The sequence below is a fragment of the Coregonus lavaretus genome (genome assembly GCF_964263955.1).
Source record: "Coregonus lavaretus genome assembly, chromosome: 22".
NCBI lineage: Eukaryota > Metazoa > Chordata > Actinopteri > Salmoniformes > Salmonidae > Coregonus > Coregonus lavaretus.
The window spans coordinates 33702608-33774696 of record NC_140009.1 but is presented as its reverse complement, the minus strand read 5'-3'; the positions used below and the strand labels follow the sequence as shown (position 1 = coordinate 33774696).

Here is a 72089-nt window from a genome sequence, read left to right as displayed (position 1 = left end):
TGAAGATTAACTGTATCTATAACACCACATGTTTTCTATACGTTTTTTTCAACCAAATTCTAATGGAAACGTCTGCATGAAATGTATGCTTCTGGAAGTCTGCATGGGGATATCCCGAGGGCGTTATAGTGTCGTCACAGTGTCGTTTCTCTAAATTAGGAGTATTGTAGGCCTGCTCATATCTTTGAAAACATAGAGGAATCGAATTAATTTAACCTGAGCATGCACCTTAATTCTAGTAGACGATATATTCTTATTATATTGAAGGTGATGATGATTGAGGGGCAAATGGACTCAAATGATCTCTACTCATCTAATGGGATGTGTGTGTGTGTATGTGTTATTAATTACCAACAGTCATATTGGTGGATCAATTGAGATATTGATAGATAAAGTAACATATTGGGGAATACTGTCATATCATTGCTTTAGTTTTGCGCTTTATAAAACTACAAATATTAAGACAATATTTAGGCCTAGAAAATTGTAGAGGAGAAGGAGAGAGAGACATACTAGGGTGTGCAACACATTCCTAGTTGTTTAGGGGAGAAATTTACAGCTCAGTAATAAAAGTTTACGACTCCATCCATTCTGTGATTGGTTGCAGCGAGCCACGTGGCACACCCGCTCGGTGAACATGAACTTTATGCCTTTGTCTATTCCTCGGACCTCAGGTTATATCAGCAGCTCTCTCAGCATTGGCATAGAAATTATATCGCCAATAGTGTATTTTCCTTCAGTATAGATTATACAATAGTTTATCTTTTTGATATGGAACGCGTTTCGTCTAGGCTACATCCCCTTCCCGATGTGCTCCTGCATGCCTCGCGGTCAGAAATGGCTTCACGACAGTCACCGCTTCTACCAGCCCCTGTCTACAGTATCCCCCAGAGGAAAAATAACCCAACGGTTGCAGAAAGAGAGATAGAGAAAGCAGCGGACAGTAAATGACGCTGTCTTACCAAATTGCTAAATTCCGCTTTTTGCTTTTCCATCCCATTGGCAGATTTGGGGATGTTTGCTACGCCCGGTGTAGCGGTGTAGAGGTCTATTCGTCTGCATCACCCCCTTACCTTTCGGATGGGCCCGCGAGCTTGCGTCACCGTCACTACAGACAACCGGGAGAACACAGACAACCGGGAGAACGCAGACGCGGGTAAGAAAGCCATTCCTTCCGTGATCCTTCCTCAATGGCTTGACTGTTTATGAACTGAACCGTATCTGTGAGAAGTGGGATTTGAGACGTTATGCCATACAGTATATATGGTATCATATATCCTAAGTGAGGACAAAGAAATTGAATATGAACACTATTGATTTTGTATAGTTTGGGTATTCGTGACCTGACCTGTAGGCTACTGTAACCTCCGTGATTTCTATAGGCCTATAGTAGGCTACCTCCAAACTTGAGATTGAATCATAAGTTATTATAGGGTGTGGTTTGTTTATCGAAGGTAGGTTGTCTTTAGTGGCTTAATAGTGTGAGATTATCCACTGGGGGACCGTGTTGGTTTGTGGTAAACACCTTTCATCTTTATTTTCCATTCCTCCATCTTATTTAGAGATTACATTGAACTGTGTTTTTGGCCCTCCCCATTAGTCTAAGTGACCTTTCGTCTATTAACTACTCTAATTGCTGACTGGATATGTAATTAGCTATAGACAACATTGGTTGCAAAGAAAGATGGGTGAGAGTATATGTATTTAAAAATCAATGTTAGATCTTGTAGTATTATACTATGTTACACGCACACACGCGCACGCGCGCACGCGCGCACACAGACACACAAACAAACACACTACCGTTGTTCACTACTACTAACAGTGCCCCCTTGTGCCCACCTCTTCCACGGCGGAGGTGAGAGGTTGTGTGTGGGGAGTGGTGGGGTTGGTAACCGTTGGTCGGTGGTTGGTAGTTATGCAGGCTATATACCACATTAGTGCGGATACAGTTTAATACATAGATGACATATGCGGATAGCAAAATGTCTGAACATGCCGCAGGCACGAAGCTTGGAACATCTTCTGAAATATTTCAACCTTCACGTGGGAACCATTTTGAATTGATATCTGTATTGATGTCTGTATTGTGAGATGACCTAAACCTGTTATTTTCTCATACAATAATGAAAACAGCTGTACACAACAAATATTAAACATTGAATTATTTATTGAAGGAACACCAGCAACAGCAAACATGCTCAAAATCATAATACTAATATAACAACAAATCATAATCCCAATAATCATCATGATCATATTCCACAACAACAATAATTTGCACACATAGGGCAGAATCCTTACTTCAGAAATCCATGCCTAACCAGCCTAGAAATCGTATTGCTAAAGTTTACTCACGAGCTTTGTTACGCTTTATACACGAGCTTTAACGCATGAACATCATCATTATTGGATTCGCCAATAGTGTATACTGTGGTCAATTGGACGTAGGCCTTTTCCTGTGCATATTTTGTTAAATAAGGGAAACACTTGTACATTAATTTGCACAAAATAAACATTGAATACATGTGTAGTGATGGCAAAGCTGTGAAAATGTGTGTGTGTCTGTCTGTAGGGGGGGGGGGGGGGGGGGGGGGGGGGGCTATAGCCTAAAGTAAAAACATTACTGGGCAAAAAGGCATATTAGATTTTTCCAAATCACTTCAGACATTGTATGAGGCTAATTGAAATGGGACAATGTCAATAGGCCTGTCGCAGGTGCGTTTGAGTCGTACTAGCACCTCTATGTGATTTTGCTGCAGGTCATTGTGCGGGAACCTTTTTGCCAATCGTTTCTTTTTGCACTTTGTCGTGTGGGCTACACCTTTTGCAGCTCGTCAGGCTATCCGAGAGAGAGAGAGAGAGAGAGAGAGAGAGAGAGAGAGAGAGAGAGAGAGAAAGAGAGAGAGAGAGAGAGAGAGAGAGAGAGAGAGAGAGGGAGAGGGAGAGGGAGAGAGGATTTACGGTGTGTGTTTTTTTGTCACCTTAAACAGCGTCGTCTCTTTTTAGCGTAGTGTATAACAGGCATGAAGCATAGCACCAAGACCTAATTTGTATAGTGGCCGGAATAGGTGAACGTCATCTTATAAAAATGTGTTCAGAGCCAGCATTGAGTATTAATTCCTCATGGTCAAGTAAGAGAAAGCTGATATGAAAGCATTGCTTCCGACCCACATGATCAACACATGTTCATCTCTGCTTCAAATTGTTAAACGTGGCAAACTGAACACTGTAGGCTAATGTAGCCTAGATTATTATGTGTTAGCCTATGTTGTTACAGCTTCAGATCTAAACAAATGATAATTCAACCCAGTGCAGTGAGAGGTTAGGCTACCATTATTAGGCCTAATTGGATTGCTCTGGAATTGCTACAACTGCTGATAATAATAATAATATATTATTTGGTCAAAAATATTATTATTGTTAGTAGTAGCAGTAGTAGTAGGCCTAGTTGTATTAGTAGTAGTAGTAGTAGTAGTGGTAGTAGTAGTAGTAGTAGTAGTAGTAGTATTCTAGTAAACTACACGCATAGGGGTAGTCATAAAGTGCAACAGTGCAGATGTTCGTCTTCAAAGAAATCAAAGAAATACGGGCTAAAGGGGCTCTTTCCTCTCTGCTTCAAAAGCTGAGATGAGCCACGTAATTTGTCTCGAGGGCTGCCAAAACACTTACGCCTATAGCTCTTTCTCCCGGCTCACATCACTATACCGCATACCAACAGCTCTTGTGAATTATGCAATGGAACTACCACAAACTCCATGATAACAAAAATCATCATAGTGGCTTTATAAACAACCATGACAAGGACGTCGAATAAGGGATAAAACTAAGATCGTGTAGCCTACAGAGGGGTATAAAACGTGAAATACCAAAGAGAGCAGTGCATTGCACAGTCCTATAGTCACTTTGGTTCACTCTCAGTCATCTCATCCGTCACAGTTGACAACACGTTGAAGTACGTGATGGTGATACGTTATGAATATTGCTGATTTCGGAAGCGCGCTCGGCTATATGGTTCTCATCAAGTGCTAGAAACTCAGACTTATTTTGGCTTAGTTGAGTGTCGGATGATAATCGTAATTCTAATTCTATTCGCAGAATAGGGATACAATTTATGTAGGCTAGTGAAATTCAATGTTGTGAGCATAAGGAAAGAAACTTCAATACATAGAACATTTCAAGCGAAGAATATATGCATGGGCCTTTAGACCTAATTTCTGAGAGTTATGTAATAATGTTTACAATTAAGCCTACAGGTTTTTAAGAAATATTCCTTCTTGGTTTTCCTATTTGTGTCATATTTATCAGTCTGCGGATGTCACATATGGACGCTAATCCAGTTGGAAACATTTATTGCACCACAGACTTCCTCGTCGTTCGTTCTTCCGTCCTAGCTTTTATTGCCTGTTTAGGAACCAAAACAGAAGCCCAGCAAAATATACTTTTTATGTGCAAGTTAAAGATTCGTTTTGTTGTAGTCTGTATAGGCCTATGCGTAGATATCCCCTTGTCAAATACATTTGTATAGCCTACATTTGTGGTTTCAATATGTTGAATTATAGAATTTTTTTCAATGCTATACGTTATTACTATAGATTATTGAGAGAAAAATTAAGATGTATCGGCAATCTTTTGCTAATATCGTTCTCTAAACTACGTGTTTTTATCGAATAGCTTGAAGGTTGTTTGAACAATCAAATTAATCAATCTGAATTGATTACATGCAGGTGTGTGCTGAAGCTGAAGATGGTGGAAAAAGGTTTGCAGTAGGCTATTGTTGACTGAGTTTTGCCACACATGGAGAACAAAAAGATTCAATGTGGAATATTCCTTTTTGCAATAACAGTTTTGTCGAGTTTGTACCTCATATCGAGTAGCCTACCTTATAGAAAGACCCATTTTTTCCAGGTTGCCATTCAATGATAAATGACTCTTGTCAATATTTTAGACAATTGGATATCTACCATTTCCAAAGCGGCCTCACGCACGAGCCCATGTCATAGGCCTACATACAACACAATTAGAGGTCTATAGCTAAAGCACTAGGCTATTTCAAAATATCCACCTCTATGTATGATGTACATCATGCCGTCGATACTAAAATCCCATAATTACCGTTCATCGATGTAATAATTTTGTGAAGCCAACGCACATAACTGATATATTACACAATTTGGCACTGATATTGAAGTATTAGGTGAGAGAGTATTGTGGTTAGGTAAATAAATACCTAACTCTACATTTCTAAGATGTGATTGTATCTCCTTACATCTCCATAATAGTACTTTGTGGATACATATCCTCTGACGTAGCCGGATCAATGCTCTACTCACGGTTGATTGCTGGCTTTTCAGGAAAAGTGTTGGAAACCGTTAACACTTAGGCTAGTAACTTCAAATACAATTAAACACTATTATCTTATTTTTACTCCTTGCGTTTATAATCCAATGCATTCGTTTCAGAGGCTCGAGATGTGTCGTTATGTAGGCTATACGTAGAGTTATTTGTTGGTGAGCTGAGAAACTTCACTTGGTTTTATTGCCCTTCACAGAAGAGACCCTAAACGCATTCTTATCACCCCCACCCTTCCCCCTAACAATCTGAATTACCCGTTAAGAGCCGAGGCACGATAATGACCTACAAGTCATGTAATGCTATTTCATACACGATGTAAAACATAGAAAGAATGTGAAAAATTCTTGCCCATGCAAAAACACAAGAACCAACAGAGCACGCGAGTTTTATGAGCGTGCTGCCAATACATAAACATCTGATTTGAATACAACCCACACTGAATATGTACATAGCGTTGACGACAAACAATACATTATCTTACATATTACATTGTACTTTTTAGTGGCATTCCCAATATGCAAATATGTGCGTGCGAACTACATCGTCCTTATGTGTAAATGTGTTATATATTTACACACACACGCACACACACAGACAGACAGACAGACATACACACACCTCACACACAACACACACCACACACACAAACACAGACAGACACACCATGCTACATAAGCAGGTAAAACAGATGTAGAGATATCAATTTACTTATCCCATTTATAAACTTACATAAAAACTCAAATGTCAATTCAGTTACACGATTATTCTGGTTCTGGACAGCAGTTTGATATTGCCGACATATACACGTCACTTATATATTTATATTGTCTTGTTTTCTTGCTCAGTAGGCTATGTCCCACTAACTTAATGCATGCATGCGTTTTCTGGATGCATTTTTAGAGCTATAGCTGGTTAGCTAAAAGCTACAGTTTCCTTGCTCTCAATTGGTGGAGAATGGTCAGCTGACATTGTCATATTGTCCCTCTCTAGAGCTAAGCGATCAGCTATAACACTCCGGTTTGTGCGTCTTACCGGAGATTGGAAATTAATAATATTGAAACCACAAGGACCCGTCTATTTATAGAAGCAGCGAAAGGGTAAAAGAAAGGTTTTGCAAAGGCGTGTGAGCAGCCAGCAACATATACATAATAAGAGAGAGGGAAAGGGGGAGCTACTGAGAGGGGAAAGTGGAGAAGAAAAGACTGATAAAGAAGTGCGGAGAGTTGAAGAAGAAGGGTTACATGCAAGGTATGAATTCGTATTTCGCAAACCCGTCGCTCTCCTGCCATTTATCCGGTGGTCAAGATGTTTTGCCAAGCGTGCCACTAAATTCCACCACTTATGACACAGTGAGACATTTTTCGTCGTATGGGGCTGCTGTGACCCAGAATCGGATATACGCAAATCCTTTCTATTCTCCCCAAGACAATGTTGTTTTTGGGCCGAGCCGGGCATCCTATGAGTATGGATCTAATGTGTTTCTTCAAGACAAGGATGGGGGTCTTGCCAGTTGCAGACAAACAACAAGCATGGGACTGAATGCACAAAACCACATTACTCAGGAGTACAGTTTGGATCAAGCCAGAGGTGGATCGCAGGAGCAGAAAGCTAACGTCCAGATATACCCGTGGATGCAGCGAATGAACTCTCACAGCGGTGAGTTTAACTACAACAAATAAATTAAGTTAATGAGCCAGTTTTACGATATGTCTTAGCAACAGAGCAACCTAGTTTTTATGGCCCCATAAAACATCATTGTATCGTCTCGCCCTGGAGAAAGGCCTATTTTCTGAGTGTGCATAACTATTCCAACAGTTTCCCCAAATAAATATTTTCAACGTTTACCCCAAATGTTTCGTTTAACCTGAATATTATATATTTAATTGAAACAATTTGCATAGGCTATGTATATTTTACAAACAGACATTGGACATGCAGATAGTTTGGAGAAGTTGTTTATTGTGCGTTTCTATCCTGAGCCGAGATAGGCTATATTGTACATTAATTGCTCCCATCACATTGTCAGTACCTTTGTAATGATGTCTAATCTAGATTATGGTAATGAAATCACCTGATGTCAGAACAATTTACATAATGGCTATATATAGAAATGTAATCCAAGACTGTGTTGTGTTTTTTTTCTCTTCACAGGAGTTGGGTATGGGTCAGACAGACGCAGAGGACGCCAGATATACTCCCGTTACCAAACACTGGAACTGGAGAAGGAATTCCATTTCAACCGCTATCTGACCAGACGTAGACGTATCGAAATAGCAAACGCTCTCTGTTTGACAGAACGTCAGATCAAAATTTGGTTCCAGAACCGTCGTATGAAATGGAAGAAAGAGAGCAATCTAACGTCGACGGTGACGGGAAGTGAATCGACAGGGGCCTCGGTGGAGAAGGAACGAGACGCCATGGAAGAGGAGAAAGATGAGGAAAAGAAAGAGAAAGAATGAAATACATTTCAAACTAAATCATGAAACTCCACTAAACTACCTAGCCATTCAAAGACCACAAACTCCCCTGCATGATATTATTCTGATATTTGTCCCTCTCTCACAAACTCGTAGCCTACGCGCGGGTAAAAACGTGCAATATTCTGCAATTCAGATCATTTTTGCCTGAAAAAGCATATAGTCAACTGATAGCGCTTTATATCTCGTGGCATAATGTCCTTTGTCATAGTCATGCTATTTGTGTTGTGAAATTAATTTATCCCCCAAATTTCCCCATTTTAAAATGTATCGTTTGGATCACTTCAGTGAATTCACATAGGTCAGTGTTGGGCATGGTTTACAAACACAATAGGGCATAAGCATTCCAAATGTGAAGAAAATGCTAAGGCATACTTGTTTCGTTTTTGTTCATGTACTTGAATCTTTACTTTCCCATGAATCCCATCGCAATATGCTTCCTGCAAATATCCTGAAAGCTCTCACGGGGTGAACTACACTACCTAAATTGTAGATATGCCTGTATATATTCTATGTATGCCCATATATACTCTGTGAGGGCTTTATGTGCAGTCTGCTGCTTACCATTGTTTAGCATAATAGCCGTTTATGGTTACCCAAGACTACCTAATAAAACGGGGAAATAATACACGAGAAATCAATCACTTTGTTTAAGGTTGTGAATTTATGTTTTGTCATAGTTGTGTATCATTGAATAAAATGTTTTCAAAACAGTTCCGTCCTTGTGTTATGTAACCTACAATAGGCTAAGTGGACATCTGAGTGACTTTACATCACATCAATATAATCCAGAGAAGACATACGTTTTTTTGCACAATTTGTGTGTTAGGTCTGTAATCTGATAAGGTATTTCATGTATCACATGTAGCCTACAAACCATTTAGTGAATGGCTCTTGCCATGTATGAATAGCCTGTTACTTGATATATTACTGTTTAAGAAAGAATCCGTATTGTTTTTAGTCATGTAGCCTATCCAATTTCCAAATGAAGTTGCAATGGAAACACATTTGGGTTACGAAAATAAACGTAACCATGAGCCAGCAAAATATGATATTGTGCTATAAAGCTGATAGCTAGTCCGACCTTTAGGCTATCGCCTTTGGTGACAGTTTATTCTGCGCAATAAATATTCATATAGGCAATTTGGGTACACGGACCTATATGACTCCCGGGATGACTATACAACCCAATTTAAACCAAATTAAGATAAACCAAAATAAAATAATGGCTCCTTGAATAGCACACAATTGTATTATTATTATTATTATTATTATTATTATTATTATTATTATTACTATTATAGCCTACTATAGAGCATTTGCCGTTTTTTAATGCTTAACAATCACGCTATTGCTCAATCAGTGTTGCTCTTCATAGAGCCTCTATGGGGCACCCCGCACCCACCTCACCAGAGGCTGGTATGCTATGTGATGCAGCAAGGCAAGGGCAGTATGGAGGGGGCATAGATGAGATGACCGCCCTGGCCTGCCCTATACCAGACACCAGATGACGCTCTTGTCTTAGAGTCTCGCCCTTTTCCTCACCAAGACCCCACCAAGGTCCCCAACAGCCCACAGCACAAAGTTTGCCGGACACGTTCCTCCTATTCATCAATATACCCCCGGGGTATCAAGCCAATGTATGACTGGCCAACATCAGCACGTGATCCTATTCAGATGCCCCATATTTGGGCAGTGCGCGTCGAATCAAGAAAAAAATACGATTCCCCCACCTATAAATCGTGCTTATTTTTTTGGGGGAAAGATACCCCTTGAACTTCCAAAGAGCTTCCTAGGAAAAGCAATAACCAATAAAAACAACAATACAAGAGCAAAATATCTAGCCCAGGCTACTCAGATAAAATATTTAGGCTATAGGCTATTGCAATTTTTACTTCATGAATCTCTTCTGCACCGTTTTTGTGTGTTTTGTTTTTCGTATAAGATGAGTTCCTACATAGCAAACTCAATTTTTAAGCAGCCAACGCACGAGGCATCCTCCTATAACGCCATGAATAGTTTAGGCAGTTATGGCTCTCTCTCTGACTTCGGTCAAGCCAATTATGCCTATAACGGAGGTCTTCATGATTTCAACGGAACATTCACCTCCTCTGATGCCACTGTAAACTCTCTAAAACGAGAAGAGATGAACACTAGCCTGCGAGGCAATACGGACACTCAATCTCCACCACTACCACAGTCATGCTCAGCCTTGAGCTCCCGGAACTCCGTGCAGAACTGCCTCAGTGAAGGTATACTGAGCAAAGGGACTGAAAGGCAAATGGAAGTGGTCGAAAACCACAGAACTACGACCGAAGAAAGCGCGATCAAAGTCGAAACTATGCAACCTGTAAAACATCAAAACCATTCGAAGAAGCACCAAGACAGTCAACAGCAACCGCAGATTTTTCCCTGGATGACAAAACTACACATGATCCACGGTAAACTTATTTGTCAAATGTATATAGCCTACTACTTCCCTCACTCACTCTCTCGCCTGCTATACTGCTTTTGTCACAGTTTTTCCTCTTGAGTTTTATAGGCCAAACGCAGGAAATAATAAAACTGGCGGTCATAAATTTTGACAAAGGCATCTATTGCTCGTAAACCTGTTCTGTTACTGTGAAGAGTTGATCTGCGGTTAGATTGATGGCTGCATAATTGGATAAGAGAAACAAAACATGTAAGGAAACCATGAACGAGTATTTTTACATTAATGTATTAGTGTGAGTTCTGTTGGGCTGAAAGTACTTTTCGTTTTCTAACAGGTTATTTTAGTGTAAGATTGGAGTATAGGCTAGGCTAGAAAACCAGTGCCCTGACCTCCGTGTGAACTTTTCACCCTGGAAAGCGCCAGATATAATAGCAGAAAGGCATTCATGTTGCCATGTCCAAAATCAACTAGTTGCCCATTAGGATTTATTGCTGGAATAGCCACTAAATATTAGCACTGCATTTGGTGCTGTGTTAAAGACTTAACTTATAGTTCTGCGAGTGTTCTTGTAACAAAGATCTGGATTTCCCTCACCTAGGGCAACTATTTATTTTGCCAAGAGGTATTTGAAATGAACAAGTGCCAGAATAAAGAAGTTGTTGCTTTCAATGAAAAATAATTAGAAGAAAATTGGTCTTCATCCCAGAGTTTTTATCAGTTGATTTCAATTCCAAATTCATTTAACTTGAATTTAAATCGTTTCACTTGTGGGGGGTTTAGTCACAAGGCCATTTTACCATTTGTTCATTATTTTAATCATTTTACATTCTATAACTCACAGGAGTCTTCATACTCAGGTCATCCAAACCGTTTGACCTCAGGCCATTTTTACGCATACACAATAAGATGTATATAATGTTCGACTGTGGATTTTTTCTTAAAATGTAGGCTAACCCATATTTCTTCTAATGCCACTTCAGAATCATCTGACGGTAAACGCTCTCGAACCAGTTACACCCGCTACCAGACTCTGGAGTTGGAGAAAGAGTTCCATTTCAACCGCTACCTCGCCCGTCGCAGGCGCATTGAGATCGCCAATACCCTCTGTCTGAACGAGAGGCAAATTAAAATTTGGTTCCAGAATCGACGTATGAAGTGGAAGAAGGATTCGAAACTGAAATCAAAGGATTCAATATAAACATGGAGTTGATGATTGATCTGGAGACGAACTGCAAAAAGAAGTTGGGCCTAGGCCTACCCTAAATAGAGAGAGAGAGACCATGATTTGAAACGTGAAGGCCTTGTTCAGAATCAGACCCTATTATGTGTTATGGACTGTTACATTATTTGCATATTCCGTGTTTGGCACATTATATGTGGACTTTTATTCTTTACTTAATGGTTGTACAACGTTTAAGGGGAAAAAAAAGAATAAAAATAAAGTAATGTGTTGTCTTAATGTAAAGATTGTGTAAGGACCTTTGGAAGAATTAGGGAGAGCTGTGGACTACAAGGCCACTCCCTCTTTCATGTTAAATTCATGAGTGGAATACATGCCAAATAAACATTCGATAGCCTATTCCCTTATCATTGAGATAATGATTATGATAATTTAAATGACTGATAGGCCTACTCAGTGGTACCACGATAACGAGGAGACGTTATCACGAAAATATGTTATTTTTCTAAGTTTTAAAAAATTCCTATTTGGGCGGAGTAATATTTATTTCTTTTTTTCGTATTACACATGAAGAGAAGAAAAAAACAGACAATGTAAACAGATAGTTTACTTGTTCAATAGCAATTAACGTGGCTACATGTATAGACCAAGAGGGTCAGGAATCTGAAATGGATTATGTCCAACCAAATATTTAAGAGTTTCGTGATGGTATTGAAGAACCCATACCAATAGGCCTAGGATTTCCATGCCCATACCCTTCAACTGAAGAACCATATATATGCGTTTTGCATTTTCAGATGCTTACTGATTTTGTATCTTATTGTTCACTGTAATGTCCAGAGTTGTCAACAGACATGGAAATGTATTGTACATGTTGTCTATTTATAGTCTGTATGTAATATCAAGACTTTGGATGATTCATATCCACTATACAACTAGAAATATACCCCTAACACTAACATTTTCCAAAACGGAGATATAAACAGTGTATTATGTGCCATACCTTTAGGTGCACAATACCTGTAAGACCTATTGTTAAATGAATTGTTTGTTAAAGCTGGTGATTCAATCAAAACGCTTACATGTGTTGAGAGAACTTTTGAATAAACTTCCCATACCATATACCAGCACAATTGTGTCGCTTTTTTATATCATTACATGTGTAGGCACTTCGTATTAAAAAAAAACAGATTCGAGCCCCCACACCGTCTATTTAAATAATTTACAATATCCCTGTCGGACAAACGCATGCGCATAAAAGTTTAAGGCCCCAATAAAACGTTATTACTATGTTTCCACCTTTCCACCACAGATAGGGAAATGGTTCCTGTTTTAACAGGATATAGTGGGTGGACACTTACATACGTTGATGTTTCCATGGCCTTATGGATCAAATGTAAAAGCTATGGTTATGAAATGTAGGATCTTAATTTGAGCCAGTTTGCTACAGCAGGAAAATAATCCTGCAGCAACAGGAAATGTGAATTATTATGTGGATTATAATTAATGGACATTTTTGTTCAAAGTGAAAAATAAAAAACGGTTGAATTAATGTCCTTATCTCGGGTGCTCTGAGTAGATATTTATTTGATCATGTGGGTCAATATTGTAACCTATATTGTAGTTGCAGGCTGTGTATTTAGACAAAACCATAAATTGAAACACAACTATGCATTGACCTGAATTTGACCCACTGCTGGCCTAGTGACACATAGGCCTATAATTTGAACAATAGCTTAATTAAATGTCTTAACCAAAACAATCAGGTTAACAGGGACAGCAATTGTTCAGATGCCATTTCCTATAGGAAATATCGTCTCATATGAAAAATGTATAATTTTCACTCACCTCGCAGACTGGTAGCCTAGTTTTACTGCTATGTCTATAAATGAAACAGAGCATGGACTGCTTTCTCAATGGCACTGTCGGGCCTAACCGTGCTACGTTGGCCTATGTAGGGCTATCGAATTCCCCTTTATAGTATCTCTTTCTTTTACTACTTTAAAGTTTGGAAGGTTATTTATGCCAATTGCCTCGAGCGGGGCCTGTGAATGGTGCACAGGGAGCACGTGGTGCCATTAAAGTGGGTTTTATGGCCTGGAAGAGCTGACAAACCCTCGATATATACACATCATATATAATCTTAACTGTCCGGAATCGCAGCTGCTGGCTCCTCTTATCCGAGGAAGAAAGGGCTGTGTTGCAGTTAGTGTGGATTACCTTGGCCCGGACTAGTCTCTCTGTAGTGGTGGTGCTGGGCTCTCTCAGTCACAAATTGATCCTTAAATGCTACAGTAAGTTTACAATATTTTTACTTTCCTGCATGTTGCGTCAACCTATAGCGTTTCGTTTGTATTTGGTGCTGTGGTTGGGTTTGCTTGATGTTTTCGATACAACAGGATTTGTTTAAAAATTGTAATTTGTATACCAAATCGTTATGTTATATATTTGACTCTGTTTGCTGTTAGTTGGTCCTTAGAGAGAAATATCTTCCAATAGATTACAAACTTGTGTCATGCATGCATGTTCCCTTTACCACTGGCAAAATGAAGTTATGAGAGTAGAGTTATGAAAGAGAGGTCTGTTCTAGCTTCACTTGAGTGTGTTCTACCCATGCTACTCTTATTCATTAGGTATATGTCTTTATACAGAACAGAGTATATATTTATTTAGATAAAGGCCTACTACACTTTGCTGCACAATGGTCAAATGCTTTATGCTACAATATGTTACATAGTTGTCAGAGACCCAAGAGAGAGACTCTGTAGGTGTGTGTGTGTGTGTGTGTTGATGTCATAGTCCTATACATAGGCTACAGCTGCTATCCAAACCATTGCAGTCAGGTTCCAGAGCTTGGTCATGTGCATAAATAACTAGTTTCTACTTGAATAAATATGACAACCCACCTTGCAAGTTTGGCTTGGTGGGATAGGGAAGGAGATATTGCTGAATCTGTCATACTATATTTAATGACTTTGTAGGGCAGCCCAATTGATACCTGTCATGGTAGAAGTCCATTGGATGAACGTCATCCATCCCTTAATCAATGCATGATTGTGATTTTATATTTGTTTTTATAGTTGAGGAATGGATTATTTTTTATAAGTGGTGGAAACGTTCTGGACGTTTCTGAAGCCAAAACTGGATGTAGCAGAGCAAAAAGTTTAGTCCCATTGTAATATTGTATCTGTCACTATTTACTTGGGAAAGTTGTGTGGTTGATATTGGTAAGATCCTTTGCCAGTCAGATCCTCTGCTGCCTTGAGTTTTCCATGTTCGTGTGACCTGCCAATGAACTCTGGGCCCCATGTTGTAGCTTGTAATTATGGCCCAGAGTTTTTCCTGGTCAGTTCACAGAAGGGTCAAGGAGGAACTCTGAGGCCTGATGATGCAGTGAGTTGATGGGTTCATGTTGAGTAGCAACCCAATACTTCCTGTTAGATGAAGAGAGGGGGAAACAATGATACACAGCCAATAGGGGGTGCTATTTAACATGCTCCACATCCATATAGGGAATAAGGACGTTATACAGGGGATTCACCTGCATTATATACATTGGGATGGAGTTAAGTTCTTCACTGTTATTAAACTCAGTTATTCTTTACTGTTCCGGTTCTGGTTGACTGTATTCCATCTATGGTATCACAATGATTGGCAAATACTCATCCGATAAGAAAACCACTGTCTAGTTTAGATCAGGTAAGAGTTATGAGGCAATTAGAACATTGCGTTATTTTTGTTAGAGGAACCCACCTCCAGAAGCCAACAAATATTTGTAGATTAACAGAAAACTAAATTATGCTTTTGTATTTGTTTGCATGCTTGATTTAATGGTTTGTTATACTGTAATATTTTCAGATTATATTAATCTCACTTTATGAAATTAATTAATTTCATTATGAGATTGAATTAAACACAATTGAACAAGTAGGCCTATGCCATTCATTTGATTTCCCAGTGTCTTAATTTCAGTGCCAAAAACTGCCAATGTAAGAGAGATGCATAACAGAAAAAAAACGGTTATTTTTCAACTAAGAGTGCGAGTTCCAGTTGTAGATATTGCAAGTTTTATGATGTACCATCATATTCGTTTATGCTTCAGGCTTGAATATACCCAATGCGGTGACAAAATCTTCATTTTGACAATTGAACATTATTCAGCTTGGTCTGAATTGAAGTCTAGGGATTTCTATAAATATAACTTTTGCCCAAGGAAATGCCAAATGTATAAATCCAGTTTAACAACCCCAAACCGACCTGTCCTTAATGTCTCTCATCGGCCCCAATTCTAGAAGATCACACACTTGTTATGGCTTTTTCTGGGACACCTCACCTCAATTAGAAATAAACTGGGAGGCGGGGGGATGAGAGAGAAGAAAATGGAAGGATAAAGTGGCAATAAAAAAAAAAAGATACAACAAACAATACATAGTCAAGGACACTAACGTTGTTGCTATTAATGGGGAAAGTTATAGCCTAGGCCTATTAGGCTATTTAAAAAAATATGTATTTGAAATTTCAGGGACATTTCAGAGAGAAGAGAGAATGTCGTTAGAAAAGGGGGATTTGTGTCATATGACGATTGTTTTTCGATGACAAATAGGCAAATATTTTGCCTTTTCAAACCTGCTAATTTATTACATAATTCCCTATTTTTTTATTGCGATAATGATCATTTCCAAACGAAAATGTCCACTGTGTTTTATAGTTATGCAATTTGAAAATACTGCAGGCTATCCTGACCGTCCAATGACATTACCTTCTGTTGTTGTGACGGCATCATAGGCTCCACTCATCATCTTATTTCTTATTGTTATTTTATTTTGCAGACAACGAATCGAGGACAGATACAGAATGAAGGGGAGATGTACAGTGTCAGTAAGTTGTTTATTATTTTTGCACAAACAGTAGGCTACCTGCCCCGTTCGGTCTTTTCCTGCAGAGCCAACAGAGAGGGCAGTGTTCCCTGATAATAGCCAAGCCAGTGAAATGCGAGGTGATATTGGCAACTAGCTATGAGGCTATTTGCTTTCATGCTAAGAAGTTAGTTTTATCTAGGCCTAGGCCTATGTACACAAATTCCATTGTACAACAATTAGTCTTTATTACACTATATAAACATCATAAAGATTATTTCACACATTGTGGCCTCACCACATTGTGGGGTTCTAATTTTCTGAAAGATATCTATTTAAAACAATCATTCAGTGAAAGAACAACGGATCTTATGTTATCCTACCATCAACGTTGTAGCCTACAGATATGTGTTACATGCATATCGTGTGTTACAGATATGCACTGTAAAGGGGTTATTATGAATCTGACAGTAGTTTACAGGCAACTAGGTGGCATGTACAATTCTGTATTTAATATTACAGTACACCTACTGTAATATAAATACAGTATCAAAGCAAGTAATGTGTAATGGCACATTACATTACCGTAAATGTACTGTATTATACTGTAAAAAAGTAAATGCTACCATAATCGAAATGAATGAATGGATGAATGAATGAATGAATGAATTAAATTCATTAAGGGGAGGAGTTTGTATTTCGCAGTATTTTACTGTAATTACCAGGGACCGTTACAAGCAGGTTGGCTGCTAAGTAAAGGGTTTACACATTACAGTATATTAATGAATATTTGGTGTTTTATATCACTTGCACTTCTAGAGGCCTTAAAAGCTTCCAAACTGGCAGTGACTACAGGGCAAAACAGACCAAAAGGACAAGGCAAAATGCTCAACCATTTAAGGTTTAAGACTAGCTGTCTCTCAATCTGTCCCCTATACATTTAGATGATGGGGCACTATAACCACATAGGGGTTAAATTGTTAGTGCTTTCTCGCTCATAGGTGCAACAAATATAGCCTTTTACAAGGCACACCTCAAAATCTGTAAATGAGACAGAAAGTACAATACCATGCACCCACACTAGTGGTCAAAAGGTTTTTAGCGCTCCAAAGATACGGTATGGTATAATGTATTCTGTGGGGTGGAATTACAGTGCCATTCGAAATACAGCAATTCTTTCCCCGCCATCAACATTTACCCACAATGCACCATCATTTACAGTATACTGCAGTAAAACGTTTCAGATTAGATTACTGATGATAATACCCACAATATACAGTACAATTCACCGTTTTCTGTTACAGTGTGCAGCCTATGTTTGTGAAAGAGAACATGCTGCAAGGTGTTCTTGTGAAAGAAAAGGAAAGGTTCACCATTTTTCCCATGAACAAATGAAACATCAAAGTAGTTCGCCTAAGGGCCTAATTTTTCTGTAGTTCTACATTATAACTAGTTATTGAACTAGGTGAGAGATCTGAAATCCATTTGTGGGGAGAAAGAATTCATTGCTTTTTGCCCATCAATAATCCTTGGCAGTGAACTATTGGAAGTCAAACGTGAGGGGTGAAACGCAGGTCAGGCTGTCTAACGAATATTAAAATGCGTCCACAACACTGGAGCTTGGGTGAGAGGGGACCTGGGGACGTGCACGGGGCCTGTGAAGGCGGGGGCGAGTGGGAGGGGGAGTGCAAAAACTCTAATCATATGCCGATTCTATTCCATTCCATTATATTTATGATATTATATTATATATATAACATTATCTTGTTCACAAGTTATCTGAACATGTTCATCTTTTAATTGTGCATTAATAAAAACGTGAATATTCAATTGGAGTTTTCCAGGCTATTCGGTTAAATATACCTATTCACCATCTTAGTAGACTATGTTTGCCCCTTTAGATTCTTGAAACAGGTCACACTCACACCATGCACTATACATTTTTCATCTCCGTCTTCTCATTAACTTCTAGAATGGCAGCCATAGAGGTTACCGAGCGGTCAGTATGGTAATAGCGAGGCAGGCGAGCACAAGAAATCGTTGGAGACAATAGAAACTTATTTTTCATCTGTGCTGTCACTCGGGCGCTTTGTAGGCTACCCACCGTGCACAGTGTTTGTGGCTGAATATTCATAGTTTAGAGAAGCGACTAACCTCAAAGGCAGGGTTTTGATTGAATTTGATGGAGAAAAAAATCTTAGGCAGGCTACTCTTTTCGTGTGTGTGTGACTGTGTGTGTGTGTGTGTGAGAGAGAGCGAGAGAGAGAGAGAGAGAGAGAGAGAGAGAGAGAGAGAGAGAGAGAGAGAGAGAGAGAGAGAGAGAGAGAGAGAGAGAGAGTCACTACTGCAGATATTTTACTGACAGATTTTCACCTAACAGAATTATGGCAGTTCGATCTTTTCTTTTCAGGCTACAATGGAAGACACATTAGTTGTCTATATGTACCCTGTAGAACCGAATTTGTGTTAATATATAACAATCGCAAGTACGTCTCTACAGGAATACATGGGCTACTGAAATCCCACGTCTGTCAATATATTCGTCTGCTTCAACTATCGCTTCTATTCAGTAGGATATAGCTGTATTGTATCACGTGTTCGCATAAATAATAGGGCACGAATAGCCATACATGTCAGAAGAAGTCTGTGTGCAAAATATATGTCTAACCTACAAACAATCTAAGATTGTCTAGAAGAAGCCTAGGCCTAGGCATTGTAAGGACGTTCATAGGCATATATTTTGTACAGTAGGTTATCTGGAAGCAAAGGTCTACTACTACTAGTCTGTCTGTACCAGTAAAACATGTAAGCAACCAGTGATCATTTAAAGAGCACTGATTAAGGCCTACTGCGTTCTACAGCCCTATAAAACGCATCAAACATCGCTGCCAAAAGTAATAGAAATGGCGGGCGCGCTCTACACATAAACAAACCATAAACATCTGCCCTGCTATGTCATTTTCACCAGATCATATTGACATATGACTAAAAGAAGACTATTACCTCGAATTTAGACGCTGATTAGCAAGCAGGTGATTGACCTCGTGTTATGATCCTTATGATCTTCTTATAATCCATCCCTGTAGAAGTAGGCTACATTTATCATAGATTTATTTAAAATTATTATTATTATTATTATTATTATTATTATTAGTCTATTAAGCCATAAAGGTCACAGACTGATGATGTGTAGGCCTAATGTCCTGTGATGTGTGGTCTCGTGCATAATTTAAAGGCTGGAATAAAAACCACTAACAAACTTGGCCAACAGTTAATTACAGTATAATTGTGCCTGTAACGCATCTGTGGCAAGTGATACCACTCAAAATTGACAGCTTTATCTGCAATTATTTACTTTTCTGAACACAACAGTGTATGGGGGTTTGTAATGGATGATGTTATTTACTCCGCAAGCTAGGACTGATGTCAAATGAATAACTCATATACGTGCACTTAGACAGCCATTTGAAGATGAAGCCACGATGGACAAAACGTCCCTGAGACTCATTTCAGAGTAACGTAATACTGATTTGATTACTAGTTGGATCACCATTTCATGCTAATGTAGTTTCTTATTCAAATGTATAGACCTATGAATATACACAGAGAGAGAGTGAGAGAGAGAGATAAATATATATTTTCATACTGCAATATTCAACCATAATGTCAGTGATTTACATTAACATCTACATAATACTATTTAAAAGCATTGAAATGTGTTTGACAGTTTTTGAAAGTACTCAAATGCAAAGTATTACATTTTTACTTGTACTTCAGTATACTTCAAGATGTTGTAGTTACCTAAAAAGCTTATGTATACTGGTAAGGTGTACCTCTGGTGTCCTCTGTGTTCTGATATGGGTCCAGTTCTAATTTCAAAAACTCGCGCTTAATTGGAACTGGAACATATGCATAACATTTATGATTTACGCGAACGTTCAAGGACTGTTTGAAGGCAGCATCAGGATATTCTTAGAGAGGGTTACCTTTATTTTCGTGAATAAGGTAATCCTGCCGCTGTTTTACTTGCAGTAGGCTACCCAATTATTATTGAGATCTTGCGTGCGATTATCCATTAATATATCGCATTCTACCTCCATTTCTATCTCTGAATAATAATGATAATGATAATAATAATGATAATAGAACTATAATGATAGCGTACACTTCACATAAGAAGTGTTTGTTTTGATCAATTGCATTGGTGAGAGAGAGAGAGAGAGAGAGAGAGAGAGAGAGAGAGAGAGAGAGAGAGAGAGAGAGAGAGAGAGAGAGAGAGAGAGAAAGAGAGATTATGCCCACAATGGCGACCGAATGTTCGAAAACCTTTGGTTCCTTATCCGGGGACTACCTCTCACTCTGCTATTGGGCCGTGGGGTCACGTGGTAAAAGTAACTTTACAGGGCTGCTCGCAAGTAGGAGGGCTTTATGGAGCAGAAAAACGACAAAGCTAGAAAAATTATTTTCCACTCCAGAAATTAATGATCATGAGCTCGTATTTGATGGACTCTACCTACATTGATCCGAAATTTCCTCCATGCGAGGAATATTCGCAAAACAGCTACATCCCCGAGCACAGCCCCGAATATTACAGCCGCGCAAGGGACCCTGGCTCTGGTTACCAGCATCACCATCAGGAGTTATACCCTCCGCGGGCGAGCTACCAAGAGGGCCAATATAACTGTACAAGCATCCCTGAACCTGACACGCAAAGGGGACATGGACTACCCCATACTGCGCACCTGCTTGCAGGGAAAGGGCAGCCAGCCTCATGTGAGACCCCACAGCTGCCCATGTCCCCCACCACCCCACCGGCTGCATCCTCCGCCTGCAACCAAGCTACACCGGAGCATCCAAACAGCTCAGCCTCCTCCAAGCAGCCCGTGGTATACCCATGGATGAAGAAAATTCACATCAGCACCGGTAGGCAACTTGTCTCTGTGTTGGTCTTTTCTCTCTCTCCACTCTCTACTCCTCTCTCCTCCTTTCCCTCCCTTTATCAGTGTCTCTAACTCCCATCTCCTTCCCAGCCCCTGCTACGATAGGGGAGAAGCTTTTGAAATGGCACAATTGAGGCGGATTTACGACTCAGCGTCGGTAATTACACCCACCATAAATTTTATAGCCGAGGTATACTCTTGGCAGCCGTATCACCATGTGGCTTCTGCTGTTTTGTAGCCTATGTGCGCGATGGAGAGAAGAGGGGGAGAGATTAAACGAAAGAAAAAAGACTGCGCTTTGTAATCTAGCATTAATAATTTAGCGCATACTTGGATGTGTGTCCCCTAATTACAGAGAGATAGACAAGTTCTTAACTTCCCATTTAGATTATTTCTAACACCATAACTACCATATCTAGCCATTCCTTCTGCCTATTCCCATCATATATCTCAGTTGAGGACACTCTTGTTTACACCCTCCTTCCCTGCTTTTCTTTCTTTCTTTCTTTCTTTCTTTCTTTCTTTCTTTCTTTCTTTCTTTCTTTCTTTCTTTCTTTCTTTCTTTCTTTCTTTCTTTCTTTCTTTCTTTCTTTCTTTCTTTCTTTCTTTCTATTTACTTCTCCCCTTTTCCAGCGAACCCGAATTACAATGGAGCTGATTCCAAGCGGTCTAGGACAGCCTACACTCGACAGCAGGTCTTAGAATTGGAGAAGGAATTCCACTATAACCGCTATTTAACTCGGCGGAGGCGCATCGAGATAGCTCATACATTGGTTCTCTCCGAACGACAAATCAAAATTTGGTTTCAGAACCGCAGGATGAAGTGGAAAAAAGACCATAGGCTTCCTAACACCAAAGTGAGATCCTCCACCACGGGCATATCCTCCGGGTCCAACACAACCTCATCAACCGGCGCTGTCGCCACTTCCTCGGCCACTGGTGCGGTTATTCCAAATGAACTTTCCGGAGGAGAGGATGGGGAGGATATTACAACGTTATAAGGCGAACAAAACAAAAAACACTTCAATGGAGATAGAGAAATGACTGATTATTTAATAGAATCGTATATATTTTGTTTTCGTAGGTATTTGTGTGGTTTCATTTAAGTCCAAAGTTATATAAAATGCATGTTATATAGCATGGATTTATGCGAATACCGATGGATTCTTTTTACGCGACACAGGGTTTAAGTTATGTAATGCTGAATCAAGATGATGTTTTTATGAGAAAAATGTTTTGAATTAAGGAAAAAAATGTAGGCCTACATTTTATCTAAATGTTATTGTGGGCCATTCGTTTGCCCTGCTGCCCAAGGTGAAATGCACAATATATTTATTTCAAGCGCAACACTGGAAGAATATCATTATTATCATAGTTATTTTTGGTAAAAATGCTGGACCATACCGATGGGAACATCGATCTTGCAACGTGAATTACCTCGCGTATTTCAAAAACAGGATTTTGAATGACAATTATGTTTGTGGTGTTGACGTTGTGTTTAGCAGGTTATTGTAAAATGCAATAAACAGAGTTTAGTGTATTTGTGATAATCATATTGGTCAATAAAACAGTGAGTGTCTACTAGTTTTATTCACGTCTGTATGGATTTCATTCATGGCCAACCGAGTTCAAGTGTAATTGTTTTTGATAACAGAAGTCCATCCTATGATGAGGTGAACCTTATTTCATAATTATATGAATGTCACAATTTACCAAGTACTGTATTTACTTTATAGTTCAGCCTAACAACGCATTATACATTTGTTTGGCAAAGTTGTCGGTTTGCAATGTTCTCGAGGTAGGCATGTGTATTCAGATTCACCATTCATATTCCCCCTTAATTCCTAACAATCCACAATAGACCTAATCCCTAATCCAATAATAATCCATGATTCTACTCCAAATAAAGGGTTATAGCCTGGCTGCATGCATCCTATCCTACATGCTAGCTCATTAGTCTCAAGGACATTCAATTAACTTGGCAAGCCATTCAACCAGGCCCTCAACCAGACTCCCTCTGTAGAATAGGCTACTGTCTGACTGTCTGGAGCCCTGTTTCCTGCTCATTACTGAACCTATAGCTGCGCATAATTCTGGAAATCAATGTCATATTGCCAAAATATGACCCATAATCAGTTGTGTTGTTAGTATGGGTTCCTGTTAATTCCCCTTTTGCCCCAATTACAGGTTGCTTTAATTTTCTTCTAATAAAGTCAATAATTTGAAGTCAGATTCTGGGACTTTATCGTGGACAATAAGTGATACTATAGCTTACATAATATCGTACTAGGATCAAATCTACGAGCAAGACCTATTGCCTCAGATTTTCCTAGAATATCTTGGAAAAAAACAATAATTTTATATGTTTTTATATGCAAGCACATAGGCCTTCTCAATATGCAATAATTTCTACAGATATAAAATGGAATGTTAGTTGTCTGAGATGTTCACCAAATTGTCATTCTAAAAATAGCCTATGTCTGTTGGGCCCTGAGACCTCCCCGGTCAAAGTGAAGAGTATGCTTTTAAAAAGTGGCGCTCGAGGCAACGTCATCGTCACCTCTGGGCTTGGTAAGTACCCTACACTGCAAAAGCATCCTGGCGGTATTTTCCATAGGCCTATATTGCAGTGTTGTGGACTTCTTGTCACCATGCATCTGTAATAATACATAGGCTACTCATATTGCGCATTTGCTCTCCTGTAACCATGTCTTGCACGATGAAACAGACCATCCAGTCAACAGTTCTCCAAAAATAATTTCATTTGTGGAATAACTTTTTCTTATCCTGCTCAAAATGTGGTGTAAAAACATGCCACGTTTGAAAAGAGTGCAAGAATTTGATAGATTATTAAAATGTGTGACTTGAATAGAAATTATAAAACGGCTTGCTAGTTGGGGGGCAGAAGAGCACAAAGGGAGAGGTAGCCTATTCTGAACCATCAATCTTAGCGACGCAGAGTAAAATGATTTGGGCCTGAATATATTAATTTGGCAACAGCCTCTCTCACAAAGAAATAAACCCAACTCACTAACTAGTAACTTTACGAAATAAAACTATCAGGCCAAAAAATTTAACTTAACACCATGCAGAAATCCAGGAGCCTTTATGTAGCTGCCAGGGCCCGTTTTCCCAAAAGCATCTTAAGGATGATTATGAACTTAGCCATAAGATGCTTTGGGAAACCGGCCTCTTGACAGTTGAGAGAATGTGTAGCTACTCCACAGTCTCAGCATCCCTCCAATCTCTTTCTAAAACCTGTCGCCTCCATGTCGCGAGGCTGAAAAGGTACTTTATTAAAGTTTGGGACGAACCGCGAGAAGGCCGAGTTCAGTCGGAGGGCACATTTTCTGTCCCATTAGGTCCGTTTTAGCCGGGATGACCGACCTTTGCAACCCCTGTGACCTGACTGGCTCTCTATACGTGTACCTTCTGTGTGTGCCCTCGTAGGTCGTTCCCGGTCCTTGCGTGGCCTCGTCAGTGCGTTGGCCTTTGTGGGTTTTTCTGCTCCGGGCCTATTGAGGGGCCGGTGGAAGGGCACCTCTGAATGTGTTGCTCTTTTGTTGCTCTCAGTGGTGACCCGAGAGTGCGGTGAACTGTCGGCCACTTCTCTTCCATTGTGTAGGACCTAGCCCCCTTGGACATCTTACACATTTGAGGGACTTCCAAGTGGTGACTTTGGAGCTTCTGATCCGTATGCATGTGAGTGTTACACCTACTCATGTCGAATGCATTATTACAATTTATAGAATTATACATAGGGGGGAAAAATGTGTGAAATGCATCCATCTTGGTGCATAACAGCTTCAATATCATTACGGGTAAACGTTACTTTTGGAATAAATATTATATTGAAAAATATGTAGGCTACGTTTATGTGGACATTTGCTCCTGCATTATATGCCTACATTAACCATTTAAAATGTGTTTCAATCCAAGGCATGTATTTGATTCATGCTCCCCAAAATAAAAAACGTTCTTAAGTCAGTTAATCACAAAATTAAATCCATATGGTAATAGCGTGAGGCTATGAACAACCATGAACGAAAGCATTGATTTACAAAACTGATTCTGCAAGAGATCGGTCCAGACATCTAGCCTAATTTGAGCCTATACTATTTAGTCTATATTTTAATACCTCCCTTGATAAATCTCAAATAATGACAATATTATACAAAAATTAACGTCTTCAACTTGTGGGCATTCATGGAGACAGTGATAGGATGCTCCACCAGGATAGGACTGTATCCCCCAATATATTCGATGGACGACGTTCTGAGGTGAATGGTCTAGTAGTGCACTGTGCAGGTGTGTGAAGTTACACAGGCATATTGTGTATTTTATTAGAAGGTTTTGTACCTCATGTAGCCTAAACCTCTCTTTACAGTTCACTGATTTACTGCGTACTGGTCTGCTACGATCTGTCGTCGAAGTGGGCCTACGAATACATTGATTAAACCCTCTCACACCTCGACAGCATGCATCACACTCAGTAGAGATGCTTCAACCTGTGCTGGTTAGATGTGATATGTGTGTGTATGTGTTAGGTATAAATGTGTACATATAAACGAGAGTGGTGACTTGTAATTACACCAATGTTTAACAATATTTAGATAATTGAGGTTCAACAGGACCTCTTACAATTATTCGACACTGAAACGGTTTTAAAATGTCTTGTGATCATAACATACAATTAACGATTTTAGATATAGGCCTATGGCTTGATTTGCCCCTAAAATATATATCAAACCCATACAGTTATTGTGGTCCATGGCACAAATATCTTGTAGCAAACAGGAAGCTTACGCACAACCGTTCTGTAAGCGATGAATACCTTTCACGTGCTATAGAATAGTAATTGTACCATTTATCAGCATCTACGTATAGCTACCTCACCTGACCTTAGGTGCCCTGAAGATATTTGAGAATAGGGGTTGCACAGAGGTTATGTGTGACAATACGTTTATTTTCACATTGTCCAATATTATTTGAGTAAACACAATCAGCAAAAAAATTAAACATTATTGTTTTACATCTGGTTGTAATTTCAATTAATTCATTGGACTTTGCCTATAGGGTACTCCAATAGGCCGAGGATGCAAAAAAAATGTACAATACACGGTCATTGAAATAAAATGTTATTGATACAGCACAGAAATTATGGAGGAAATGTACTTTTAAAAGTTTTTTTCTTATGACTTAAACAATAGAAGCTGTCTCATCACAGACCTTAGCTGCAACCTAGTGTATATTCAACTTGATTTGAAAGCTTACTTAAGAGTTATAGCTTTCTATCAAATCTAAATTTTAATGTAATTACAAAGAATGCTAGTTTTAAAGTAGATTATATAGCTAGATACTGGAAATATGAATAATTCTGAAAGCAATTACGCACTAAAATAATTCTGAAAGCAATTACGCACTAGTTCAGATGTAATGTTTTATTTGTAGCTACAGGCTAAGACCAGTCTTTTCAGAATGATTTTGTATTTGTTTAATTGTTTGTAATTTATTTAAATTGGTATGATGAATTCCCAAAAAGTAAATAAAGAATATGTTGCATTTTGTACAAATGGAGCCTATATTTTTGGAGTGTAGGCCTAATGATTTGATAGCATTCCTGCAAAAGATAAGCCATTGTGAATCTTGTCTCTTCAAAGTCTTTAGAGAGTATTGAGAATGTTTCTCTCCGTATGATTCCGGGGAATCCAGGCGAACATTCCACTCTAGAACGTTGATTTATGGCAGGCCTCTGGCAAGGCATCTTTCTCTCTCTCAGTCTCTTGGCGGACAGAACAACGAAAATAAACTTGTTAAAAGAAGTGGAAAGCATGTAACGAAATCATATATCCAAAATAAAAATAAATAAAAAAAACAGTTAAGATGATCATCGGTGCATATTTGTAGATTTATATTAGTAAATGGCTATGGCTACCAAAACATCTCCCCTTTGTTCAAGATGAGTGTCTTCTTCAACCAATTTGGTTTTTAACGAAAGGTCTGACTCCAGAGTATTGTGATGGGGATGGTGTAGTCTGTTTATACGGCAGTCATGGCAGCTGCATAAAGGCTCTGAGTTGAAACAGGGGTCACGTCCCATGTTCCAGTGATAGGGGAAATAGGGCTGCTCGCTCTCACATTGACCAGAGGAAAGGAGGGTGTGTCATACGTCTGTAAATCTAGTGTGTCCGTTCACCTCCAGAAGAGGGGCAGATGCACCATGTCTGGCCTGTGTGCTTATGGGCATCTGTGTGTGTGTGTGTGTGTGTGTGTGTGTGTGCGTGTGTGTGTGTGTGTGTGTGTGTGTGTGTGTGTGTGAATTATTTACAAGTAGAAAAGTTGCCATCCAAGGCTCAATATTATAAAATTATAGGCACTTGAAAGTTGTCAATACAATTAAGGTTATTCCTTTATAAACATCATAACATAGGCTACATTTAACAATTGTAATTAGGCCTACTGCAGTTACTTATAAAGCATTTATAGATATTATTTAACATAAATAGCATTTTACATGGTGGACTCAACCTTCTCACGGTTTTACTCATTTGACTTCAGATTCGTTTCTCCAAACGTCAAATTTAGAAGTTAAAGGTTAATGTTTGAGATAGGGTTAAATAAAAAATACAATAAAATGAGTGTCTACCACTGGGATTGGACACGCAACCTTCTTATCCGAAGTCATTGGATTACGTCCATCCACCACCCCTGTCCACAACACCAGGCCTACTTGATGGTAATAGAACTCCATGTTGCCCCTAGTGGCCGGTTTCGAAGGCATGTATGTACGTCGTCAGGACATGGACAGACGTCCAATTTCGAAGTCAATATTGAACAATCTGCCTGGGTGGACAACAAGGTTGCATTTGCTGAGCGTAGGCTAAAATGGATTTCAGTAGGATCAAAACTATGGCATTATTGCAGAACTCGATGGGTCCAATTGCATTGTAGCAGATACAGGAATCATGAAAATGTTCCATTAAAACTGTAGTATATTGCACCACCTGGAAATGTAGGGAATAATGAGACTGTACTGCTCAGATGGAAAATTGTAACAGTGCACTGCAGTATACTGTGTAGGTATATTGTGTTTTTATCATGTGTTTTGAGAAATGGAATATAACAGTTTTATAAGTTATATAAGCCTACAGTTGAAACGTATTGACAGTGAATCAATCAAAAAATACTACGTAAAATATAACTTCCATCGGTGCTAGAGATTGGAGGTCATTAGGCCATGGCCCATAAAGTGGATGATGTTATTGTAACAATATTTCACTCCCAGAAGCACTCTTCTGAAAGGACTGGATGTTCAGTTTATGGTATAGGCCCTAGAGAGGGAGATACAACTGAAAAGTAACTGAAAAGTAGTGTTTTATGAACCAAAAATGTTAAAGGGAGATTAAAGAACCCTTTACTAAAAAAGGTTCTACAGTGCCTTCAAAAAGTATTCATACCCCTTGACCTATTCTACATTTTGTTGGTATTTGTTATGGGGTACACACAATACCCCATAATGGCAAAGTTAAAACATGTTCAAATTTTTTTTGGGGGGGGAAATTAAATACAGAAATATCTCATTTACATAAGTATTCACACCCCTGAGTCAATAGATATTAGAATCACCTTTGGCAGCAATTACAGCTGTGGGTTTTCTAGGTAAGTCTCTAAGAGCTTTGCACACCTGGATTGTACAATATTTGGGCATTATTATTTTTTATAATTCTTCAAGCTGTCAAGTTGGTTGTTGATTATTGCTAGATTTTCATGCCGATTTAAGTCAAAAGTCTAACTAGGCCACTCAGGAACATTCAAAGTCGTCTTGGTAAACAACTCCAGTGTATATTTGACCTTGTGTTTTATGTTATTGTCCTGCTGAAAGGTGAATTTGTCTCCCAGTGTCTGTTGGAAAGCAGACTGAACCAAGTTTCCTCTAGGATTTTGCCTGTGCTTAGCTCTATTCCATTTATTTTTATCCTAAAAAAACTCCCTAGTCCTTGCTGATGACAAGCATACCCATAACATGATGCAGCCACCACCATGCTGGAAAATATGAAAAGTGGTACTCAGTGATGTGATGTGTTGGATTTGCCCCAAACATTTCTTTGCCACATTTTTTGCAGTTTTACTTTAGTGCCTTATTGCAAACATGATGCATGTTTTGGAATATGTTTAGTTTGTACAGGCTTCCTTCTTTGCACTCTGTCATTTAGGTTAGTATGGTGGAGTAACTGCAATGTTGTTGATCCATCCTCAGTTTTCTCTTATCATAGCCATTAAACTCTGTAACTGTTTTAAAATCAACATTGGCCTCATGGTGAAATCCCTGAGCAGTTAGGAAAGACACCTGTATCTTTGTAGTGACTGGGTGTATTGATACACCATCCAAAGTGTAATTAATAACTTCACCATGCTCAGAAGCTTTTTTTTACTCATCTACCAATCGGTGCCCTTCTTTGCGAGGCATTGGAAAACCTCCCTGGTCTTTGTGGTTGAATCTGTGTTTGAAATTCACTGCTTGACTGAGGGACCTTACAGATAATTTCCATGCAACTTATTATGTGACTTGTTAAGCAAATGTTTACTCCTGAACTTATTTAGGCTTGCCATAACAAAGGAGTTGAATACTTATAGACCCACAACATCATGTGGAAAAAGTCAAGGGGTGAGAATACTTTCTGAATCCACTGGTGAAGGCGAAGAACCTTGAGGGTTCTATCCCTACCCTAGAGTGTAATGGGGATTTTTAGAAATCAACAGCTAACAAAAGCTAATCCAGTCACATCAAACTCTGAAATGACAGCCTACATTCCCTTTTAATTTGTTTTCCATTGACATTTATATCCATATTAATGATGCAGCTGCATGACTTCGCCTGGTCAGAAAAATGGCTAGCTGACGTCTGACACGTTAGCTCTCTATCTACGGCAAGGGGAAGATCATCTAATTCATACTTTGCAACATTTTTGCTGAGGTCTGAGCGGCAAACAGCAAGGTTCATACAGCCCTGTGCTGTTGCAAACTAAATGCTAGCTAGAAGCAAGAGGAAATAATGTGTTTAATAAAAGCATACACATACAAAGTTACAGACGCACAAATATCATAACCTCCCCTGTTATTGTAATGATGAGAAGTTAGCGTGTCTTGGGGGTATGATATTTGTTCATCTGCAACTTTCTCACTCATAATTATTCACAATTAATTCAGGGCTATCCGTAATTATGGTAGCATCCACATTAATGTAGAAGTGTTTAGAAACATATTATATTCTTATTTACAATAAAAGTGACTGCAAAATGACATGTAAGGGGTAATCAACAAGAGCCTATGTGTTCTTTACACAACGGGCGGGTCTAATCCTGAATGCTGATTGGTTAAAACCGCATTCCAGTCAGTGTCTATTCCACAAGTTACCATCGGCAAAATCTATTACTTTAAAATGCCTATTTACTTTGTTCTATCTGACTGCGCAATCCACTGTCTCATCAGCCCAGCAAAGCAATTTATAAACTTGATCTCCACTATAAAAAGCATCTAGACATTATCTCAAATTTTTTTTAGTCTAACATTTAGTTTTCAACAGCGGAGATTTGTATAAACCTTGCTGTCTGTCTCTCAGACATTTGCAACGTTGTTTCAATATCCAAATTCGATCTCCAGCTGTCCCATAGTAATGAAGGTGTCGGGAGTCGGGACAAGACAGACAGGCAGCGATTCTCAGCCAATCGAAATCATGAATCAGCTGGCATCATTTTTATGGATATACACTACCAGTCAAAAGTTTGGACACACCTACTCATTCAAGAGTTTTTCTTTGTTTTTACAATTTTTTACATTGTAGAATAATAGTGAAACTATGAAATAGCACATATGGAATAATATGGTAACCAAAAAAGTGTTAAACAAATAAAAATATATTTTATATTTGAGATTCTTCAAATAGCCACCCTTTGCCTTGATGACAGCTTTGCACACTCTTGGCATTCTTTCAACCCGCTTCATGAGGTAGTCACCTGAAATGCATATCAATTAACAGGTGTGCCTTCTTAAAAATGTATTTCCTTCTTAATGTGTTTGAGCCAATCAGTTGTGTTGTGACAAGGCAGCCCAAATAAATGCTTCACAGAGTTCAAGTCACAGACACATCTCAACATCAACTGTTCAGAGGGAACAGTGTGAATCAGTCCTTCATAGTAGAATTGCTGCAAAGAAACCACTACTAAAGGACACCAATAATAAGAAGAGACCTACTTGGGCCAAGAAACACGAGCAATGGACATTAGACAGGTGGAAATGTGTCCTTTGGTCTGCAGTCCTCTGGAACTGCCGTTCTGCTGCCAACAAGGCAGACTTCATCCCAGCCTATGCTACCCTCCAGTCCCTCGACTTCTTGGCGCTGACGGAAACATGGATTACCACTGAAAACACTGCTACTCCTACTGCTCTCTCCTCGTCTGACCATGTGTTCTCGCATACCCCGAGAGCATCTGGTCAGCGGGGTGGTGGCACAGGAATCCTCATCTCTCCCAAGTGGACATTCTCAATTTTTCCCCTAACCCATCTGTCTATCTCCTCATTTGAATTCCATGCTGTCACAGTCACTAGCCCATTTAAGCTTAATATCCTTGTCATCTATCGCCCTCCAGGTTCCCTTGGAGAGTTCATCAATGAGCTTGACGCCTTGATAAGTTCCTTTCCTGAGGATGGCTCACCCCTCACAGTTCTGGGGGATTTCAACCTCCCTACGTCTACATTTGACTCATTTCTCTCTGCCTCCTTCTTTCCACTCCTCTCCTCTTTTGACCTCACCCTCTCACCGTCCCCCCCCCCCTACTCACAAGGCAGGCAATACGCTTGACCTCATCTTTACTATATGCTGTTCTTCCACTAATCTCACTGCAACTCCCCTCCATGTCTCCGACCACTACTTTGTATCCTTTTCTCTCTCGCTCTCCTCCAACACTACTCACTCTGCCCCTACACAGATGGCAATGCGCCGTCGCAACCTTCGCTCTCTCTCTCCCGCTACTCTCTCCTCTTCCATCCTATCATCTCTTCCCTCTGCTCAATCCTTCTCCCTCCAATTTCCTGATTCTGCCTCCTCAAACCTCCTCTCCTCCCTTTCTGCATCCTTTGACTTTCTATGTCCCCTATCCTCCCGGCCGGCTCGGTCCTCCCCTCCAGCTCCGTGGCTTGATGACTCATTGCGAGCTCACAGAACAGAGCTCCGGGCAGCTGAGCGGAAATGGAAGAAAACTAGACTCCCTGCGGACCTGGCATCTTTTCACTCCCTCCTCTCTACATTTTCTTCATCTGTTTCTGCTGCTAAGGCCACTTTCTACCACGCTAAATTCCAAGCATCTGCCTCTAACCCTAGGAAGCTCTTTGCCACATTCTCCTCCCTGCTGAATCCTCCCCCCCCCCCCCCTCCTCCCTCTCTGTGGATGACTTCGTCAACCACTTTGAAAAGAAGGTTGACGACATCCGATCCTCGTTTGTTAAGTCAAATGACACTGCTGGTCCTGCTCACACTGCCCTACCCTATGCTTTGACTTCTTTCTCCCCTCTCTCTCCAGATAAAATCTTGCGACTTGTGACTGCAGGCCGCCCAACAACCTGCCCGCTTGACCCTATCCCCTCCTCTCTTCTCCAGACCATCTCCGGTGACCTTCTCCCCTACCTCACCTCGCTGATCAACTCATCCTTGACCGCTGGCTATGTCCCTTCCGTCTTCAAGAGAGCGAGAGTTGCACCCCTTCTCAAAAAACCAACACTCGATCCCTCTGATGTCAACAACTACAGACCAGTATCCCTTCTTTCTTTTCTCTCCAAAACTATTGAGCGTGCCGTCTTTAGCCAACTCTCTTGCTATCTCTCTCAGAATGACCTTCTTGATCCAAACCAGTCAGGTTTCAAGACTGGTCATTCAACTGAGACTGCTCTTCTCTGTGTCACGGAGGCTCTCCGCACTGCTAAAGCTAACTCTCTCTCCTCTGCTCTTGTCCTTCTAGACCTGTCTGCTGCCTTTGATACTGTGAACCATCAGATCCTCCTCTCCACCCTCTCCGAGCTGGGCATCTCCGGCGCGGCTCACTCTTGGATTGCGTCCTACCTGACCGGTCGCTCACACCAAGTGGCGTGGCGAGAAGCTGTCTCCGCACCACGTGCTCTCACCACTGGTGTCCCCCAGGGCTCAGTTCTAGGCCCTGGACAACACCCTGTCGTTCTCCGCTAACATCAAGGCGGTGACCCGATCCTGTAGGTTCATGCTCTACAACATTCGGAGAGTACGAACCTGCCTTACACAGGAAGCGGCACAGGTCCTAATCCAGGCACTTGTCATCTCCCGTCTGGATTACTGCAACTCGCTGTTGGCTGGGCTCCCTGCCTGTGCCATTAAACCCCTACAACTCATCCAGAATGCCGCAGCCCGTCTGGTGTTCAACCTTCCCAAGTTCTCACACGTCACCCCCCTCCTCCGCACACTCCACTGGCTTCCAGTTGAAGCTCGCATCTGTTACAAGACCATGGTGCTTGCCTATGGAGCTGTGAGGGGAACGGCACCTCCGTACCTTCAGGCTCTGATCAGTCCCTACACCCAAACGAGGGCATTGCGTTCATCCACCTCTGGCCTGCTGGCTCCCCTTCCTCTGCGGAAGCATAGTTCCCGCTCAGCCCAGTCAAAACTGTTCGCTGCTCTGGCACCCCAATGGTGGAACAAGCTCCCTCACGACGCCAGGACAGCGGAGTCACTCACCGCCTTCCGGAGACATTTGAAACCCCACCTCTTTAAGGAATACCTGGGATAGGATAAAGTAATCCTTCTACCCCTCCCTTACCCCAACCCCCCCCCCCCCCAAAAAAAAAAAAAAATAATAATAATAATAATAATAATAATAATAATAATAATAATAATAATGTAAAGTGGTTATCCCACTGGCTATAAGGTGAATGCACCAATTTGTAAGTCGCTCTGGATAAGAGCGTCTGCTAAATGACGTAAATGTAAATGTAATGTAAGGGCTATTTTACCAAGAAGGAGTGATGGAGTGCTGCATCAGATGACCTGTCCTCCACAATCCCCCGACCTCAACCCAATTGAGATGGTTTGGGATGAGTCGGACAGCAGAGTGAAGGAAAAGCAGCCAACAAGTGCTCAGCATATGTGGGAACTCCTTCAAGACTGTTGGAAAAGCATTCCAGGTGAAGCTGGGTGAGAGAATGCCAAGCCTGTTCAAAGCTGTCATAAAGGCAAACGGTGGCTATTTGAAGAATCTCAAATATAAAATATATTTTGATTTGTTTAAAACTTTTTTGGTTACTACATGATTCCATGTGTGTTATTTCATAGTTTTGATATCTTCACTATTATTCTACAATGTAGAAAACAGTAAAAATAAAGAAAATCCCTTGAATGAGTAGGTGTGTCCAAACTTTTGACTGGTACTGTATATACAAATAAATTTCAATTGAAAAAAGTTAAAACGAAACGAGGTGCAACTAGTTTGCAGTCTTTCCAGCTTCAGTTTGAAGTGATTGTGTTAGCTGTGTTGTTGGCTAGCTCCTCTAAACAACAGTGTCCTGATGAGTGAGCACATTTTCTATGCCAGGCGAAATCGCGCCTCATTAGCTCATTGTTATGGATGTATCCAAATAAATGTAACTAGAAAACAGCTGAAACAAAGCAAATGTGGCTGCTTTTCGTTATTCTGGCTGCCCTTTTTGACGTGACTGTAAGTTAGCCATAGTTGGCTAGCTAGCAAGCAAGGGATAAGAACGTTGCCAGCGAGTATGGCAATGGGACATTTAGAACGAACAACTGGGTCGATAGATACAGAACAAAAAGACTGAACGACTGGGTCGCGTCTCTATCAACCAAACCGATAGAACGAACGACCAGCCGGCTTGGGTAGCAACCCTAGATTTGTGTCGGGACAAGTATGAATAAATTCCTCAAAATAACGTTTTTTATTAAAATATGTCAATCTTTATTTGAATATGTTGGTAACCCGTTGTATAAAAGTGATAATGCCCTTGAAGCCGGTGTTTGGAGGATATATTGGCACCGTCTGCCGGCCCTCGACTTGTCTCGGGCCTAACAACACCCGTGCCAATTTATCCTCCAAACACCGGCTTCTCTGGCTTTATCACTTAAATAATGCATGCTCTAGAATGCCCTTCAAACCATATCAGAAACAAGTGTTCAACCATGCCATGGTATAAGTAAGGGAAATCAATGAGGGGCTATGCATTCTATGGAAAACAATGAACGATGTGAAAAGTGTGTTCCACGACGCGCTGGAGTTGCATTATTTTCCAAAGAACGCATAGAGCCCCGAGTTGATTATCCCTTACTTATTTATCATTAATCTGAAACACAACCAAAACAAACAGCAAATTAATCCAAGTGAGTAAAGTCAAAAGCTTCCTGTAGTCATTGCGTGCTAGGAATACCGGACCAAATATATACATTTTGGCTGCTTTAATACAGAAAGTGCTGTAATTTCGAAACAGTTCACCTGATATGGATGAAAATACCCTCAAATTAAAGCTGACAGTCTGCACTTTAACTTCAGTCATTGTATAATTTAAAATCCAAAGTGCTGGAGTACAGAGCCAAAACAACAACAAAAAATGGCACTGTCCCAATACTTTTGGAGCTCACTGTATATGAAGCCAAAGTCATATGATAAACTATAGTCTAGATAAGTAAAGTTGAAAAGTTATTATAATTTGAGCACGTTTATAAGCTAGCTAGCTAACTAAACAGAAAAAGCTAGGCTACTTTAATTCATCACTTTACAAGCTAGCCAGCTAACTCTTTCAAATGAATTAATTTTTTTATGCCAAATAGAGCAGCCTGACATTAGCAATTAGCTAATTGTTTATTTTATTTCAGTATTTCAGTGTGGGGTCAATTGAGGGGGCTAGCCTGTGTTTCATGAAACCATTAGAAAGAAGACTGTTGCTGACTGAGAGGTGGCATGTATAAATTATTTATAATAAATTATGTATAATAAGTCCTGCTGATGCAATAGCCTAGTTATTCATTACATTACTTTTAACACACTATGTATGTTTTGCTCAGTCTGGCAGTAACCCAGAACTATCAGAGGCAGAGGATCCCTATTTCAGCTGCTGCTTACAACAACTGCATGTAAATTGTCCTTCTACATCATAATAATTATGTCTGCATAGCATTTTGACTTCATTTTGGCAGATTAACTCATGTTTAGTTCTGAAGATTAACTCATGTTTAGTTCTGAAGATTAACTCATGTTTAGTTCTGAAGATTAACTCATGTCTAGTTCTGAAGATTAACTAATGTTTAGTTCTGAAGATTAACTCATGTTTAGTTCTGAAGAATAACTCATGTTTAGTTCTGAAGATTAACTCATGTCTAGTTCTGAAGATTAACTCATGTCTAGTTCTGAAGATTAACTCATGTTTAGTTCTGAAGATTAACCCATGTTTAGTTCTGAAGATTAACTCATGTTTAGTTCTGAAGATTAACTCGTGTTTTAGCACCTGTTTTCTTCTTCTCGGTAAATGAGTCAAGCAGGTAGCCCAGCGACAAAGAGTTGGACCTATGGCAGGAGTTGGTCCTTTGGCTGAAAGGTGGCTGGTTCAAATCCCGGGCTGGGCGCTGATTAAAAACGGGCAGAATTGATCTGACAACTGGAGGGATGCTGGGTTTACATTCTCAAAACAACACGATAACCATCCAGGGGAGCTGCTTGAACCTGTGCTCATCTCAACTGTATGTGAGGTCTGCTGTTTGCGGGGTTGAGAACGGAGCAGAAGACACATTTCGGTTGTTCACTCTAACTAATGGATATTGTATTGTAAAGAAGTCAGCCACAGTTCGTTCAAACAAAAAAGATGCCTGCCTGGCCATCAGTACCTATTTCCAAACTATGTTTGCATATAATGACAATACATTCTAAAAACTATGATGGTATACTTTCGTGCTTTATTTAATTGTTTATTAAATTATATTCTTAGCTCAAAATATTACTATTTAATGGTAGTAGCCATAATTCATAAATGGCACCATGCAGGGTTCTATATGGAACCGTTTTGTTTCAGTGATGAAGAACCTCTAGGGTTCTGATCAAAGAACCCTATAAAATGATCCTACATAGAACTTTTAGGGGTTCCATATATGAACCAAGCGATAGAACCCTTTTTGGTTCTATAAGGAACCGTTTTTTCTAAGTGTATTGCATGGAAATGGCCTATTCATATAGGTCAAGACATTAACACGTGTTTTGGGAAGAAAGGAAATTGACAATGTGTGTCTTACTTTTCCTCATGTATGAAGTGTGCAGTGTGCAGCAAAGTCTCCGGTCGTTTCATTTCACTCTGCATTGTTTACAGCAATACAGGGCACCGAGGCAATAAATCTCCCGGGTGCTCTGCGGAGACAGGTCCATCTGTATGCACCGTTTTAACCGACAACATCCTCTGCCCATTAACGCCCTTCCACGAGCTCTCTGTCTCCTCTTATCTGCCCGAATCGAGCTCTGTCCGCCGAAAATACATTAGCAGTTCCATTTCTTTTACATTTTCAGTCATTCAGCAGACGCTCTTATCCAGAGCGACTTACAGTTTGTTAGTGCATACATTTTTCATACTGGCCCTGCGTGGGAATCGAACACACAATCAAATAATGTATGCACTCACTAACTGTAAGTCGCTCTGGATAAGAGTGTCTGCTAAATGACTAAAATGTAAATGTAAGAGAGTGCAGACCGTGAGGGGGAATTGTAAAAGGGGTTGACACACAGAGGGACTGTTGGGCGCTTTTGTGCAGACAGAGAAAAATGATTTATTGCCACTTGGGCGGTTCAACCAGAGTTCACGGAGAATTGTGGTGTAGGCGCGTGGAGGAGCTAAATTATGTTCTTGCTGAGATAGTATATCACAGATTCTATTATATCTCCAATACAGCCGAGTGAGTGTGTTCAACGGTTTGAAGCAAAGAAAACAAACGGAATTGAATTACTTTACTCTCATTTCTCACCTCCAGCTCAAATTAGTGCCTGATGTTACAGGTATACAATATGATGATGGTAATAATAATAATGTTATCCTCATAATTATCCTAATCCTAATAGTGTACTGAGTATATATGTAGCCTATACATCGAAATTGATCATGGCTGAGGGAAATGAAAAACTGCATTAAATGCATATGAACCTCAAATAGGCCTATTCAGTTCACTTATTAGTATGTGGATACCAGGTTGGAATGAATGTTCTCGCATTCACTGCACACTCCAACCAAGTCATATTTAGTGTAGCCTAAATGGCGCCAATGCCAAACCTGTTATGTGCATACTGAATGCCTCTATCTGACTAGCTCTGTGACAGCAACTCAATGAACTCTAAATAACAAATCGTTCTTAAAACAAGATTGATTTGGGAAGAACAATTGGGAAGGGTAAGGGCACGAGGCGTGTCTTCTGATAAGCTCCCTCTAATAAACGCACTATAACTTGCCTGTTTAATTGTGCATAGTATACTAGGCATACCAGTTCCAAATGTAATGGCCAGGGGTAGCCTATTTTAATGTAGGCCTAATATGGTAAATAAATGCGAATACTTGATGACAGCTTTGCACACTTTGTACACGTCTTATTGTTAACGTTTATGAGATGGCCTTCTTATTAGTCCCAATCTATATGTTTCTGAAAAGGCTATATTCTCTCTCATCACTCTCAGGCTGTGAACATGCCTAGAACACTCGATTTAGCTGAAATTCAAGTGGAGTATTTTGTTTGTCCTGATTATCACATGCATACTCTCCATGAACATTTGATGCTGCCGGAAATCCTATCTCTGCCCCGCATGCTATTCTTGTTGATCTATTTTTCTAAATGATCCCGTCAAATGTCCTTTAATCGTTTCAGCCTACAATATTGAGAACAAGATATGTTCATGTTTATGTTAAAATAACTTATTGGAGTGAGTGTATGAAGTGTGAATGGAGGATATTAATCAGGAAGTGAGGCTGCCCTTGTGGCGGGGCTAGGAAGAGGGTAAACGGAAGAGGGATTAAATCAGAGTGGTGCTGTGGAGATGCTGGGTCGTCCCGGCTAGGTGATCTAGAGTGCACCATCCGTCACTGTGCTGCTGGAAGACATCTATGGAGGATTCTATTCAACAGATTTGTTGTATTATATTACAGAAATACTAGTGAAAATATATTATTGTAGGCTTAGAATCAAATAAACATTTTGAGATAATAACATCCTTAATCCACATACACTTTAAAGTCTACCAGAGCCCTATCTCTACATGGCTCTGCTATAGACCACGCTAATTTGGATGGGGTATTTATAGCTAGCTATATAGTCTATTTTTAATTACAATATTTACATTGGCCTAAATATTATTGCAATATCACACCTCCAAGTTAAATTACTAACAAGTTCCTGAAGTCCAGAGGCTATTGCTTTGGTATTAGCGTTGAGTTCGTATAACGTCCAGTAGCCCAGCCAGTCACTTGTCTCCCTCTTTGTCTGCCCTCCATACACACGGGTTTTAGCAATCGAAAAATACTCTGTAATATGAATGTTGCTTGGCAGAGCAAAACACATCCACGTGGATATTGATTAGTAATAGCAGGTAGCCAGACATTTGAGGTAAAATACTATTCTTTTCTATATTATTTTGTGATATTCTCATTCTCTTTGTGTGGCAATGATTGTCAAAACCCTTTGTTTGACCACTCCCATTGACTCTATTCGAATCTATTCGAAATCCTTTATCTAACTAGATAAATAAGTGCACTTAACTTGGATAGTTTCCTCGCTGAGTGTATTAGTATACGACCACTACAAACGGAATGCATAATCACAAGCAAATATAATAAAATAAATAGACAGAAGTAGAGTTTTAAGCGCAAGCTTTGTATATCCGGAGGAATACCATTCACAATAGTTGGTCATCATTTTTAATATAGTAATAACATTTCAACAAACAGCACACTCATATTACAATAACACATTCACGAAAATTACACATTTAGTCAAACGTGATTTTTTATATCTTGTAATAGCATTGATATTATCCAAGTAGGCTAACACATCACTTATTCAAATAGGCTACTCAATAGTTTCCAACAAGGAGCATTGATATAACCTACCAGGAAAGTTTAAAAAACGAAGCAACATTCATTGCGCTGGATTTCCATTCGAATATCTTCCCACATCTGGTACTCTGTAAATAAAAAAGTAATAGATATTTAGTTCCAAATGATGCGTTCAGTGGGTGGCTCTTCCACCCCCCCCCCCCCCCACCCCCCCCCCCCCTCTCTCTCTCTCTCTCTCTCTCTCTCTCTCTCTCTCTCTCTCTCTCTCTCTCTCTCTCTCTCTCTCTCTCTCTCTCTCTCTCGCTCTCTCCATCTTCCCATCTCTCGCTTTCTAAAACTGCATACATGCACTGCTAGTCCTCTCTTACTTTCATATTCTAATTAGTTGTTTTCATCCATAGGTGAAGAAACGCATGCTTATTGCAATGCTGCCTGAAGAATCGGAACGGGTTCCTCCGGCTCCATTAAGTTCCTTTCCGACTGTTTGCAACTCCAGCGCGCGACTATTGGAGGACGGCCCCACGTGACTTCACGGTTTACCACTCTGGTAATATTATTCAATACAGTCTTAAAGCTTATTCAAAGTCTTCTGCATAAAGCTTTTACATTTACCTTCGTTGTAAAGATATATATTTAACATGCAAAAGTGCATACCTTCCCAACTTTCAGGGCATACCCATAGTTCTATTTATCAGAGTGAATTTGATGAAGTGCACCCTGCTAGGTCTATGGACCAGCACCAGTCCCTTCTCCCATGTCATCTACAGGACAACACTGCAACCGAACCTGCTGGATACGACACCGGACACGTTGAAGGAGGCCACGCGCCACAATTCCGAGAGATTCCACTCTTCCAGCGTTCAGTCACCTCTTCTGCTTGTATCAGCTGTACGCCATACCCGACTGACCCGTTATGGGGCACCCCGGACCCGGTGGATACCCGCCATGCCAAGGGCAAAGCAGTCGCCAGAGGCAAGAGGTGCAGTGCATCCACCTACTTCCTCTCACCAAGGCATCTCTTCCCCTGGATGAGAGAAACTCGGCATGCCCCAAACCAGAGTGCATCTGACTCCAACGAATTAGGTAAATATAATATAATATTTTGTATATAGTACAGTGTCATAATGATGAATGTGCATATGACTGTCCATATTACTGTAGCCTATATTGCATTTACCTAGTCTTCAAACATATTTTATCAGAACATTGCACACCTTATAATTTTGGTGCCAAAAGGGCATTTGTGAGTTATGACTTGCTCACATGTTAACATAGGAATAATAAGTATTAGGCAATAATTACTGCTTGAACCTTTATTTACATAATTTAGTGTTTAGATGTTGCCTATAATTCTATTTTTATTGACCAGAATTATGCTATAGCTACACTCTTTGAAAAAAAGGTGCTATCTAGAACCTAAAAGGGTTCATCGGCTGTCACCACAGAAGAACCCTTTGAAGAACCCTTTTTGGTTCCAGGTAGAACTCTGTTGAGTTCCACGTAGAACTCTTTTTCTCAGAGGGTTCTACATGGAACCCAAAATAGTTCTACCTGTAACCAAAAAGGGTTCTACCTGGAACCAAAAAGGGTTCTCCTACCCTCCTTTTATAAGAGTGTATATACACATACACATGTTTGGTTACATTTGAAGACATTTTAATAATACGTTTGAACAACTCCTTATGTTAGTTATCAATTCTATCACACAAGATCATTTCCTCCTAAGTAGGTCAGATATTAAACCCTGAATACAGTTGCTACTGACAGGACTGTTGTGGCACATCTGACACTCTGAAGGTGGTTGTTTCCAGGTGTGGTCCCAAGGCACTCTTTAAGTGATTGAGTTGACAGGTACGCTACTGCCGTGTGTAGATTTGATTAATGCATATGTCAGATGATTCCCTTAGACCGTGTCTTTAGAAGGTGGGAACTTTCCCAAAACACCATCATCTGACACTAGCTGTAACTGTCCCTTGTTATGTCTCAGACACTTTAGGCCATGCCCTCAGCAAGGTTTAGATGTGTTGCTTTCTTAGGGCTGTTGGTAGTGGGACAGGTCTCTCTTGGGTTAGTCATAAACCCAAAGCAATTGATGCAATTAAGGAGAGAAGAAAGCTTTGAAATAAACACATGTAGCCCTTTCCTGCAGTCAATGACCAAAAGTGCCCTCTTCGTCTTCATGAGTGGAATGTTATTAATATTTTTTATAATTTCATAATTAATAAAGATGATTTCCTCTTTATGACGAAAATCCGGGGTTTCTATGTCAAACAGTTTTGTTATATTTCAGTCTTCTGTGATGTATATAAAGTGTAATATTGGGATGCAAACTCAAATTTGAATACATTTCAACTCTATATCTGACATGGTACAGGTGTCTTCTTTTTTTAAGCCCATAACCATGTGTGTGAGGTGTATACTTTTGTTTCAAAGTAGATTTGTTTAAGACTACCAAGAATCACTCTCTGTGACCCTGATTTAGCCCACTGCAGTAAAAGGTTAATTGACTCCAGAAAAGACACCTTATCCCAGGACACTTTACAAGATGACTATTAGGATTCCTATGTCCCTCAGTTAAGCTTTTTCCCTTTTTATGCAAACTAGGCAGAAGCTCGCCTGGGTGCACGCTCGCTCACTGACTTTTAATTGACTGCTCTTTTACATGTTCCTTTTGTCATTTCCCCAGGTGATTCAGTGTGCAGTCGTAACGAGGCTGGTGGTCTCCCAAGTAAAGGAAGAGATGTAGGGCGAGACGGAGACAGAGATAGAGGTAGAGACAGAGGGAGACGAGAGAGGACGGCATTCACCAGTACTCAGCTAGTGGAGCTAGAAAAGGAATTCCACTTCAGCCCCTACCTATGTCGACCCCGCAGGCTGGAGATGGCTGCAGGCCTGAGGCTCACCGACCGGCAGATCAAGATCTGGTTCCAGAACCGGCGCATGAAATACAAGAAGGATCATAAGGAGGACAGAGGGACAGAGACTGAGACACCATCACCATCCTGCTCTACCAGCCTAAGGTCCTCTGTTGGAGTTGGGTACTCAGGATTCAGAAGTGCTTGTCTGGTGAGAGGGACTAGATCTCCAAACCTTCTCTTCATGAATTATGATCGTACCCCTGCTTTGGGTTCTCACAGCAAGGCCAACACCAGTGAATGTTTATGTGTCACTCCCATGGACCTTCCCCATCTCACCACTGTAACTGCACCTGTCTCTGATAGTCTGCAGTCAGCCCTTACGGTTGTAGACAGCAGTTGTTTGTGCACAGGTCTCTCCAAACTCACCCCAGGGCACCTATCCTCTAATGTTGATAATGACATCAGTGCATATTTCAGATGTAGGGGATGCCTCTTAGACCTAGAACCTCATACACTTACTCACCTGTGAGAGTAGGCTTCTGCCACAAGCCTGAACACCTAGACCTTCAGTAATATGTGTGTGTCTAGGTGGTCAATTCAATCAAACCAGCATTGTGGAGGCTAGCTTTCATTCAACTTTCTGATAGTGGCTCACTGAAGTAGGCAGAATTATTACCCATAGGGTATCCAGTATCCTTACAGGTTTCTAGTCCAAAAGCAACCACTACTGTCCCTTGTGTTGCTAGTACACCTTGTGGCAATATGTTATACACCTTGAGGTTTGATACATTACATAGATTGCATGTGTACAATTTATCTTTTGATATAATTGACATGATTTACATTAGCAATAAAATCATCAAAGACATTCTGCTACTGTTTTGCATGTTGAATGCATGTTTTGAACACATTATCAATCAATTTTGTATTTTCATGTGTCATATAATTGGCTTGTGGTTGTTATCTATGTAAATCAGAGAGAAAATAATTTTACTTTGGCTGTAGGTGTTAGGCCATGTTTTGTGTTCTTATCATTAAATAGTGGTTCGTTTGTGTATGTTGTGTAAGTGTGAAAACACAGAAGCATATGTTCATATTGAATGAAGTTCTATTTTTGTTATGTATGTATTTCTGTCAAGCTAGAATCCTTAATTAAAATGAAAACAAAGTGAAACCCCGCCCCAGTTTTGCGAAAAAGCTAAGGGATGGGGCTGGAGAAATGTAACCACTCTCAAATTCAAAGACAGCACTATGGATGCAAGGACTGACCATCCATGATTTCAAATGTATAGTTTTAACCATGTTTTGAGGCTATACAGTGTTTGTTTACATTTACGTTGTTTCCAAACATTGGAGTAAAACAAGCTTATATTTTGTGTTCTGATGGGGTATGACAGTTGAACTAAGCTCATGAGGCATTTATGAGTTATATTCTTCAAGAATCAATGGGTATATATCATTCATTTATAAGTCCAAAACTGGATGTAGAAACTAAGGATTCTAGCTTTAAAAAAAAGATGTATTTGATACTGTTCTTGATTAATGAGATGTTTAATAAATGCATTTGTGGAAAATCAATCTCTGTGGAATCATTATCTTTATTCATTTCTTATCAGAATGACTTCATTCTCCAACAGCATTTTATTGAGATTAAAGAGCGCATTCTACTTCTGGAAAACAGGTTTTGTAATGAAATTAGCCCATACTGTGGAATAGATTAAATAAAAACTCTGTGATATTATGTTTTCATGTTGCACAATCTCTGGGCACCACTTTCCCTGGCTCCTGCCTCCTATTTACCCTACATTAATCATGGGGACAAGGCAGTTTTTCCAGCCGTCCAACCACAGGCTCTCAACTCAACCCACTGGACATCTTGACAAGAGCTGATGCTGCCTCCCTTTCAGTCTAAACTCTCTCCTTTTCAATTGCCTATTTGAAGCAGTGAAAGCTGGGACTAGCAGGGTTAGAGCCCCTTCATTCTCAGAGGATGTGTTGGTTGCATGGCTCAGCACCCTAGCCTACAGAGTCTAGTAGGACTATAAGCCACGGTTTCTACTTGTTATTACAGACAGAGAGACAGAGAGAGAGAGACAGAGAGACAGAGAGACAGAGAGACAGAGTGTATACAGTAAATGCCAGCAGTGTTATCATCAGATTTTTATGACCTAGTGGCCTATGGCCTCGACAATGCAGTCTGTCTAAGATCAAAGGTACAGTATGATGAAAACGATTGAATCAGGACAAAAAACAGAAGATGCAAACTATTTAATTAAATATTCAATATGTTAAACGGTAATTAGTAAAAGTTGATAAAAACTTCCATGGAGAAAGATACTCTACAAAGACTTGAATGTGTGTGTATGAGAGAGAGAGAGAGAGAGAGAGAGAGAGCGAGAGAGAGAGAGAGAGAGAGAGAGAGAGAGAGAGAGAGAGAGAGAGAGAGAGAGAGAGAGAGAGAGAGAGAGAGAGAGAGAGAGAGAGAGAGAGAGAGGGACAACAGACAGAGAATAGATTAGAGAGGCGAGAGGAGAGAGGAGAGAGGAGAGAGAAACAAACTGGTGAGAGACTGAGTGAGAGAGAGAGCCTAAATTGCAGGCAGCAGTGTTGGATTCTTTGCATTCTTGTGTGTGCTGTGTGAGCAGACGTGATTTATGGTCGTAATAGAGAGCATTAAATGAGGCCTGGCCCGGCATCTGAGGAGCTCTGCTTGTTTTGCTCAGCCCTATCCTAAACAGTCAGCTTTTAGACATTAAAAACCAGACACACCACACTAAACCATGCCACTACAAACACTCTCAGTGTCATTGCAGAATATGAAATAGAATCCAGGGTTGAGAATGCATTGCATTATACATTCCGGAACTTGAGGTCAGATCCCAGCAGACTAGCAATCCAAACCAGATCATAGATTATGTTTTTTTACAATTGGTGGTCACATAAACAAAGACAGACTGCCCATAAAACTTTAATGTGAGATCATTCTTGGTGACCCTTTCTTGTAATTGTGTTGTTATATTTTCATTAGGTTAATTTTAGGCCAACAAGTAGGTATTATAAATGCATTATACTGTATTCCTCCATTGATAAACAAGACACTGAACTTCACAGGTGGCCTTTAGCCAATCAAGTACATTTTACAACCGTTAACCTTACCATCAGCCTTTACACTCTCTCTTTCTCTCTCCCCCTCCCCCTACCATCTCTCCATTCATCCCTCCATCCTCAGCAGTACCTCCCACCATTCATGACTCTTTCCAGCTGCTTTTTAGTTAAGTATCAATTTCCTGTGTCAGCTTTATGGGTTGTATTTATATGTCGTATTTATATGTCCGCTCTGTGGTGTGGAACGGAGCGAGGGAGAGCATCACTCAGGTAGATGGATGATAACTCACCTGCTACTGCTCATCCATCTCAGGAATTTGACTTCCTGGTTAGCTAGACAACTGTTACCGTCATATTAAAGCATGCCATTATAAAGATCAATGACGTTTTAAATGCATCCCAGTTAAGGATGATCAGTGACAATAAAAAGGTAAAACCACTGATAAAAGCGTGGCTGTCGAGGGAAGGACAGAGCAAACTGAGAGAGAGAGAGTCACTTACTGTACTTCTGCTGTGGTCCTGTGTGGCTCAGTTGGCACTACAGCAATGTTGATGTCCTAGAGGAATCACATACTGTAAAAATAGCTTTGGTTAAAAACGTATTCTAACTGCCATTTACAGTATATCTGCCACTAGAGCAAATCTGACCAATAAATTAAAAATTGTAATCACACCAATCATCATGGCAAATGTCAACATGTTGATCGTCATTGATCGTTCAGAAAGGGCAGGAGATACGATGGAAAGACCCAATGGCTTTATTATACAGCTTCAATGCATTATACGGTAAAACCTGAAATTAAACACACAGCCCTTTGTGTCACAAAAATGATTTCCCCTATTCATGCCCACAATAAACGTTTTAAGCTCTGGAAACATAGGATGAGCATATACCTTATGCGCTAAAAACGTCTAAATGCCATGTGTATGTCTTCTCATTCTCCTTCTATTACCCTGCATTCATTGCAGTCTGAGACTGAAGACAGAGGCATATGGCAATGTGCTGCTATGATGAACACACACACACACACGACACACACACACACTTCCTGCTCATATCCGCCAGTAAGAGCTCTGGAAGGAAACAGAGAAGTGTGCACAGCAGCTTGTGAGGAATGGTGATGACGGATGCTTTGTTGTCATGGTGTTTGGAAGACTGCCTGCTGAGTGCCTCTATGGGCTTCTAGGATATGTAAAGCATCATACATACATATTCTTGTGGCGCACAAGTATGTAGACATATTCTTGGGAAGTCTGAGTATGCCAAGCTAGCACTGTAGGCTATGTATCGCTCTATTATCCTCTCTGTGGGAATGTAGTTAAATGCATCTTAGATGAGCCCCTCCCCCCGTCCCCCAATCTCTCCTTCACTATAACATGACACTTTCCCTTGACCTAGAAAAGACCACAACTGAGGTCATGACTGCTGAGTGATCCCCACCGTACAGATTGCTGAGGGCCTCACCACGTATATCGCCTAGCTTGCTTTTACTGCTGTGGACCCCACTGATATCCCCACCACTGTACAGGTCGCCCAGCTTTTACCGCTCAGCCCCACACTGCATTAATGTCCGACTGCGACCTCTCTGGTTGGTGGTGACAGTCATCTGTCATGGCACGGTTAATTCCCAGCGCTCCAAGGGTCGAGAGATGACAAATAATGAGACCATGATGGTGTTCCTGGGTTAGACCAGGGCCTCATCGTGTCAGTACCGTCATCACGCTTCAGCCTGCGGCATCATTACCGACCCCTGTCAGCAAGGTGTGTGTGTGTTTGTGTGTGTGAGACCACTGTTAGTGTGCGTGTGTGTGTGTGTGTGTGTGTGTGTGCGTGTGTGTGCGTGTGCGTGTGCGTGTGCGTGTGTGTGTGTGCGTGTGTGTGTGTGTGTGTGTGTGTGTGTGTGTGTGTGTGTGTGTGTGTGTGTGTGTGTGTGTGTGTGTGTGTGTGTGTGTGTGTGTGTGTGTGTGTGTGTGTGTGTGTGTGTGTGCGTGCATGCGTGTCCGTGCACGTCAGCAGGGTGAGGGGTCCATACAAACCTATAGGAGATAATCCCATTCATCCAGGCATGGCCACCATGATCCCTGGGCCTCTGCAGCTCAGCTCCTCTATTGATGACAGATCAGAGACATCAGAGAATGGAGGTGAAAACAAATGAGTGGCATCAGTCAATCAATATTCCTTCTACCTGTTGTCTGAGATAGACAACCTCACCAATAACTTTGTTTACCTCACCTCCAACGACAACAACAGAGACAATGGGGCCATCAAGAAGAGGATAGGGGTATGTGAAAATGTAATATGCATGTTATAAGGGCACATGGAATGGATTGTACAGGGTACAACAAGGTATTGTAGGTTACCCATCCAGCAGTGTTTGACTTTATCGCCAAATAGCATCTGGGAAGGGTTTTGTTGATGTTCATAATTTTTATGAGGCATGTGACTCAAAGTCCAAATCTGACATTCATGCAGGATGTTAAATAATGCAGTGAGTTGGTTAATTTATTTTGCAGAGGGAGAGGATGTTTAGGATGGTGGCATTGGCTACTGGTTGGTTTAATTCCAGCTGTAAAAAATATATATACAATTTTCTTTCTCCATTCTTAAAATGAGCCCAGATTGTTTACCATCATATTGTCCTGGTAAATGTGTCTGTTTTGGGGATAAAAGCTGTTGAGAGGGAGAGCCAACTCCAGATCCAGAGGACTTGTTTTACTTCCTAAGGTCAGCATGATAATATCACTCCTGTTGCCAGGAGGTCTACAGCCAGGACTGTGTTAAACACACTTATTTAAAATATATGCTAATCAAACATATGCCACTGACTGAATAGAGGCATGGTTTTATATTTTAATTTTTTTCATATTTTGTATTGGTTGGTAACTGGGTTTATTAACTTTTTTTTAATTAAAAAAGTATGTGTATTTCCATAAAGGGAGAATAAAGATTCTCATGACAGTTATTTTTTTGTTTTGTTTTTTTTAATCACCCTGCATACCCCTTTCCTCCCCCTCCCTCCCTCTGCTGAAAGCCATTAGAGAAATACAATTTCTAATACCTCCACACAGGTCTTCGATCGACTGCAAATAAATTTATATTCAGGCGGTAAACAGAACGCTGCAGAGATTTATTTATTGAGTGTAGGGGAGAGAAACAAGCTTACGCGTGAACCCTGGGTAACCTCGCAAGATGACAACAAGATGGATAAGTGTAGCATGCAAATGTACGGAGGGAAGGGATATATCGTACTCACTCATTCAGCACATCGCTGCCTGTAGAATTTCATTAACTCACCCAGCTGCGACCGGGTTTCTGGGCTGTTGCCTATAGAATGTTGTATGCTGTTATAGGCCTAAGTTGTTGATTACATAGCATTGTTTTGTGGAGCTGTGGATAAATATCTTGATCAGGTTAGTGATATGGTCTTTGATAGAAAATAATGTTACGGTGATGATAATAATTGAGACAACAATTCAGATGACAAATAGAGGTTAATCAATAACAATAAAACAACAACAACTACAATAATAATAATAATAATAATAATAATAATAATAATAGCAATAATGATAAGCCTAATAATAATAATAATTCATATAACAATAATAACAATAATAATAATAAATGTATATGTACTAAAAATAATAATTACAATATTTTAAACGGATTACTTTTACGCTTGTGAAACTAAAATATGTTGTGTATTGTAATGTTGGTGTACCTGTATATGTCATATTACACTCTTATAGCAGTCAATACTATCCACAAATGTATTTGAAGAAGAACAAAACCAAAGTTATTTGGCAGCACCACCCACTTGTCTCACCCAACTCAATATCTGGACGCAACACACATGCTACTTAATTAATAACGTTGTAATTTCCTGTATTTCTAAACACTTGTAATTCCTTCAAATAATGGCTAATAAAACTACATAGCCTACCGGTCAATTCTGCATCTTAAAAAAAAAATTAAGAGCTAATACTAAAAAAAAATCTCATGTTATGTTATTTTGTTTCTTTACATGTAGCCTAATCTGAATAGATAAAACTTTAATGTAGGCAATTAAACAGGTTTTGCTCTCCTTACAGTTGAATCAAATTAGGATGAGCGTATAGGCCTATACACGTAACTAGGAATTATACCAGCCGAACAGAATGTAATATAAAGGTTGTTGTTCAATTTGCACTGTCACCATTTCCTATGCCATCTAATGAAAAATGTAAATACAGTTTACTGTCAAGAAAAAGGCCTGCTGTATATATAATGTGCATGAAGATGCAAATATTCATCTGAAATAACAGCGCTGAGCCTGAATTTGCAATATTGACATAGTTTGATAATTTGTAGTTATATTAGTTTAGCTTCCCATTTCATAAAGTTAACTGTAGGGCTATATAATTGTCGATAATTAGGGCCTTAAACCTGAACGTGCATGTCCATCTGTCTCTCAAATGCAAAACTGTTTTGTTTTGTCCTCGGAGCTATTTTCCTAGTTGTTCAGAGACTAATTACAGATATGCTGCCAGTGAACAGCTCAACAGCCACTGTCACGACCTTTGAACCCATTAAGTGTGCCTTTCACATGACCCTTAGCCCTTAGCCCTGCACTGAACACGGCCTATGCTGCTGAAGAAACCATCATCGCAGGATGGTTGTGTAAGAGCCTAATGCTAATGAATAGTCTGCATCCACTTGGGCCTATAGTCTACCTCCATACTAGTTATTTTGAGGCGTTTTAAATTATGTAGGCCTATGCTAATTACGTTTTAGGCCTATATTGGCAAACATTTCAATCCAGGACATGCAAACAAGTGTTGTTATTGTATTGGCTTACACCTTAAAAGCAGTTCTTGAATAACAGCTACAGGCCTAGTCGTTTCTAATTGATAACAACAAATCTGGGATGATGTATAGAGAGTCACAAAGTTGGTAGATCGAGAAGGCCTGCAGCACTGTGTGCGTAAAGAGGAACACACCAATCTGCCGTCATCTTACCTGTGCCTGTTTGAAATACGAACGGTGATACTTTGATGAATGCCAGACTTCTGAAGCGTTGGTCCATCGTCTCAGTGAACTTTACTTACTGTATGCCTACTTGCTCATCCATATTCGAGTCCTCCATATCCCAGTCATAAAGTGCCACTTTATATATCCATCTTACGCGTAAATCCTACTCATTTAAACGGCCCTGTTTGAGAAAAGAAAGTGACCACGAATGATGGTCTACACTGGCATTGTCTGCTGTACTGGAGTCCATTCATTTGGCCACCTCAAATGAATCTACAACTTGCTTGGCTTGGCTAATCAGTGTTGTCCCCGATGGATGACAGAGATGTCCAGCTATTGGCCAAGACCAAGAGGGCACGTCATCTCCATCAATCAGAGATCGAATTTCTCCAGGGCATGCCCATCTGACTGTCCATGCATGGTCGCTATCTTGGTCCATGCATGCATTATTGGGTGTTAGCTATAGCCACTCCATGCTTTCTACAACCGTTTGACCGGTCCAATGATTATGCGCAGGTGAATTCATATCAAGAGTTAGCGTGTAATGGGGAGAGTAGCTCTCTGTTCGCAGGGGCAGCTAGGGCAAAAGTTATCGCTGGCAATTAGGGCAAAACTTTAGCAGAGGTTGGCAGGGAATATTCATTGCAACACTGTTACCCATATTTTTCGGAGCCAGTTCTGCAACAGACTGCACGGTAAGTCAGCTCCGGGTCTACTCAGGCTCGAGCAGCCCTCCCTTAACACAGAGTCAGGGCTTTTCCACCACGCCACCGGCCTGCCTCCACTACTCTCGTCTCCCCTCCTACCTCCGGGCGTACGAGCACGACTTCCCGGACTTGGATACTCCTCTTCCACACACAACACCGCGACTGAGGCGCTGGCAAACTGTGAATTCGGGTCTATAAATGCGCACATTCAAATCTACACTCATGATGGGCCTAAGATTCACTTTGCTGTTGTGGACAGTGGCTCTCACTTGGACCCCAAGTGTAAGGTACCTGAACTAAGTCACAGGAGCAAAACTTTTGAGTGGATGAAGGTAAAGAGAAGTCAACCTCGGACGGGTAAGTTTTGGATATGTAATTCACGTTCCCATTTGGAAAGACAATAACTATCTTATTGACCAAATAATTTGTACAACTTTTTATTTGTTCTTGATACGAAAACCAGTAGCAAGTCTTAAAGGATGTATGAATACTGTATCATTAGTTATCGATTAGTTTATACATCTACATGTAACTTTTGGTGAACTGTTATTGATTACTCATCATATATTGAAAAGTAGTCTGCAACAGATGTGCCATATTCTCAAATCGGCGACTGTATGTAGGACAGTGCTGTGCTGTGAGAAAGTATAGGCTAGGCTACTGTAGGCTACTGTACAACAGACAAAACAAGTTTGACGTGTTTTTGTGCGTAGCTGAAGTTTAGAAACTACATTTAAAAAAAGAAAGACAAGTATTTATTGGCATTCGTTTAGCCTATTGCACCAAATGATGGCTTCAAAAATAAATACATAATTGTGAATTAACTTTTAACAAAAAAAATAGGCTATAAAATATGAATAGTATAATTGAACACTTATAATTCCTGAATCAGTCAACCACAATAACCACACGGTATGTGACAATTTACCTAGCTATGTATTCATCAATTCTACCCAGATTGGAGTAATTGGGATGGACTGGGGAAAAGGCAGGGGATGCTGGGGCAGGTGTAGTGGCTCTATACAGAGTATAGACCTGCCTCTCTGTACCTATTAGGCACAGAAAAGGATGGAGATATTTCCCACACTAGAAAATAATAGAATAGCTTTATTCTATCTAATTCTGCCTTGCTTTAATTTGCATCACTGTGCTCTGGAAAGGCAACATTGCCTGAGTGTGCAGTGTGCACAGCTAAGTTTAGCTAAACTCACTCCCTAAAACGTTAGAGCTCTCTGCTTATTGATTATCTGTCGGTATAGTAATGAGAGCCTTGTGTATTGATCTCAATGCCAAGCACCTTTACATGTGTCCACCTTTTTAACATAGTCATTGTCACATATCATCAGTCAACCAACAACTCATCGGTCTTTACTGTGCATTTAGAATATACCTTCTGATTTCACAGAAATTAGATCAGACTTACTAAAAACTCATGTAGAATACTTGTGGTTTCTTGACTTTGCCCATTAAAAGTAATTTCTCATCCGACCAAGACCTCACACAAGAGCTAAATATGAGTATCCAGAGTTGAAGGGAGAACTGTGAGTCCACAGCCTTGTGTATAATTGCATCTCCAAGTGTATAATTGCATCTCCAACACATCTGAACAAAGAGGTGCTTTATTGGGGTGATACTGTTCACTACACAGTTAAATATTTTTCAAATAGAGACCTCCTTCTGTCTGGTGCTATCATGATGGGCAATCTGGGCCTGTATTCACGAAGCATCTCAGAATAGGAGTCAGTTTTGCCTTTTAGATCACTTGAGTAAGATTATATGGACAGGGAGAACCTGATCCTAGATCAGCGCCTCTACTCTGAGACACTTAATGAACACAGGCCCTGGAGTGTGGCCCTTTCCTGCGGTCAATGACCAAAAGCGCCCTCTTTGGCCTCATCAGTGGAATGTTATTAATATATATGTTTTACTTTTTTTAAACAATGATCCGGTGATTTCTGTGTCAAACAGTTTTGTTATATTTCAGTCATCTGTGATATATATAAAGTGTAATTGGGATGCAAACTCCAAATTAAATACATTTCAACTCTATATCTGACATGGTACAGGTGTCTTCTTTTTTTAAGCCCATAACCACTGTGTGAGGTGTGTACTTTTGTTTCAAAGTAGATTTGTTTAAGACTACCAAGAATCACTCTGTGTGACCCTAATTTAGCCCACTGCAGTAAAAGGTTAATTAAAGATGCCATACCTTCTTTGTTGTCTGTCTCAGAGACATCAGTAAGCCTACAATACAACAATTTGTCATCTAATATGTTTTGATTTATATTGATTGTTTTTGTTGCTTGCCAGGACTAGTATCCATGTCCTCTAGCCAGCGTTTGTATATGACTGTCTGATGGCTTTAACCTATCAGACAAACAGCTGGGTAGATATAGTATAGACATAGTATCATAAGAATGATTTCCAGGGTTGGAGTATATCTCATTAGTGCTACATTGTTACCAGTAGTATGATTAGTGAAAGCAGCAGCAACATTTTTTCTAGAGGGTATATTGGTCTTGGCATGAAACAAAGCATCCCTATAATCTCTCATGCATAAAGGCCTCCACACAACCCCTCTGTAACTTGATCTGCTGGTACAGTGTATATACTCCCAGTGCGTCATTCTTCAATTATGCTCTGACAGCACCTGAATTACTGTGGGCAGGATGCCCAGATGGCTGAAGCAATGTATATTGATCCTTTCTCTCTCTCTCTCTCTCTCTCTCTCTCTCTCTCTCTCTCTCTCTCTCTCTCTCTCTCTCTCTCTCTCTCTCTCTCTCTCTCTCTCTCTCTCTCTCTCTCTCTCTCTCTCTCTCTCTCTCTCTCTCTCTCTCTCTCTCTCTCTCTCTCTCTCTCTCTCTCTCTCTCTCTCTCTCTCTCTCTCTCTCTCTCTCTCTCTCTCTCTCTCTCTCTCTCTCTCTCTCTCTCTCTCTCTCTGTCTCTGTCTCTGTCTCAGTCTCTCCTTGGCTTGCCCTGGCTTTGCTGGCTGGCTATTTCTAAAGCGTGCAAGTCATTCCTCAAATATTTTCAGTTTGATTATTTTATTCCTTCTGGCCAGCCTCAATTCTATTATCTTAGAAGTCATTAATCAGAATGTACATGTGATGTTCTATTCCTGAGATCCCAAGTGCCTAATTACTTCCTGTATTGTTTTGTCTGTGTTGGCTTCTTCATAGTCACCATAGGCTATTGCTCTGTTATTTCAGGTTATAGGTTAGGTAAACCTGTCCTTGACATTCTCCTTTGTCTAAAACATGGATTTCAAGACTTATCCTATGAGCTGACCTTTCTATGGCTCTGACAGAGGCCCCTGTAAGAGAGCCTATACCTTTACTATGAATTGTGATATAAGTTATTACATCCAATACCTGGACTTATTGAGTCCATGGTACAGTACAGAAACAGTACCAGTCAATTGACTCAGTCATAAAGCAATACAGACAGCCACCTACAATCAGCATAGACAGATACCACGATGGGGTTGGTATCTCCATCACTGATGGACAACAATGTGTTATAGTGTTAAATTATTTCGGAGGAATTGTAGACGTACATTTTTTTTCTAATAATCAAACACCTATAATCAGTGTTTCCTAATACTGGTCCTAGAGACCCAAAGCGGGGCACATTTTTGTTTTTATCCTAGCTGATTAATATGATCAACTCATCATCAATATTTTATGATTTGAATCAGGTGTGTAGTGCTAAGGCAAAAACTAAAATGTGCACTGCTTTGGGTCTCCAGGACCAGGATAAAGAAACACGTATGAAGTAGTCATGCCAATTTCATCACACCTACTCTAGTCCCGAGGATTTAGTGGGTCAGCTGTTTAAGTCTGGTTTTAGTCGAGTGTTCAGTGTGTGATTAGAGCAAAAGCTATGAGGCTTACTTATCCATGTCTCTGAACCATAGCTGAATCTTGGGCACTGCAAAAAAAAATAGAACTGCATGTGGCTATTTAGTGCCAAGTTTTGTATTCCTCATTGCCATCCAGTGTATTGATCTCAATACAGATACGCATAACCAATTCACTTGATGAACATATTGAATATATGTTTTACCTGGGGCGGCAGATAGTGGGTAAGAGCGTTGTGCCAGTAACCTGAAAGGTTGCTGGTTCTAATCCCAAGCCGACTAGGTGAAAAATCTGTAAGCAAGGCACTTAACCCTAATTGCTCCTGTAAGTCGCTCTGGATAAGAGCGTCTGCTAAATGTTAAAATTGTGTAATTACTTTAATCCCCCTGAAACCTTCATTAGATATGATTACTTTATGTTGCAGCCAGTGTGGTCTCCATGGTCAGTTTCAGAAATACTTTTATGCTCCTTGTCTTCAAACAATCCATAGCCATACATTTTGTGCTATATATATTTTATGGATGGTTACTTCATTGAATTCAGACGATATAATTATGCTATACTTGTGTTTTAACTGTCTTTTCAGCCAAGATGCACATGGCCTGTGGTTTGAGTATAGTTGCACCGGGGGTCAGTATGGACAGAGGAGGTGAAGGTAAACACAGCATCCCCACCGATGGGCACCATCGTACTGCTAACCGGGTACCAAGGACCAACTTCACCACAAAACAGCTCACGGAGCTCGAGAAGGATTTCCACTTCAACAAGTACTTGACGCGGCCAGACGACTGGCGATCTCGAACGCCCTGCAGCTGAGCGAGACACAGGTGAAGATTTGGTTCCAGAACCGGCGCATGAAACAGAAGAAATTAATGCGCGAGGGCCTTCTTCTCCCCGTGGCCCCTCTGGCGTCCTCGAGATGCTCAGAAAGCTCACGCTCCAACAGCTTGGACACCTGCCCCTCTGCTGGACCACCTGAACCGACCTCGTGCTCTCCCAAACATCAACTAGCAGAGGACCTGTCTCATGCGTTACAAAACAAGGTGTGCAGGCCTAAAAATAGTGACAGTGTCACCAACCTGCAGCTGGTTTGATTCTCCGTTTGGATGAATTTTAGTTAGCCTAATTGGTTAATCAGGATCATGTTGTTTTACACGAAAACCACGAAAACAGGGTAAGTTTTGTGAACTCAAGAATGAGTAATTGTAAATGTTTGACTCAGTGATTCCTAATTTTAGAGGCGCGCGCATATAAGCCTACCTGAGACTTTTAATTGGAGTAGACTATTCAAGAATACATTTGAATTGTTCTCCGGTGTCAGCTGAAGTAATATAATGATTAAGGCACTTTATGAGTTCACTTTATGAGTTCATACCAAATAACATAACTTTAATCAGACAACCACTATTATTATTATTATTATTATATGTATTATATGTATTTCTTTATTTATTGAGTTGTTATTTATTATCTATTAGCCTACATGTCATTAAAGCAGCGTTACAATAATTTTGTGGCCAGCTCTTTCTTCGGAACAGCCTACATGAAATGTCCTTGACTAAAAAGTATTTACATTTCTGTCAGGGTTTTCTCTTGTTTTAAAAGGGGAAAGAACATCTCATTCATAAAAAAAAGCACCATGGCTGAAAACTATTTATAAAATAATTTCCAATATAGGTCATTGTACACGTCTGATAGATTTTTGTCAATAGCCTATCTACAGTAATATATCTTGTTGATACAAATTTGGAATAAATGAAAAGTTATTTGAATTATATTTATTATTTTGTTTAGATTTTTCATGTTCTTGAATAAGAATAATTATTGCTTTTCTTTTTCCACCTCTATTCAACATTGTTGTGCTCTTCTCTTAATCTTTCTATCTCTCTTGTTTTACTCTTTCTGTTTCTATTCTTTAATGGTGTTAATTATCCCGCGAGCGCAGAAGGATTAATTTGGTAATTGACTAATAGTTTTATTGACTGGCAGGTTTAGTGTATTGATCAACGTTAATCCGACCATTTGAATCAAATATTTGAACGCATTTCAACAAAACTGTAACTGCAAACTAATTTAGAATCCTCTTTCCTAAACGAGTAGGCTAATAGCCTAGTCATAAACATACATCAGAAAATAAAATCCACTTCTGAACCCTTCAGTTTCAGCACTCATGTGTTCAACAATAAAACGCTATCTAAACTGTCGTGTTCCCCTGTAAATAAACCAATACATTGACTGGGCACGAGGCCACTATGCCTCTGAAATGCATTCGTTAAATGTTCGTTCACATGCCTCATAAAAACGTTATTGACGGAGTAACAGGTTATCCGTGGTGTTAATATAGGGCCTATAGTTTGTCACCTTTAAAATTAAAACCATGCAAGGGAATAAACCCATATTCTTTTCAGAAATATCGAATAGCCCACCTAATTCAGTTTAGTTGATTAGCTTTTTGCATGCGTGAGTTAGGCCTATTTATCACCAATACATATGTTGCAGGGCTGAAAATTACAAAACATTTGGAAGCACGGAATTATTTCAATTACTTATGCACAGAATTACTTCAATTACATATTGTAAATGATTGGCCTACTTGCCGATACCTTCCTTAAAATCAATTACAAGTGTAGAACATTTTACTTATATTTTGGGATTTTCAATGCATAGTTTTATATGAATGAATATGCCACTATTTTATAGGGTTATGGAAACATGCACTTAAGCTTGTGCAAGTCTTGCTAATGTATGCAGTTACTCCAGAGTTCAACCCTGACCCCGTGACCTTTGTCTTGCCTCCTGACGACGTGACCGGTCAGTTAGTCAAGGAGAGAAAGAGGATCCTTCATCTGGGTGACCTTAGACTCACAAGGGCTCTTTGGATTTTTCAAGCAACTCCGTAACACTTTTGTTCAAAACAATTTCATCCAGCATTGAAACGGACCGAGAAGAACAGTATTCTATAGCCTGATTGAATAGGCTTACTAATAATTGTACTATTATTATTGATCTGTTAACAATGCTTATTATAAAATAAAATTTTGTAGGCCTGTATTGCATTTAATTTGTTATTAAATTGTTATGGACCAATTTCACATGGAAATTATATCTTTATTCAATCTGCTCTTCCATTGCATGTCAACAGTTAATCGACAAAATCTTATTGCCTCTGTCTAAAAAATTTGCCAAAAGTGCTCCCTACAGCCATATATTTTTAGTTCATTAGTTCATTAGTTTTCACAGGAACTTAAATAAACTATAAAATGCATACAGACTTAATTCATAAATATTAAGTCCAATGCCCTTCATGGCTTATGGCCTGAAAAAGATGAGCTTGATTGAATCAAAGGGAGGATAATTGTAAAAGGCAGTGCACTGTGCCCAATGTATTTTTATATTTTGCGCAGTAATTTAAAGTAATTTAAATACACACCATTAGTTCTGCTTCCTGCAATAAAACATGATGACCATATTAGGAATGCTTGACAACATCTATAAGTGATTTGGTTTTCAGAAAACAATATAACAGGATGTACCCAATACAGTGTGATGATGATGATGCTTCTGATGTACATGATAATGATTATGATTATGATTGTGATGGACTGATACTTGACTTAATTAGCAGAGTTTAATCTTGTTAAATATGCACCATTATCTCGTGGACACAGAGGCTCAGCTAGCCGTATCTGGTTTTAAGCACCTGTCCAAATATCCTTTCTAGTTGTTCTCTGACAGGTTCAGTAACGGGCTGCCTGCCTGTTTACATGTCTGTCTACACTGACATTTACATAGTTTGAAACCTTTCTTGTCTGATGGATCTGTACTCCCCTTTCCCTCTTTCCCAAAGATGCTCAGCTCCCTCATCACAGTGACAGCTCTGTCATGCACTGACACTAGTATTAATACGGGTTCAAAACTATTCTAAACTTGCATTCATAAGGTTGAACCCAGTCAATACTTTCATATTGCATAGTGAGTTCAAAACTTTTCACATTGCAGGCACTCAGACACAGCCTAAAGTTATACTGTAGAGCCTTGAGTTTTTCTGGGAACACAAGGCTTTAACAAGAGCCTAGAGTTTATTCTGGTTATAACCATGTGTACAGATATGATTGTGCTTATGCGCCTTATAGCATAAGATGATTGATTGATTCAGATAATGTTGCATTACTTTTGCATTTACATGTGTAAGTGAGATTTTACTGGATTTATTGTAATTCATTCTAAGTCAACCTAGTATTAACGTAATGCATAACGTACATGATCAACTTAAACATGTCAGAACTACTAATGAATTTAAATAAATATGGTGTTTTCCGGGGTTACACTCTCATCTGCCTTCTTCCTCTGTCTCACCTGTGCACTTACATTTTAGTCATTTAGCAGACTCTCTTATCCAGAGCGACTTACAGTTAGTGAGTGCATACATTTTTCACACTGGCCCCCCGTGGGAATCGAACTCACAACCCTGGCGTTGCAAGTGCCATGCTCTACCAACTGAGCTACAGGAGGCTACACTTCCTCGCATACCCTCTCTCTCTCTCCCACACACACAGGTTTGGCTACCTTGTTTGACAATTAATTACTCAAGGATCAGTGATAAACAATAAAGGTACAACACGCATAATAGTATGCCCCCCCCCTCATACACACACACCTCACAGTCCTTGCTTCTCCTCTCCTCCAGGGACCAGATGCTTGGGGACAGCTTACAGCCCCAGCGCATTTCAGTGTACAAAGCAAACAGCAGCACTCAGCACTTCTGGCTGCAGGAACAGAGAAGTTTGCTCTTGGACGGGGGGAGGGGAGCTCTGCGATCGAGTCAACACAAGGTAAAGGGAGAGCGACGGAGCGAGAGAGTGAGGGAGAGAGAGAGAGGTAGAGAGAGAGAAAGAGAGAGAGAGGGAGCGAGCGAGCGAGAGAAGGGGTGAAACTGTGTCAAGGTTGCATGTTTATTAATTTCCCCATACGGATATTGAATAAAGACAGGTTTGTGTGTCTCTGAGCCTTAGACTAAGCAGCATGCTGCAGATTCAGAAAGTATTTCTCCTCTCCTCTGCAGGAACACATACATCATCAGTAAAATGAATGCAGGTGGACGCCATGGCAGATTGTGTGTGTGGAGCTACTGACCTCTATCCTACAGCTCTGTTTACATTAGCGCTTTGCATTGCCCTTTCAAAAGTTGCAGATGAGCATAAAGTGAGGGGGGGCGGGGGGGAGACACAAAGCAAAACAATAGGCCTCTATAGGGGTTGCTGATGCTGCATTCAAGATATCAGCCATACTTGAGTCTGGCTATTGCAAAGAAGGAGCCCTAGTTATTTTTCAGAATGAATTTGAATAGAAGATTGGAGTTTTGAATTGATAGTTATGTAGGTTATAAAAATATTTCATACAAAATAATCAATATTTGATAAAGATTTTTTTTCACTTCAATTGAGGCAATGACATGTATTACCGGTACCAGTATTTAGTGTACAGACACAACACTGATAGACACACACACATTTTGATCTCTCATCTCTGTGTTTTCATTTAAAAAAAATCATAAATGAGACCTGCAACGCTTATTTGTCTGAAATAAAGTCGACAACCCCCCTTCTGCTGCGCTGGGTGAGGTTGCCATGACAACAGGTTCTTAGACATATGGAGAGAAGAGAGGGGAGCACAGGGGAGCAGGGAGGTGGGGTGGGGCGGAGGAGAGATGAGGGGAGGAGCGGGGGAGTCAGGAGGAGATGAGAAGAGAAGGGGCGGTTCGAGGGTGCTGTCTGTCTTTCAGATATGTCTTTGTGCCTCATCCGTCAATCATCCGTGCGTGTTGAATAGGAGCCCAGTTCATGAACCTTTCTCAATCAGGTTTGTGCCAGCCGGCAGCCGCCATCTTAGTTCATTTTTGGCGAAGAAAAAACAAACGGATAACAGTTTCCCTGAACCTACGTTTTCCTGAGGAGGCATACAAAAATAGAATTATTTGGACAAAATGTTTAAACATGGAAGTTTTTTATTAAATTATTCTTGATCATTTTTTGGTAGATTTTGTGTCTAACATGTCTAATATGATTAGATATTTTTGTTATATATTCTAGGATAAGGATAACATCCACACAGGTTAGGCAGATAACTGGCACAGAGGTGTGAGACAGACTGCAGGACTGGCCTGGATGCTATAAAAACACACATTGAACAGTCCCTTTATCCAAAGGGGGAACCCCAGGTGATTTTTCATCTTTACCCCTCCCTTTCCTTATTTACCCATCCCTCTCTCGGTGCCTCCCCACTCCCCACTCCTCTCACGCCATTCTCTTATTCTCTGCCATTCATCTTCCCTCTCTCTCTCTCTCTTTCTCTCTGTTCTCCTCCAGATATGAGTGACTGACCCTCAGGCCTTGGCAGGTCAAGTGATACAAGGTCATTGGCAGGTCATCTCCTCTGATTGGCTGACCTCTAAAAGGACTTCTGGCAGCAGCCAATCACGTCCATCTCACTCTCACTCCCCTTGCACACACACACACTCCCAGAAACACAAACACACACACACACATGCACATACCCCCACACTTCCTATGCCCCCCCCACCATCCCCGCCATCACGTGGTCCTCTGTAGCTCAATTGGTAGAGCATGGCGCTTGTAACGCCAGGGTAGTGGGTTCGATCCCGGGGACCACCCATACGTAAAAATGTATGCACGAATGACTGTAAGTCGCTTTGGATAAAAGCGTCTGCTAAATGGCATATTATCACAGTTCCACAGCTCCACACTCCACTCGTGTCACGTGACGAGGGTGAGGCAGGCATCAGTGAGTGTGAGGATGATGGATGATGCTTTTAGTACCTGTTTAGAATGAAGCTGTCCACACAGCACTGTAATTACCCACTACCAGGCGGCAGCTGCCCAACATAATTGCTTTTTGTTTGTTGACCTGGTTTAGTGCAGAGAAAGATGGCTTCCTTGGGGTAGTGGGTGAAGAATACAGTGGTGTGTGTACAGTTACAGTGGGTAAAGTCAGTTTGTGTATGTGTTGTGGATTTTGGTGAAGATGTGTCTTGTGGATTTTGGTGAAGGTGTGTGTGTGTGCAGTTACAGTATGTGTGGGTGAGAATGGGTGTGTGTACAGTATGAAGATGTGTTTATGTTGTGAATTTGGTTGAAGGTGTGTGTGTACTGTGTAGGGGGTGTATATGTATGTCTGTGTACAGTACAGGTGTATGGGGGGATCAGATTTATCACAGATTAATTCATGTTTTTCCTTTAGATTACACAAGGAAATATTACCAGTCCATAGGATTGCTGTTTCACAGTAGCCACAGCTTTTTTAAGTCTGGCCGAGGGAATAGCTGTGGACAGCGGCGATATTCAATCAAATCATTGAGAAATACTGTATATTTTTCCATGCATTATGTATATCAGCATGTTGTATTTTAAACACTCGTTCTCTGAGCTGCCCTCAGTACCATTTTACACTAAGGTCAAGAGGTCAATAGAATTCAGTAAGTACAGTATAGATTTGCCTCCTCTTACGCAGATAGGAAACGCAGATAAACAGCCACTCGTTTGACCGATGGAAGGAGCATAAATGTTCCATCCATAAATCCTCCATGCAGTAGTATTTCAGCTCGGTTTGGCCTGGCTCTCCCAGCCTAGCCCCAGCCTGGGCTGACGTGCCTCTCTCTCTACCCAGACACGGAATGCCAAGCGGCGGGTATCAGCGGTTTGTATGAGCACCTTTCATCCAGAGCCTGGTTCTCACATAACTCAGTCTCCAAGCCTTTATCACCGCCTCATAAATAACCAGGCTATCGGCTGATAATGTCCACTTAATGCTTAGTCAATAAACCCCACAGTAAGAGGAGGGCTTTTCTCTCCCCGCTCTATCCTCTGTACTTAAATATAAACAGTGCTGCCGTTAGATTGATGTGATGGGAAGGCCTTGGCTCCGTCAGGACAAAGAGTGGCAGTGTATGGGCCCATGTGATACTACTGTGTGTGTGTGAATGCATGCGTACATGCGCTCGTGCGTGTGTGTGTTTGTGGGCAGCTACTGTATAGTACTACTACTGATGGCTGTGCTGCAGGTGTTTAGGGGAGATAGCAGGGGAAGGTAATGAAGGGATGAGGGGAGTAAGGAGGGGGGATGACTGGATGGCCTTGACTGATCGCCTGAGAGAGACATGCATCACACACTAATGTTATAATTAGTTAACCTTGGTGCCACACTGCCAGGGCCACCTCCCATCTCTCCTGTCCCGCATGCATGGTCCGCCCCCTCTCTCCCATTTGACCCATTTAGAAAGCCGATAGAGCGTGATGAAAATGTAGGGGCCTTTCAAATAGACTTGTTCTTATATTTCATCAGCATCTACTCAATCAATGGACAGATTTGTCAGACACTTTACCATATATTGGTGAAAATCAAAGAGTTAGTGGATACTATCTCATACAGCTCCCAAGTGTAACATTATGGTATGTGAACTATGTTACAATGTGACAGAGTAAACAAAGACAGAAGTTCTCTCAAAGGTCATTGGTCCACTCTCAAGCCCATGGAAGCTGTTGTCATGGAGAGGCTGGGATCATTGGGATGGTATCATCCTCAACCCTGGAGAGGCAGACAGACAGGCCAGATTAAAAGACAGGGATGGTGCTTGACTGAATGAGGGGATTTATTGTGATCCATGAGACGTCAATCTGGGTGCAGCTGCGCTTGCAGCTGGGGGTGCAGTGGGGAGACAGGGTAGGAGTGTGTGTGTGCATGCGTGTGTGTGTGTGTGGGGGGGGGGGGGGGGGGGGGGGGGTGTCATTCTGTCTGCCAGGTAAGGGAGGGTGTTGTGGAACGATGAGGCACAAGGGGTCAATTTAATATAATTAAGATATTGAGACTACTGAATGGGATTCTTGTCTCTCTATCAGATAGCCATTTCATTGCCTGTCAATGTACAAAATATAACTGGTCAGAAATACTTTTTTAAGGTGTACAATTGGAGTACAATGCCAAAGTACAAAGTGTCAATGCTGCTGTTTGAACAAGGATGTCCCTATAGGTGAAAGATAGACAGAGGTAGAGGTGGAGGGAAGGGGCAAAAAGAGGTGGGCCGTTTTGGGAGGAGGAGGGTATAAGCTGGTAGGCGTTTGTTGACTCGCTCCAAACTCAGACACACACACACCCACACTCTGACACACACATGCACACACACACACAGACACACGCACGCACACAATCCCTCCCACACACACACAATCCCTCCCACACACACTGCGGCAAATGAATCTCCCTGGGTAATGGAGACAGAAGCATTCTGAAATTATGAGAGACATTAACTGGGGTATCAATAAATAAACCACTAATTAGGAAAAAAGAACCAGCGCTGGAACAGGAGGAGAAGACAGGGAGAGAATATCAATGGCAGGCCCGTTCAGTCACATCTGCATTCAGCCAGCGATTCAGAGGCTACGTTCCAAATGGCACCATATCCCCTATATAGTGCAGTACTTTTGACCCGGGCCTATAAGGCTCTGGTCAAAGGTAGTACACTTTATAGGGAATAGGGTGCCATTTGTGACGCTGTCAGAGCTCTGCTGGCGAGGGGCTGGTCCTCATGGGGGCTTCACCAATCATGTTGGCTCGTTGGTTCCCTCCATCCCAGCCTCTCCGCCCACATCGACCCCAGGAGGGAGTGTGCCCACTATTTGACTGTGCAGTGAACCCATCGTCTCCACCTCCCAGCACAGCTCGGAGCTCCTCTCATCCCTCCTCTCTCCTCTCCTCATCTCCCCCTCTCCCCCTCTCTCCCTCTCCCTCTCTTCTCCCCAGCCTATCTGCTCAGCGCTGAGCTGTGCCCTGAGTGTGCCGCTGTGCTTTGTGACTTCACCATGATTGATTGTGGTGGGGGTCCTCTCCTCCCGTGGTAAGCGAGAGAGAGAGAGAGAGAGAGAGAGAGAGAGAAAGAAAATGGAGGGGGTAAAGAAGAGGAGAAAAGAGAGGAGATTGGGCAAAGCAGGGAAGCCTGGGGAAAACAGAGAGAGAAACCTGAGAGGTGGAAGAAGAATGGAGGTGTGTGTGTGTGTGTGGGAGTGTGTGTGTGTGTGGGTGGGTGTGTGTGTGTGTGTGTGTGTGTGTGTGTGTGTGTGTGTGTGTGTGTGTGCATGCGTGCGTGCGAGGTATAACGCATGGCCAGCAGGGGGGACATTACAGTCCTGGCGCGGTGCGACCTGGCTTGCCGACGGGATCCACTAACCGCTCCCTGTCTCTCCCTCACTGCTCCTCTCCTCCTCTCCTCCTCTCCTCCTCTCCTCCTCTGCTCTCCTCTCCTCTCCTCCCCTCCTCCCAGGAGGATAATAAAGACTAATGACACCGATGCCGATCCGGCTCCCCAGTCTCCTCTTCACACTGCAACGCACACACACGCACAAACACACGCACGTACACACACACACACACAACCAGCCATTTTCAGCCATCATTTATCCCAGCACTCCCCCTCCCCTCTCTAATTCTGCTTTAATAACCATAGCGACCATCCATCAGCTTATTGACGTGTGTGACAGGCGCTGCGGAGCACACTAACTCCCTGCCCTTTACTCGAACGCCGCCAGGGTCACCGGCAGGTCAACACAGTCAATAATCACACACACACGCACATTGCTGGCTGTCACCTTGGCGATGTGTACATGCTCTGCATATTTACATACAGTACGATGCATGTTGTGATCGTCGTTGACGGAGCCGATTAGTAGGCACATCCATACAGCATGTAAATGATGAGCTCGTAATACTGTAAAGTGTACACATAGGTGCTTGCAAAGTGTATGATATTGCAGTGTAAACGTGCGGTCACTTTAAGTTTAGTCACTATTGTCATGATCACTATTACTAATTACAAATCAGTTTTTAGATGCTAAACTAGCCTACGCTGTTACGGTTCTTTCCCTGATTTTCCCCTCTTCATATGTAAAACATGTCCCATTGTCCTCCCACAGAAGAACAGAACGGATTGTCCTGGGAGTGTGACTGTTTGAATCCCTGCTGTTTGTTGCTGTTTCCATCTGCCCTGTGACCTGCCTTGTCTGGAACTGCGAGGAGTAAGAGCGCAGCCTACGTTGACAAAGACCAAAGCCGGTGGGAGTACCATTGAGGACAGTGGTGTCTCTCTATCACAGGTGAAGGATCTTTTAAACAAACAAAAAGAGTTCTACAAGCAGTTGTTACAACAACAAGAAAATAATGTAATTTATTGTGTCCAAATACTGGTGGTCAACTAATAAAATAATGGATGATCTGACCAGAGAGGTCTAGGACCTGAAGATCAGTTTGCAGTTTTCCCAGTGTCAGCTTGATGAGTTTAACCTTTTCACGCGTGAGTTTCAAATACAGCATCTCCAATGGTCGGTTACAGTGCCTTGCAAAAGCCTTCATCCCCTTTGGCGTTTTTCCTATTTTGTTGTATTACAACCTGTAATTTAAATAGATTTTTATTTGGATTTCATGTAATGGACATACACAAAATAGACCAAATTGGTGAAGTGAAATGAAAAATATTACTTGTTTCTAAGAATTCTACAAAATAAATAACGGAAAAGTGGTGCGTGCATATGTATTCACCCCCTTTGCTATGAAGCCCCTAAATAAGATATGGTGCAACCAATTACCTTCAGAAGTCACATAATTAGTTTCATAAAGTCCACCTGTGTGCAATCTAAGTGTCACATGATCTGTCACATGATCTCAGTATATATATCAAATCAAATCAAATCAAATCAAATTTTATTGGTCACATGCGCCGAATACAACAGGTGCAGACATTACAGTGAAATGCTTACTTACAGCCCTTAACCAACAGTGCATTTATTTTAAACAAAAAAGTAAAAATAAAACAACAACAAAAAAAAAGTGTTGAGAAAAGAAAGAGCAGAAGTAAAATAAAGTGACAGTAGGGAGGCTATATATACAGGGGGGTACCGTTGCAGAGTCAATGTGCGGGCTCACCGGCTAGTTGAGGTAGTTGAGGTAATATGTACATGTGGGTAGAGTTAAAGTGACTATGCATAAATACTTAACAGAGTAGCAGCAGCGTAAAAAGGATGGGGTGGGGGGGCAGTGCAAATAGTCCGGGTAGCCATGATTAGCTGTTCAGGAGTCTTATGGCTTGGGGGTAGAAGCTGTTGAGAAGTCTTTTGGACCTAGACTTGGCACTCCGGTACCGCTTGCCGTGCGGTAGCAGAGAGAACAGTCTATGACTAGGGTGGCTGGAGTCTTTGACAATTTTGAGGGCCTTCCTCTGACACCGCCTGGTATAGAGGTCCTGGATGGCAGGAAGCTTTGCCCCAGTGATGTACTGGGCCGTACGCACTACCCTCTGTAGTGCCTTGCGGTCGGAGGCCAAGCAGTTGCCATACCAGGCGGTGATGCAACCAGTCAGGATGCTCTCGATGGTGCAGCTGTATAATTTTTTGAGGATCTGAGGACCCATGCCAAATCTTTTTAGTCTCCTGAGGGGGAATAGGCTTTGTCGTGCCCTCTTCACGACTGTCTTGGTGTGTTTGGACCATGATAGTTCGTTGGTGATGTGGACACCAAGGAACTTGAAGCTCTCAACCTGTTCCACTACAGCCCCGTACACTACAGCCCTGTACAACGATATACACCTGTTCTGAAAGGCTCCAGAGTCTACAACACCACTAAGCAAGGGGCACCACCAAGCAAGCGGCACCATGAAGACCAAGGAGCTCTCCAAACAGGTCAGGGACAAAGTTGTGGAGAAGTACAGATCAGGGTTGGGTTATAAAAAAATATCTGAAACGTTGAACATCCCACGGAGCACCATTAAATCCATTATTAAAAAAGGGAAAGAATATGGTACCACAACAAACCTGCCAAGAGAGGGCCGCCCACCAAAACTCACGGACCAGGCAAGGAGGGCATTAATCAGAGAGGCAACAAAGAGACCAAATATAACCCTGAAGGAGCTGCAAAGCTCCACAGCGGAGATTGGAGTATCTGTCCATAGGACCACTAAGCCATACACTCCACAAAGCTGGGCTTTACGGAAGAGTGGCCAGAAAAAAGCCATTGCTTAAAGAAAAAAATAAGCAAACACGTTTGGAGTTCACCAAAAGGCATGTGGGAGACTCCCCAAACATATGGAAGAAGGTACTCTGGTCAGATGAGACTAAAATTGAGCTTTTTGGCCATCAAGGAAAACGCTATGTCTGGCGCAAACCCAACACCTCTCATCACCCCAAGAACACCATCCCCACAATGAAGCATGGTGGTGGCAGCATCACGCTGTGGGGATGTTTTTCATCGGCAGGGACTGGGAAACTGGTCAGAATTGAATTAATGATTGATGGCGCTAAATACAGGGATTGCTGCAAAAGGTGGCTCTACAAAGTATTGACTTTGGGGGTGGTGAATAGTTATGCACGCTCAAGTTTTCTTTTTTTTGTCTTATTTCTTGTTTGTTTCACAATAAAAAATATTTTGCATCTTCAAAGTGGTAGGCATGTTGTGTAAATCAAATGATACAAACCCCCCAAAAAGCAGGTTGTAGGCAACAAAATAGGAAAAATGCCAAGGGGGGTGAATACTTTCACAAGCCACTGTATATGCATGATGTCGGAAGGCACTCACTGTTCCAAAATGCGATTGTTACGCAACAGAAATGTTAACCCACGCTGCACTCAAACCAAGGCTCGCTGCCTGCTAATTATCTATAGGCTATGTTTCAACTTGTCAAGTTTAATTTTCTGACAGTTTGAATTGAGGTGTGTTCCGCCTCCTCATTAATTCACATAGAAGTAGCCCATTTCAGTGTTGCGGACAATTTACATTTGAGGCATTACTGAGTAGGAGAAACTTCTCTCTTCAACAAGAGCACAAGCACAAACCTTTTCCTCCCTGGCACATTTTCTGGCTGGCGCCCGCATTGCCTTCACTACTAATAATAACTTTGGACATGTGTGTGTTCCTTATCCCAACCATGAAAGCTGCCAGAGCGCATGGGGGACATTGCTTACATCTGCTTTGACAGGCTCATTGTCCACCCTCCCTCCCAAAAGCCTGGAAGGGATGAGAGAGCCAAGCCTGTGGGTTTGTAGCTTCAACACCGCAGCACACACATACTTACACACACCAACTGATCGATGGACTGCGTAATAATACTTTTTTTTGTGCTTTGTTTGTTATTTTCCATATTATGTCTATCTCTGATAAGCTACCCAGGAAGGACTAAAAATAGCCCATATTAATATATGTAGCCTTAGAAATAAGGTTCATGAAATTAATAACTTGCTAACATCAGATAACATTTATGTATTAGCCATTTCTGAGAGTCACTTAGATAATTCCTTTGATGATACAGCAGTAGCAATACAAGGATATAAAATCCACAGAAGAGACAGGAATGCCCATGGGGGGGGGGGGGTTGCTGTATATATTCAGAGCCAATGCTTAGAAGATCTCATGTCAAGTGTTATTGAAGTGTTGTGGTTGAGGTTCATCATCTAAAGCCTATTATTTTACGGTTCAGCTATAGGCCACCAAGTGGTAACGGTCAGTATCTAGATAATGTGTGTAAAATGCTTGATAGTGTATGTGATGTAAACAGAGAGGTTTACTTTTTAGGGGACCTGACTATTGACTGGTTTTCATTAAGCTGTCCGCTCAAGAGGAAGCTTCTCACTGTAACCAGTGCCTGTAATCTGATTCAGGTTATTAATCAACCTACCAGGGTGTTTACAAACACTACAGGAACAATATCATCCACATGTATTGATCACATTTTTACTAATACTGTAGAACTTTGTTCTAAAGCTGTATCTGTACCCATTGGATGCAGTGATCACAATATAGTGGCTATATTCATGAAAGCCAAGGTTCCAAAAGCTGGGCTTACAAAATATTTTGCTGTGACTCTTATGTGGATGATGTTAAAAATATGTGTTGGTCTGATGTGATTAATAAGGTGAATCCAGACGATGCACTTGATGAATTTATGAAATTCTTCATATTATTGATAAACATGCACCTGTTAAGAAACTGACAGTTAGAACGGTTAAGGCTCCATGTATTGAAGAGGAATTGAAAAGCTGTATGGTTGAAAGAGATGGAGCAACAGGAGTGGCTAATAAGTCTGGCTACACATCTGACTGGCTGACTTACTGCAAATTGAGAAATGATGTGACTAAACTCAACGAAAAGAAGAAACTGTATTATGAAGCCAAGATCAATTATATGAAGAATAATGGAAAAACAACTTTGGAGTACTTAATTAAATGATACACAGAAAGACAAATTCTACTCCATCTTTCGTCTAATCAGGTGGCTTATTCATCACAAAACCATTTGTCTTTTTATAAAGTTATTGTGGGAGAGGTGGAAAAATTATTGTTATTGATCAATAATGACAAACCTCCTGGCATTGACAACTTAGATGGAAAGCTACTGAGGATGGTAGCTGACTCTATAGCCACTCCTATCTGTCATATCTTTAATCTGAGTCTAGAGAAAAGTATTTGTTCTCAGACCTGGAGGGAAGCCAAAGTCATTCCGTTACCCAAGAGAGGTAAAGCGGCCTTTACTGGTTCTAACAGCCAACCTATCAGCTTGCTGCCAGCTCTTAGCAATTTCTTGTAAAAAAATGTTGTTTGACCAAATACAATGCTATTTCTCTGTAAGCAAATTATCAGACTTTCAGCATGCTTATAGAGAAGGGCACTCAACATGTACTGCACTGACACAAAATAAATTGATAATAAGAATATTATGGGAGCTGTACTTTTAGATTTCAGTACAGCCTTTGATATTATTGACCATAACCTGTTGTTGAAAAAATTTATGTTATGTTTTTTCAACCTCTGCCATATCTTGGATTCAGAGCTATCTATCACACAGAGGGTTTTCTTTAATGGAAGCTTCTCTAAACATGTAAAGTGTGGTGTACCGCAGGGCAGCTCACTGTAAGAATGTAAGAATTGCATAGTCAACTTACACACAGCACAGCACAGCACTGACACTGACCCCCCCCCTTCCATCTTATATTTTTAAATTTTTTACATTTTAGTCATTTAGCAGACGCTCTTATACAGAGCGACTTACAGTTAGTGAGTGCATACATTTTCATACTGGCCCCCCGTGGGAAACAAACCCACAACCCTGGTGTTGCAAGCGCCATGCTCTACCAACTGAGCTACAGGGGACTACCTATATAG

At 40.8% G+C, this 72089-nt stretch overlaps 5 protein-coding genes across 5 annotated transcripts; all 5 read left to right on the top strand.

Moving 5' to 3' along the window:
* Positions 1-6335: 6335 nt before the first annotated feature.
* Positions 6336-7814, top strand: LOC311150189 (homeobox protein Hox-C6a-like; the record flags this gene model as incomplete). Its single annotated transcript, XM_084187530.1, has 2 exons — positions 6336-7011; positions 7507-7814. The coding sequence occupies exons 1-2, from the start codon at positions 6597-6599 to the stop codon at positions 7812-7814; spliced, it is 723 nt and encodes a 240-aa protein (XP_084043656.1). The 5' UTR covers positions 6336-6596.
* Positions 7815-9777: 1963 nt separating this feature from the next.
* hoxc5a (homeobox C5a) lies at positions 9778-11464 on the top strand (the record flags this gene model as incomplete). Its single annotated transcript, XM_084187533.1, has 2 exons — positions 9778-10273; positions 11247-11464. The coding sequence occupies 2 exons, from the start codon at positions 9778-9780 to the stop codon at positions 11462-11464; spliced, it is 714 nt and encodes a 237-aa protein (XP_084043659.1).
* Positions 11465-20723: 9259 nt separating this feature from the next.
* LOC311150195 (homeobox protein Hox-C4a-like) lies at positions 20724-22243 on the top strand (the record flags this gene model as incomplete). Its single annotated transcript, XM_084187537.1, has 2 exons — positions 20724-21225; positions 21876-22243. Exons 1-2 carry the CDS (start codon positions 20784-20786, stop codon positions 22241-22243), a joined length of 810 nt encoding a protein of 269 aa, XP_084043663.1. The 5' UTR covers positions 20724-20783.
* A 1518-nt stretch (positions 22244-23761) lies between these two features.
* On the top strand, positions 23762-44768 carry LOC311149937 (uncharacterized protein; the record flags this gene model as incomplete). Its single annotated transcript, XM_084187161.1, has 5 exons — positions 23762-23813; positions 24868-24944; positions 40837-40887; positions 41108-41423; positions 43027-44768. 5 exons carry the CDS (start codon positions 23762-23764, stop codon positions 43725-43727), a joined length of 1197 nt encoding a protein of 398 aa, XP_084043287.1. The 3' UTR covers positions 43728-44768.
* Positions 44769-48369: 3601 nt separating this feature from the next.
* On the top strand, positions 48370-56860 carry hoxc1a (homeobox C1a; the record flags this gene model as incomplete). The annotated part of the gene is given in 8 exon segments (XM_084187160.1): positions 48370-48445; positions 48506-48585; positions 51921-51972; positions 51975-52139; positions 52142-52378; positions 56468-56659; positions 56662-56783; positions 56786-56860. Coding segments are annotated over 8 exon segments (999 nt in total).
* Positions 56861-72089: the final 15229 nt, after the last annotated feature.